Source organism: Condylura cristata, unplaced genomic scaffold (assembly GCF_000260355.1).
Source record: "Condylura cristata isolate star-nosed mole 26May11 unplaced genomic scaffold, ConCri1.0 scaffold00020, whole genome shotgun sequence".
In the NCBI taxonomy this organism is placed as follows: domain Eukaryota; kingdom Metazoa; phylum Chordata; class Mammalia; order Eulipotyphla; family Talpidae; genus Condylura; species Condylura cristata.
Genome location: NW_004567121.1, coordinates 6,256,114 through 6,328,202, shown reverse-complemented (window position 1 = coordinate 6,328,202; position 72,089 = coordinate 6,256,114). Strand labels below are relative to the sequence as shown.

Below are 72,089 nucleotides of genomic sequence, written 5' to 3'. Positions count from 1 at the left end.
AGCTATTCCAACCAACCTCTTAAGTTCTCCAGCTGGAATTTGATTAAACTGACAATGGGGAGAATAATCAGAGAAAAACAGTTTACTAACACATGCAGTGGCCATACTGGTGGGAAAGACTCAGTGATGAATAACTCAAGGGTGGTGGTTAATACTGGACTTGTATAGAATCTTAAAAAACAAAACAATAAATGTGTTGGCTGTGTTGGCAAGTGAAAAATGCAAAGGAGAAAGATTCCAGGTGCTGCAAATGTGGGAAGATAAAGCTGTAAAACTAGCAAAAATTAAAATTTCCTTAGTATTTATTGTCACTCATGGTGCTGTAGAGCAGTCATCTGTCCTGTGAGTTTGCATAAAATAATTAATTTATTTAAGAAGCAATTTGGCAATTTAGATCAAAATTAAAATTGTAATCTCTGAACCCACAATTGACTTTCTAGGATTCTGCCTACAGCTATCCTAATCCTAATTAGGATAACCCTAAAATGGATTTGCAAGTGTGATCTCTGCCACATTGTTTACTAAGCTAAAGGCATGAGTAAAAATTTGGACTGTGTTCACCAATGGAAACATCAAGTAAATTATGGTACCTTCAGAAAATGAAACCACATAGCTTTTAATTGCAGATAAAAAGATACTCAAAATTTTTCTTATGTTAAAAAAACAAAGTTGTAAAACAGATTTTACACATTGAAGCAAAATGTTGAAGCAAAAATGTTGTAAAAGAGTTGGATAAAATGAAGGCATATATAACACCTATACTTATGTGCAGAAATAGATATTTTTTAAAATGACTCAGAAGGCACTGTCAATCAATTTTGCTTCTAGAGCCAGAACTGAGGATATGAAGTAGGAAAGAGAACTTTCTCTATAAATTCCATTCACTATATTAAACACATTAATGCATGTTACTTATACAATTACATAATATAAAAGAATTGTAACTTGCATTTGTTTTGACCTATGTTTTCTAGCAAATTTTATTATTACAGGTGTAAAATTTTAGAAGTCAAAAATTTAAATGTATTCAGTAAATACAGTATCATTTACTGAAGAAAATAACTGCAATAACCTGCAGATGAATAATTAAATTTTTAAGCAAATCTAGAGTCTTGCAAACCAATCATAAGTACTCAATAAGTATATGAACTACATTTTATGCCAATGTGATATTTACTAAGAGGAAACTCCACCTTAGGAAGGAGTTTGAAATATTAGTGATTGAGACATGGTGACCAGTCAGGGCAGGTCAAAACTTGTCTGGGCTTTAAAGATTCCAAATTAAACTCGCTCCCCTTTTGTCTTAAGTGCTAATAATCTCAGACATCAACTTTTTCTACCTAAGAGTCAACAGAAGCTTACTTAGAATAAATTGTGTTGTCTCCCTCAGTTATGATGAACTGGTTTTCAATTAGCTCAGTAATGAAACTTGGCAATGTTTTACCTGAAAGAACTGACCCATGTCATTGCCCACTGTGCTAACAGATAGGTAAATATCAATGAAACTTTGTATTCAATGGTTGTCATGAATTCTATAAAAGTCTTGGATGGCAAATTAAAGATCAATATTTACTTAAAAGCTATTGGGGGCAAATGTTATCATTACAAATGTACAATTTCAGAAGTCAAAAATTGTAAAAGTCTCTTGGAGAATATTAAGTTGACTTGATTGAGAAAATTAGTCCCCCATCTTATATACATAAGTAGTTACATTGATAAAATTCAGAATTTCATTACTTCATATTAAAACTAACAGAACACTAAGTTATTGAATGATTATATTAGTTACATTTATTCTTCCTGTTATCAATAACTAGCCATGATACAACCAATTCATCCAGAAACAAAAAGTGGGGAAGGAGACAAGGGGTAAATCAAATGGCTTCTGTGACAGCATCTTCTTCTCAAGCATCTAAATTTAATTTAAAATCTGGTAGTAATAGTTGAATAGTGTTTAGAAAAATATGAAAAATTATATAGCCAGATATAAGGTAAAAACTCTTAATAGATTGCACAGTGTCATTTTCGTCAAGTGCCTTTTCATTAATAATTAATGCTGTAGAGGCTTTTGGAATATCTTACCAGGTATTGACATTCCATTACATTGTTTAGAATTTATAAATTCTATTTTAAGATATTAAACTATGCCAGTGTCCAAAATTTTACAAGACATCCAAAACAGAAAAAAATAAGCAAGGAAAAATACTGGCATTCCACAAATTGTAGATGAGCAGTAAATTCATATGCATTTTAAAATAACACCTTTTCTAGTTCTCCAGTATGCCAAAAGTGCTTTCCCATCAATTGTTTTAGTTTTTAGGTCTGAGTAAATATTTTTCCTTCAGTAAGCTATAGTACTGATATCCCTGTGCCTGGCTCCTTTACATCCTCTTAGATTTTGATCAGTCCTATAAACATGCACAGACGTAAAGATACACATTGCTATATTAGATCTTAACCCAGTGATAAGTCTCTTTCTCTCTCTCTCTCTCTCTCTCTCACACACACACACACACACACACACACAGAGTCCAGTTACATTTGAATTACAATAAACAATGAATAATTGTGTAGTGGGAGTATGTCTGGTTGATTTATTAGAAATTCAAATTTAACTGGGTACTCCACCCAGGGGACTAATTTATAGAAAAATCCTATTAAACTTAGCATTAAGTTAAAAAAAAAAAAATGACATCGTCAAGGATGCTGTCTATTCCATCACATAGTTTGTTTTGTCTTGTTTTTCACAGAGAGACCAACCTTAAGTTTTTTTCCCCAGTATTATTAACTGGAAGATTTGGTTGCTTTCTGTGGAACACATTTGTTTTCTTAGTGCGTCTGTGCATGATCTTTATTTCTTCTGTAAGTTAACCTTTTCACCTTGGCTGCTAGGAGCCTAGAGCCATATGAGGTCCATATACATGTAAACATGCATTGGAGACTGATCATGCATATTTTTAATCTCTTCTGGCTTGGTATTTTGGATCCATCTTTAGTTACTGTTGTTGCTTCTACTTTATTATTGTTATCTTCTTGGGATTTGTATCATTTTTTGCACTCTTCAAGTCTCAGAGACAGGGTGTGTAAAGGAAAATAAATGGGCTGAACTTGCATTGCAGTCTTACAAAAATAGTCTGATTAATATGATAGGGTGTTCTTTGCTTGGAATTCCACCCAAAGTGGGTTTGTGGCTAAAGGTTGATTGACTATTACTAGGACCTCTAAAACATAAAGCCACTTCAAATGGGGCCCCAGGCCTGAAGCCCCTCAAATAGCAATAGGGTGAGTGTCCAGTGTGTTTTCATTCTCTATTTAAGGAAGTTAATATTTTAATTCTTCAATTGACCTTCTGTATATTCTTTTCTTCGTTGCTTCCTCTAAGAGTATCACTTGTTCAAATAATATTTGTATTAGCATCACATTTCTATTCAAATAAACATCCTATCTGTTATTTTATTATTATTGTTATTTTTTGTTTTTTAATTTAAACTCCAAGTTATCAGTATACAAACAAGAATTTTATACCTCCTTGTTTGATGGGGAAATAGGACCACTGTCCAGATGGGATGCTTTCTGTACTGTCCCTTGAGAAGGTCAAGTTAATTACATGGAAAGTTAACTGATTTAGTCAGTGCAAAGGTTGAAACTAGAAAACATAGTTTAGAGATAGTCTCCAACTAACTCTTAACTGGCTGATCTCTGATAACATGTGTTTATGACTTGTTGACAATATTGCTATCTTTATTTCTTTCATAGGATTATATTTTCTTGCATTTCATTTCTTCAATAATTTTTACCTTGATTGTGCCATTAAAGATGAACACTTCCACTTCCCTATCCCCTCTAAATTTATACCATTCTGTAGGGGTATGTGGGAGGAAGGTAGATTGGAGACATGGGTATTTGATCAATGATTCCATGCATCAGTGCACAAACAATAAGAAAAAAATTGGAAATAAAAATAGGTTTTTAAAAACTTCCCTAAATCATTGTGTCTTTTTTCACAAACTGCCTTAATTAAAATATGTGAAGTGGTTTGTGAAAAATCAATGTATGGTATGGATATTTTTAATTCTTTGACTGATGACTAGTAAAATAATATAATGAATTTAATTTGTGCTTCTGGAATATGACCATGGAAAGAAAGAGTCCAACAAACTATTAAAACATGCTGATTACTGGGCTGGGCTGGGCTATTTATACAAAGAGGTCAACCATTCTATTCTTTCCATATGTCCTGAATTCATTCACCATTGATATTACTTCCTCTTCACTTCCACCTGTAACAGGCAAGCACCCGCATTTCAGCCTCCACTTGGCTGTTATTAAAGGAACTCTTTTTGGGGGGAGTTTTTCTCACTGCACTTTCTGGTTTCATCAAGAGAGGTCACTGTGGCACTACTACTAATAACAGTCTAAACAGCAAAACAATAGCAAAATGCCATCAGTCAACACCATTTATTGGGTAGTTTTAGACCCTACTGTCAGACAAAGGAAAAAGAGGTATGAAAAGGAGGTGTCTAGATAGCACTGGAAAGTAGGGGAGTAAGAAAGAGAGAATATGGTTAATCATGCTAAACAATTAATATGGGTCTGCTCATTGGCCAAGCACCAACACCTGTTTATGCTCCTAGGTACTATTTGACAGCACTGAAGCAAAGTCTCAAGTATGAAGAACTATTTACAAGTTTTCTATGAATTTGCACTGTTTCAGTCCTTTGATTATTTCAAAAAACTTGCAAGCGATTCTTCAAATGAGTAAATAAACCCTCCAAAATTGCCCTCACACAACTCTTTTTTGAGAAATAAACTAATATGTGTCTTTACCCACCTTTTATGAATGGAACACCCTACAGTGTGTAAACCCTAAACATTTTCCTGCCCTCGAGTTGAGGGATTCTCAACCACTGTTGAGGGTCATTTAAAGATCCTTGTACCTATACCTCATCCCAAGCCAATTATCTTGAGGTAGGGAGTCCTGGGGTAAGGAATCATGGGGTGTGGAGATGAAGCCATCTTTTACAGTTCCCCGAGTGGTACAATATGCAGCCAAGATGGAAAGTCACTGCTCTTCAGCTGCGGTCACCAAATGGGCTGTTGTCCAGTGCTGAAAATGAAATGTATTCAGTGTTTTTTCTAAAATATATTGTATGGAGGGCCCTCCTTCGTGGCACAGTGGGTTAAAGCATAGCATTAAGAAGCTAAAGCCACTTCAGCATGAGTTTGATCCCTGCCCTGGAGGTGACCCACATGGCGCGGCAGACCTCTACTGACCTGCCTGCTGCTCCCCTCAGCAGTGTGCTTCGTCACTCTGCCTGTTCAGCTCCCTTCTCTGTCTCTGATGAATCCTTTCACCACTTCTGCACCTCTGGCCTGCACCCCAGTTCTGTATGCATAAATAAATAAATCTCATATACATTATGGGAACAGCTTAAGCAACAGAGTCATTTGGTTCTACAAAAAAAAAAAAAAAAGACAGGAGCTGAATATTAAGCTGCTGCAATTAGGTTTCAGTTGTGACCTGGTTCCTTTTGAAGGCTGCCAACATTATCTATGGGTCAAGCAAAATGAGTTTTATGTCAACATAGTAGAAGTTGTGTGTGTGTGTGTATGCATGTGTGCATATATGTGTGGTTAAGTACTTTTGATTGGTTAAATAAGCAAACAAAGGTGGAATAGGAAAAGAGAAAATCTTTGATTAGCTTTGTGTTCACCAGATAAGTGGCTTCCCTTTCTCTTAGGCTGGGTCTAGTACTGAAAGAATTTCCTGCTCTTAGTTTGTGATTTATCGCAGATACTGTTATTAAAAAAGACCTAAATGCTCAGATACATCCATTCTCATCACAGGCACAGGTATATCACTTGATTATTATTTTTTTATTATTACTCTTTCCATTGATGTGAGCTATAAGCTATGTGAACACTAACTGCCAATAAGAATGGGTATTGGATAAAATATTGTTTTAAAATTTTAGTTTATTGAAGCCTGTGATTATTTTTTAAAAATAATATAATAGTCTATTTTCACATGATTTTTTGCCTTTTTCCATCTCAGTTGTAATCCCATGGGCCCATCACCAAATCACCCATGTGCCATCACCATAGTCCAGTGCATTTCCCTCCCCCGCTGTTTTTGATCCCATTCCCCACTCCACCCCCATAAAATGTCTCTGGTACATGGCTGTTCATTATTCTTATGCATTAATCAAATATTAATGTACCCTTAGAAAACAAATATTACCACTGATACCACTACCTCTGTGTTACAGATGGAAACACTGGGGCACAAATCTATTAAGAGGTATGATTCTAGACCCTGACTTTTATCACTAGTGATCCTTGATTATTCTCCCTCTCATGATCTTGGGCCCTTGTTGGATCAGGTTTAGATCTCAGAAGTGCTTACCTTCCTCCAGACTTCTAATATTTGAGAACCAATACCTAGTTCCCTAAAGACCGTACTTCCTTTGCTTGTTTTAAATCACTACTTTGCTGAGACTGTCCCTTATTAGGTTGTGGTTCAAGTCAGATGCATATAAACACACTGTCAATTTATTGGGGCAGGGAAGAATCCATACTACAACAATACAAGCACAGAGTTTAATTAGTAAAAGAGGTAAAGTGATGAATTCCTTGACAAGCTCAGGAAAGTGGCGGTGGAAACCAGGCAGGGGTCAGCCCAGAGGGTTCCTGGCAGCTATGTGTCCACAGGGCTAGGTGGGCTGCTTCTCAGAACAGAAGTTCTAGATGGCTCTCACGAAATCCTGAAGAATCATGGGTTCAGGACCATGTGCATGGAGATCATGCAAATCACAAATCATCTTCAATTCGGTGCTATTTATACCACTTTAAAGAGGCACATGGTGAGGACCTGTTAATTTTAGCACAGTCAAGTTTTACCTATCCTTGTCTTTTGAATGCTTACATGCCCAACCATGTCTTTGTAAGTGGTTATTTTTTAACTGAACTCACATTGTTCTATCTCAAATGTCTCTACCCCAACTAGTTAGGATCATTTTAATGTACACATATATAATAACTTCATCAGAGAGGATCACTATAATATCAGTACATGTGACATCTTTTCTCTCCATTTACAGGACATTCTATTGACTGTGCTACGCTCATTTATCATCAGCTCATTGGTAACTAATTCTCCCAGCTAGATAGAAAGTGCTAGAGAGCTGCATAATATACTTCTCATTAAGCACACACATTATTTAGAGGTGTACTGAGGCTTGTTTTTATCTGATGGCTGCTGAGAAAATGTCTGGTGTTAGCAAATTACTGATTTAAAACAAGCAAAGAGGGGCCTTCCTGGTGGTGCAGGGGTTAAAGACACAGGTCCACAAAGTTATCACTGCCAGTCACTGCACTGCCAGTCACTGCAACAAGAGTTCGATCCCCAGCCAAGGACCTGGCTCACATGGCACAGCAGATCTCTCCTGTCTCACCTGATGCTCCCCTCAACAGTGTATCTTAGTTCTGCTCCCCATTCTCTCTCTGGTGTATCTTCTCACTCCCCACACCTCTGGCCTACACCCCAGTTCTTGTGCACATAGTTAATAAATCTTTTTAAAAAATGAAACAAGCAAAGAAAAACAACCCCTTTAGAAGACTTGGTATTGGTGTCTCCAACATAAGAGAATACTTAATTTTCCTTCTTTATTTCTTCATAATGCCAATATATAAATGTACTTAAACATTTATATGATTTATTTGCTAGTAATGTGTTGTGTCTATTTAATCTATAATATGTTTGGTAATGTATTTCTTTTTTTCTAAATCTGTCTTTGTCAAGCACTGATAGCATTGTTTATTTGTTTGTTTATTTTCATTTACAAGATAAAGCCAATTGAGTTTGCTTTTCTTGTTTTTTTCATGATTTGAAAGTGAGAGGCTGGCATTGCATGGCACCAACTGGTTCTGCCATCTAAGGGCCTGGTCTTACCACTGAGGTCTTTTTAACTGTCTAGTTGTACAGACTCTACCTCATTTATTCTGTCTCATATGAAAGCTTCTGTGTCACTTTAATCATACTGTTTTTCTTTCACAGATCCACTGTTTTTTGTTTGTTTGTTTGTTTTTTGCTTGTTTTTTAAGATTTATTTATTTATACATACAACTGTGGTATAGGTAGGTGGGAGGTGAGAAGATTCACCAGAGATAGAGTGGAGAACAGAACAGGCAGAATGACTGAAGTACACTGCTGAGGGGAGAAGCAGGCCAGATAGGAGAGGTCTGCTGCACCATGTGGGTCACCTCCCTGGCCGGGGATCAAACTTGTGCTGCAGGAGCTGGTGAGCTTCCTAGTACTATGCTTCAATCTGTTGCACCACCGAGGGAGCCCCCTGTTTTTATTAAAGCATGTTAACTAGATCAACATGACATACTGCTTTCTGGGTGGGTAATTTCAAGGATATAAAGCTTATTCTGGGAGGAATGAAGTTACAGAAAGTATGACTTTCTTTCTCATGTGAATATTCACTCAAAAGATCTGTCATCAGCAGGTAGTCAGTGCATGGTATACCAGGACATTCCTAAAAGAAGCAACAGAACAGGACAGGAGAAGAAAACACTAAGCAGAGCTAAGGTCCTAAATGAAGTTGCATGTTCAAATCACCATTAGTTGAAATGCCCTGTACATTAAACTTATAGATTTGCCTAAAAGTCATATATTTCTTAAAATTCAGACTGTTGCATCCCAACAGACCTACTGTGGAGGGAGGGAAGAAGGTAGGTCTACCAAACTGTGTTTTGAAAATATCCTCCCGGTGTTTCTAAAGCATGATAAACTTGAGAAGCATTAAAAGGAAATGTTGGCATAATAATCAAGTAGTATTTCACATGTGCTTACCCCGCTCTTAAGAAAACATCTAGTGTTGCCAAACATCCAGAAAATAACCTTCTAAACTTGTCCAACTGTGTCTATTGAAAGAACCCCAAAAATGTAACTCAAAATTGTGGGACCAAACCTCAAGATATATTCTTTTCAGGTAAGCTTCTTTCAAATTTTTTTTCTACTTCTAAATGCTCTTTAGTTTTTTGTTCAACAGATTTGCTTAGGGTGGTTGCTTCAGGCTTGCTCAAGGTTGCTAGTTCAAACTAATTTTTGCTTTGCTTTGGAGTTGTTTGCAAAGCTGAATACATAGCATTTCTTTTATATATATATATGTATATATATAATATTTTATTTTTACATCATTTTGTGCATTTTTCCATCTCATTTGCAATCCTTTGGGCTTTCCATCACCAAATCACCATTGTGCCATCACCATAGTCCAGTGCATTGCTCTCCCAACCCCATTTCCCATCCACCCCCACAAAATGTCTCTGGCATATAGCTATCATTATTATCATTATTTTCTCGCCTGTTCCGTTATAGTCCTGCTATGAGAGAAACCATCCGGTATTTTCCCTTTTCTTTCTGGCTTATTTCACTAAGCGATCTTTTCCCGTTCCATCCATGTTGCTGCAAAAGACATATGTCTATTTTTTTTGGTTGCTGAGTAATATTCCATTGTATATATGTACCACATCTTTTTAATCCAACCATCCATTTTTGGGCATTTGGGCTGTTTCCATGTCTTTCCAATTGTGAATAAAGCAGCAACAAACATGGGGGTGAAAGAGTCTTTTAAATCAGTATTTTTGTGTATTTTGCGTAGATAAGTAGGAGTGGGATTGCTTATAACCGCTTTTAATGTGTGCCATAAATTTTGGAGACTTGTGTCGTCATTGTCGTTTTTTCCAGGTATTTTTTAATTTCTTCTTTGATCTCCTCATTGATCCAGTGGTCCTCCAGTAGTGTGAGTTTCAGTCTCCACATGGTAGGTGGGTTTCTTGTCTTCCTCATATGGTTTATTTTGTCTTCCTCATATGGTTTATTTCTAGTTTGATTCCTTCATGGTCAGAGAAAATAGTTGGTATGATTTCAGTCTAGTGCATCTATTATATTTATCTTGTGACCCAGTATGTGGTCAATCTTAGAAAATGATCCATGTGGATTTGAGAAAAATGTCTACTCAGATTTTTTGGGGTGCAGTATTCTATAGATGTCTGTTAGACCCATGTTGTCCAGGTCCTTGTTCAGAGCTTTAATGTCTTTGCTTATTTTTTGTCTTGTTGATCTGTCCATTGTGGAGAGTGGAATGTTAAAGTCTCCTACTATGTATGTATTCTCTCTGATATACATTTTTATAGATGACAGTAGTTTCCTGATATATTTTGGTGCTCCTTAATTTGGTGCAATATGTTGATGATTGTTATGTCTTCTTGTTGTACTGTGTCTTTAATCATAATGTAGTGGCCTTCTGTGTCTCTTTTAACCTTTTTAGTTTGAAGTATATTTTATCTAAGTATAGCTGTTCCTGCCTTCTTTTTTGGTTCATTTGCTATTTTCCATCCTTTTATTTTCAACTTGTTTTTATCTTTTGCTGTTAGATGTGTTTCCTGCAGACAATAGAACATTGGGTTCTGTTTTTTAATCCAGCCTGCAACTCTGTGTCTTTTTACTCATGAGTTTAAGCCATTTGCATTTAGAGATAATATTGATATAATGGTACCTGCATTTGCCATTTTGGTCTTTTTGTATTTTTATTCCTTCTTTTGAACTGTCTTTGTTAATTCTTCTATTGGATTTGGTTTGAAGGCTTCTTGTAGTATTTTTTGGAGTGGGGGTTTAGTCATGACAAAACTGCAGAGTTTCTGTTTGTATGAAAATGTCCTTATTCTTTCTTCATAGAGGAAGGAGAGCTTCGCAGGATAGAGTATTCTTGGTTGGCATTTAATGTTTTGGAGTTTGTTGAGTATGTCCCTCCACTCTTTTCTTTCCCGTAGTGTTTCTTCAGAGAAGTCTGATGTCAGCCTGATCAGTTTCACTTTATCGGTTATTTGTTTCTTCCCTCTTGTCATTCTCATTATCTTTTTCTTGTCTTGTATTCTTGGTAATTTTACTATGATGTGCCTTGCTGTATTTCTCCTGTCGTCTTTGTAGTTTGGTGTTCTTCTTGCTTCTTAGATAATCTACCTTCATCTCCTTCTTCAAATTAGGGAAGCTCTCTTCTATTATCTCTGTGAATATTTTCTTGATTCCTTGGCCTTTCTCTTCGCCTTCTGGGATACCTATAACTCTGATATTTCCTTTCCTAATGGTATCAGGTCTTGAAGTGTTTCTTTATTCCTTTTCCTTTTTACTTCTCTTTCTTTTTTCTGTTTTAATTCTCTTTATGTCTGCATCTTTGAGAGAGTAATTCGTTCTTCCAGTTCATCTATTCTGTTTTCATTATTTTCCCCAGCATTCTTTATTTTCTCTAGTGGCTTTTTCATCTCCTGCATTTCTTCTATTTCTTTTTTTAATGTCTCATTTTCTTTTTTCATTTTGTTGATTGCTTGTCTCATATCATTTTTCTCTTTTTCACTTTTTTCATTCATTTCCTTGTTTGCATTCTTCAACTCCTTGATGGCTTGTCTCATTTCATTTTTTTTTCCTTATCATCTTCTTTATATTTGTTTATCATGATGATTCTGAATTCTCTATATGATAGGCTGAGCAGTTCTATTTCTTTGGTGATTTCTGCTGACTGATCTTTCTGTGGTGAAATTTCCCCCCTGTGGACTTACTTAAATATTTGTTTGTCTTCTTTTTCCTATAATGTATTTTCTAATATTTTCTATTTGTTGAGACACGGTGTTGCCATTATCGACTGGCATCCTTTCTGGATATTCTTTGGGATGGCAGAGGGACTTACAGACACTTCAGTTGTGGAGGGTACTCTGAGCCTTGTTTTGTTTCAATGTCTCCTGTTTTTCCAGCCCCTACTGTGTGGAATTATGTCTGTCATCTCTGCCAATGACAATCAGGGGTCTCTTGTGGTGTTCAGCTTCTTCTGGTAACTCATTGAGTCCTTGTCTCTGGAAGGTGCCTGTTGATCTTTGTAGCCTTGATGTCCCGGGTTCCCTCTATGCTTGCATGCAGCTGTGGTGGGTGGGGTGCATTAGAAGTGTTGTAGCTGAGCCTGTAGTTGAGCAAGTCACTGGTTTTGTTTATTTTCTGAGCACTGTGAGCCTTTGTTTATTTTTCTGAGCACAGGTAGTGCCTTACTGGCTCACATATTGCTGTTCTGTAACACTTTGAGTCCTAATTCTGCACGCCCCCCAGTTGTGCAGGCTGTCAGTCCTCCCTCAAGAACTCCAGGGCTCTTTTTGCCCACTCAGAGCAGCCTCTCCCTGTGCATTCTTTCCTTACCACTTGGGGGAACTGTTAATGGGCCTGTTTTTGATTCAGTTTAACCATTTTTTTTCACCCCTTTTATCTCAGGGGCTTTGTGAACTTGCTGGCCCCGCCTTAGTAACTAATGCCAGTATCAAGCCTCCAGGCCTATGCTGTGGGGGTGGGTGAAAGGGTTGCAAGCCTTGCAGCTGCTCCAGTCACCAGATCACCAGATTTTCCTCCCCACCTCCCGGGCTCCATATGCCCACTTGTGCAGTCTTTTCCCACAGCTTGGGTTCCACTCACCAAGCCGAATGAGCAGGAAGCCTCCATCTGCAGCACTAGAGCCTGGGCGCCCCCCCAATCAGAGTTGCAGGGTTCCACTTATCCTGTCTGTGGCACTTCTGGATAGGAGTTTCCTTAAAGGAACTCCCCAATTGCCAATTCTCCCTCAGTTATATTCCTTCTAGTGAGTCCAGGGTGTTATTATTGGGTTTGAAACTTGTAGTATGTCAGCCTATAGTCCATTTTCAGTCCTAAATTCCTGCATGAGCCTGGACACAGTGATACTCTGCCGCCATCTTCCCATCTCCTCTCCATAATATTTCTTTTAAGGAAGCTGCCCTCCCAGTGAGAAGAAGTGTCTCTTTCCCTCAAAAATCCTTTCCTACCACTTTGATTCCTGAATTTTATTTTGCAAGTGAAAGTCAGATACTAGACTCTGATAAATTTAACACGCTGATAGTAAGTTGCTCATTCTGAAGTTTCCTAAGAAGTATTTTTAATAAAGTAAGGGGGCAGGGTAAGACCTGGGGGAATTGGCCATGTACATCAAGAGGGTAGGTTAGTGCAAGTGACCTTTCCTGCATCATCATGGGAAAAATCTTGCTTTCTTAACATTTCTGGTAAGGAAGAAAAGGACAGCACCACACTTAGACATGATGGCCAGTGCTACCAGAAATAGGGGAATTCTAAAGCTAAAGAAACTACTTGCTCAAGTCTGACCTGCTGCCTAAAAGGAACAAAGACATCACTGTTTCTCATTCCCCATTTAATAAATCAAACCAGAGAAAACTGATTAGTCCATAAGTCTTTCAACTTATCTCTGGTATACAGAATAAGGAAGGTGTTCTACATTAGTTAACTCTGTAACTTTTCCCAAAACCAGCTTAATCAGGGGTCACTCTAGGATTTTCAGAGTTTTCTTTGGTGGCCTCAGAGAGGAAAGTAGGAGGTGGCTTTGAACAAACAGGAACCTCACCCAGAAAGTCAGTCTCAAATATCAACCTCAGTTCTTTTGCCAGCTAAAGCATCCACATAGAAAAGGGAGTGGTCCATTGTGCCAGAGAATTCACCCTGAAGGAGACAAAAAGCCCTAACATCTAATGACTAATAAAAGATAGTCTCAGAAAACAACGAGTCATACTAGACTTCAGAAAGAAACATATTGTAAGACTTAACTCCTTATCACTGAAGATAACAAGTCCAAACATTAGGAACTAGATCGTTAAAGTAAAGGGCATGATATATATTTAGAGTTAAAACTCAGTTAATTCTCAGTTAAAAATTTGGCTTCCAACTTGTAGCCAGGGGTCTTCTCTGAAGACTCTTGAGAACTTTCTGATGACCCACCACAAACTCTTGTGGTTCTCTCTTAGCTAACAGCCTGACAGTGCTTCACCATGCAGCAGCTTTTTCATGGTCTTTAACCATCAGCTCGTGATTCAGACACAGCCGTCTCTGGGCCTGAAGACATTTTCTAAGAGGATTTGAAGATGAGCCAAATGGAAAGTCAAATAGGCAGAAAATTTAGCAAGAGATTAGTTCACATTAAATGTGTGTATTTTGGTGCCCTGAAGGGCAGTATCATACAGGAAAAAGCTACTCGGAGGTTTATGTTGGCTTTAAACAATTGATAATTTATTAAAGTTGCAAGTATAAAATTTTAACACTCAGCTATTTCACAAAACTTTTAAATGTAGTCTGCATTTGGTGAACCAAACTTACACTTGCTGTTAAAACTAAATCCTCTTCAAACATTCCATTTGTAAACTTGCTAAGATACCCACTTACAATTATGGGGCTTTTTCAATTGATCAAATATTCATTAATACTGGAATTATAAGGGTAATCAGTTGTCTTCATAAGGTTTAAAACAGGAATGAAGGACTCCTCTCTCTTCCCACCAGATAAGCCCTCCCATTTAATTTACTTACCCTCAAGGCTTAACAAACATTGTTTTCTTACATTCTGAGAGAAAAAGGCATCCCTAGGAAGATAACATCTGAACTGATGACCACCAGGTGATGGCGAAAGCAAGCTGGCGTCAACTAAAACCTCCAGACATTGTGTCACAAGGATGGACACTCTGACCCTGTGGCTCCTTGTTGTACTTCCCTATAACTGTGGATAAACACTCCTGTCCTAGGCCAAAGAGCAGGAGGGTAGTCTTTCAGACACAAGTCTTCTGCTCTCCTCAATTTACTGACAAATTAACTACTTTCCTTCTCAAACTCTGTTTCCTTTTATTGGCTGAGGGAAAGTGAGACCAGCATTTGGTATCAAGTTGAAATATCAACCAAAGTGGATATATAAAATCAATCATGTACAGACCCATTAATCCAAAAAAAAAAAAACAAGACACATTTTAATTAATCATAAAAATTAAAAACAAGATAATTGGAGTGGGGAATGGGATCAAAAACAGTGGGGGGAAGGAAATGCACTGGACTTTGGTGAAGGCACATGGGTGATTTGGTGATGGAAAGCCCACAGGGATTACAACTGAGAAGGGAAAAGGAAAAAATGATGTAAAAATAAATTATATTATTTATTAAAAAAAGATAATTGTAAAAGCAGCAAGAGAAAAATAACCTTTTGTATGGCAAACCACTATAAAACAAGCAGCAGATTTTCCAGCAGACACTTCAGGTCAGAAAGAATGGCATGGCATATTCAAAGTACTGGAAAAAAAGTTTGCAATCAAGAATACTCTACCTGGCAATATTGTAATTCAAAACTGAAGGAGAGTTTTCTGTTCTGGACAAGTAAAGAAAAAGAGTTTATGATCATTAAACCAATATAACAAGAAATGTTAAAGTGACTTCTTTAGGCTGAAAAGAGAGGACACTATTGTATAACAAGAAAGCAAATGAAAGTATAAATCTCACTGATATAGATAAACACATAGTACAGGTAGTGGAGCAATTCTTCCAAGTTTAGTATGATGATTAAAAATAAAAGTAGTAAAAAGACCTAAAAGTACAATTATTAGCTGAATAATAATACACAAGACAAAAACATGTAAAATGTAAAATCAAAGAAATATAACACTTGCCTGTGTAAGGAAGTAAAAATGTAAAACTGTAGATTATGAGCAAATCTAAATTGTTATTAAAAGACAGCATTATAGATATATAGTTGTTGTAGAACCCATAGTAGATGCACAAAAGATAAAGATAGTGGAATCCAAGAATGCAATTTCTAAAAATCATGAAACAGCAAAGTAAGAGAGGAGGAAAAGGATATAAGTAAGGAAATAAAAATTGTCAGAAAACAACAAAATGGCATTAGTTGCAAACCTGCAAACAATTACTTTGAATTGTTTAAATGTCAATAGGATAAATTCTCCAATAAATACACACAGTGACTGAATGAAATGATATACAAGATCCATAGGGGGAAAAAAGAAAAAGACCCATTTACCTGTTGTCTACAAGTGACTCACTTAATGGTTAGGGGAACAGAGAGTGAAAAGGGAACGAATGGAAAAAAACAAAAGGTATTCTGTGGAAGTGGAGCCCAAAATAGTAGGTTAGTTAGCCTATGTCAGAAAAAGATATCTATGCTTTAAAGCATAGAAAATAAGGCCATCACATAAGGATGAAGGGATCAATCCAACAAGAAAATGAGATGTAGTATTTGTAAATATTTATGAAACCAACATAAAATTACCTCAAAGGAAACACTGACCTTAAATGACACATTAGATAAAATGAACTAAATCAATAAATATACAACATTTCAAACCCAAACTACAGAATACAAACTTCCCATTGTTCTTATTATTTTGATCATGGTAAAATATGAGGGTTTGATGAGCTCTGTGCTAGGAATTATGGACAGACCTACATATATATTTATTAGCATCTTAACACAAAAAAGTACATTTTGGAAAATGCCCATAGAGCACAATGGTAAGATATGTTGCAAGGACTTGCAGTATAAAATGGAGGGAACAACACTACCTAATCAACCAAGCAAAAATTAAAAATTTATACCAGTGTGCTTAATCTCAAATGACTGAATAACCCTAGCTCTAATTCTTACTCTGCAACTTATTACCTATGTATTTTAGGTGATGATAACTTCTCTGATCTTTAGTTCATTTATTTGTTAAGTGGAAACAAAATTTATAATATTTTGGTCCCTAAGGTTATTAAAAGTAATTATTAAGAGAATTATGTTTGTGTGAACATTAAATATTTGGAAATATTATAGATGGCTAATAATTTTTCATATGAGAAACACACACACAAAAATAAATAAACAAAAGTGTTTCATAACAATTTCACCCACCCCTACCAGCTGGCGAAAATTTTGTTCTTAACTATGTATGGCACTTGGCCTCCTTAAACTACACCAGCCCAATCCAAATGCTTCCTAAAGCAAACTGTGTAATGTGTGGAGAATGGAGGAGGAGACTTAAAAGAGGAAGAAGATGACTTGTTGCTGAGAAGGAAATTTGGAAATAGGAAAACAAAGAGAGAGAGAAAGCATGGAACATAGCTAGACAGAGCATGGCGATTGTGTTTGAAAAATTAGTTTAGTTTTGTTTTTTTTTAATTTATTTATTTGTACATACAGAACTGGGGTACAGGCCAGAGGCTCAGGTGTGGCGAGAGGCTTCACCAGAGACAGAGTGGGGAGCAGAACAGGCAGATCGATGAAGTACACTGCTGAGGGGAGCAGCGGGCGGTCAGGAGAGGTCTGCCAGGCCATGTGAGTCACCTCCTGTCAGGTGAGGATTGAACTCATGTGGAAGTGGCTTTAGCTTCTCAGTGCTGTGCTTTAACCTGCTGCGCCACCAGGGAGGGCCACTGAAAAATTAGTTTTTAAAGTGACTTAGGGTTGGTCTCCCTTGTGGCCTAGGGGTTAAATCTCTAGGGCCTGAGTTCAATTCCAGACTAGGGTGTTAACAAATAAATGGCACAACAGACCTCTCCTGTCTTGCCTGCTGTGCCCCTCAGCAGTGATCAGTAGATCCACTGTTCTTCCCACTCCGTCTTTGGTGAATACTTTCATTTCCCACCTTGAGCCCCACCCCTACCTCTGCACCATTGGCCTTTAGCCCAGTTCTTCTACACAAATAAATAAAACAAAATCTTAATAAAATAATTTTTTTAAGGCATCTTTAAGTGTTATTCATATTTGTCCTTTTCACAAGAAAAAAGCAAAGAACACTTTCAATTCTTTGTCTTGATGAACTACTGTATCTGATTCCAAGTCTATGATGGAACAAATTCTGAAGTTGAAGCAAACCTGTTTGGCTTTGTACAGATATTATTATTATTATTATCACCATATCATTGTTTAACTATAAATACATAAAGAAAAGTAAAATGGTATCATGGAATCTAGGCCAACAATTAAGTGAGGTCAGGCAATGAAAAACAACACATAAGAAAAAAAAGCAGTCAGAACAAAGCACAAACCAGGTCAACAAACATCACTGTTCACCTGAATTTTCCAAAATAATAATTAAAACTGCCAAGTTATAAACAAGAATTACTCTTTACAAGAGGACCATACTCTCTGTGGGGGAAATACACAAATGTCTTAGACATAAGTTATAGAAAGTGTTATAATAAAGAAAAGGCATCACAAGACTAAGTTGTTTATAGACATGGAAAATCCATTTTTAAAAAGAATTAGAGACCAAATTCATGAAAGAGAAAATATTTTAACTGAATATTGAGATATAGATTGATTTTAGGTGATAATTCTTGAGAGAGAAGAAAGTTTACCATTTGACCCTGAAGTAGAATAAAATTGTGATAAATAAATAAAGCCCATTGTGCTTCTTGCTATATATAAAATGAATGTATACATATAGATAAAACATATCTTAGTCTATAGTGAACACAGATGCAGAAATCCTAAACAAAATGTTAGTAATCAACATTTAAATACAAATTCACAAGGTGAAATATTCAAGACAGAAAAGTTGGTTTAATATTAGAAAATCAACGCACCTGATCACTATGAATAAACTCTCAATGATCTTTGGGATACTATCATACAAGCTAGCATTCATGAAATTGAAGACCAAACAAAGACAAGGGAGTATTAAAAATTTTCTGCAAGAGGCCCTCCCTGGTGGCGCAGCGGGTTAAAGCACAGCACTGAGAATCTAAAGCCGCTTCCGCATGAGTTCGATTCCCGCCTGCCCCGGAGGTGACCACATGGCGAGGCAGACCTCTCCTGACCCGCCCGCTGCTCCCCTCAGCAGTGTACTTCGTAGATCTGCCTGTTCTGCTCCCCACTCTGTCTCTGGTGAAGCCTCTCGCCGCCCCTGAGCCTCTGGCCTGTACCCCAGTTCTGTATGAACAAATAAATAAATCTTTAAAAAAAATAAAATAAAATAAATAAAAAAAAAATTTTCTGCAAGAATATTATATAATAGTTTTTAAATCTGGGTGAAAAATATCAACAAACAGAGAATCTCAATGAATGCTGAATTGAAAAAAGCATATAAAATAGACATATTGTAGTAAAACTTTAGAACCAAAGATAAAGAGAAATTCTTAAGAAGAGCATAGAAAAAAAGAAGAAGAAGAAAGGACAGGCAATGAAATGATGGTTTACTTGTCATCAGAAAGAAATGTTCAGGGAACAATTTTATTATGAACTTAAAGTAGTGAAAAGAATATATGTCAACCTAGAATTCTATGTCAAGTGAAAATGTTCATACAAAATAGAGACAAAGAGATTTTTTTCCTAAAAAAATTAAAATGAAAAATTTAAATCCTAACTATAAGAAATACTGACTGAACTTCTTTGACTTCTTTGGGCTCAAAGGTACTGATGCCAGATGGAAACTTGGATCTATATTAAAAAGAAAGAAAGAAAGAAAAATGAAGAGGATAGGAAATTGTAGACATGGGATTAAATATAAATACTGCCTTTACATAGAGGTAGAAGCTCTATGTTGTAACTGTTACATTACCTCTTTGGTGATGTTTTGACATTTTGCAGGATTGAAACAGTCCTCAGCATTTTTCTTTTTTTACCACAGCATCTTTGGTATGTCCTTCTGCCTCTTTATTTTTGTTTTGTGGGTTGTAATGAATAGATTTGCTGGCTGTTGCCTTTCTACTTGTTAATCATCAAACTGACACAGGCAATTAATTAGGGTATTAATTAGGTAAACTGGACTTAGGCAACAGGATTCCAATGGATTTTTGTCAGGGACTCAGATAGCCTGCTGTGCTGTGGGTATCAAGAGTTATGTGGGGGACCCTGTTGTTACCCTCCACGAGTTCAGCTCCTCCCTGAGTGTCTCCTAGAGTCTCATATCAGAAGCTCTATCTCTAGGCTCTTTTGAGCACTAAATGCAATACTGGGCAATGATTATAAATGATACTGAGTCATAAGCCAGAATTTGTTCTTTTCTTTTCCAGCACAGAGCCTTATACTAGGGCATTTGCTCCTCTCATTTATGGCTACTTAAGCTCTGGTTTGCGAAGTGTACAACTGTATTTGTTTTAGCCCTGAGGTAGCTAAAGGTATTTTGAATATCCCAGCTTCAGCTTCTAGTGGTGGCCTCTTTTGAGGAGACACAGGTGATTGTTTAGGCTCCAGGTGTTCACTAGAGCTCTCGAAAGTATACTCTGTGTCCTAGCTGCCAGCCCCTGATTCAGGAAGTGCCAGGTCAACAGAGTCCCTCACTTTGGCGTGTGCCTCTGAGTCAACAGTTGTATGGGGTCCTGCACCTTCGTTTCATGATAACACAGATCGCTTAAAATTTTTCTAGCTCCTTTTGCCAAACCAATGCTCTTAGTGTGCGGTGTGGTTGTGCATTTTTCTTTCAGGGTTTTTGGCTTTTTTCTGCTGTTTTCTAGTTATGAGTATACAAAGGAAGTAGCCCTAGTGTCTTCACCCCATCAGCATCTTGCTCTACTCCTACAACTACATCTTTTAATTTCCCAACATCTCCCATAAACATTACCCCCATTTGTGAGATGAGAATACCATTTTGCTCAACATCTTAAAAATGATCAAATTTAAAAAGCTGATGAAAACCCAGGGTCTTGGGTTCCAAAACCATTGCACTTTTAACACTAATCTATATCTACTTCCCCAAAGCAAACTCTGTGAAACTCCATTTTCTTGGGATGTATTTCCCAATGTCCCAATGTGATACTTATTACACTTTTTTTTTTTTTTGGTAGAACTGTAGTGAATTCCTGCCTCTTTTGTTATGCAAAAGTTGTCAAAAGCCATTCAGAATTCCATGTAAGCCCTGCCCTCTGAAACAAGCATTTTTATATGAGTAGCCCTAAGACACAGGGCTCTATCTCCTCTAAATCTGCCTGCACTCACTCTCAAATGTGTACTTTCACCTACAATCATTTTTCTAACTCTCCTATCCTGACTTCCACATAAATTCCTTCCTGTGCAAAGACGTAGAGAACCTTGGGGTCCCTCAGCATCCCTGGGCCTCATCAGTGGTAAATTATATTAAAAATGTATTTCTATTTCAAAATGACATCAGAAGTCAATATTTTTTTGACATGGACCCAAGCTTCAAGAGTAGATTCTCAGGGGTCTTCCTGGTGGCCAAGGGCCTACGGATTAAGTCTCAGGCTCTCATCCTTAGGGCCTGAGTTCAATCCTTATCAGGGAGATGACCCACGTATGACCCAGCAGACCTCTCGAATCTCACCTCCTGTTCCCCTCAGCAGTGTAGTTCAGTAGATTCACCTTTTGTGCTTCCCACTCTGTCTCTGGTGGATCCTTTTAGCCCCCACCCCTGCATCGCTGGTTATACCCCATTTCTTCTACCAGATACGATTACACACTAAAATATAGTTCTCTTGAAAAGATTTAGCTTTGATTACCTTGGTGAACTTACTACGTCAATTCAGTCCTTATGAAGTTGTTTTGGAGACGTTGGGGTCGGAGAGTAGGGTTCTTGGGTTCACTCTGGGCAAATTTCACCAGAGCTCCCTCCCTTTCCAGCAGCATTGGCAGGTTTCCCAGGCGAATTTCTCCAGGAGACAGAGACCTTAGTTATCTAAAAGTGCAGGTTTAGTATGAAAAAGAGAGAGAAAGATAAAAGACGCTTGCAAAGACACAAGCGGGCAGAAAGGCCCTGAGAGGGACAAATTTGCTAAGAGAGATGGCTGCATGGTCACAGGCGGGCAGCCTTGAGAGCTGCCGCTGCTGCTCCTGCTGAGCAAGATCAGTGAAGAGAAGAAGCTACGTGGTTACAGGTCACAGGTGGGCAGGAAGCTGCTGCCCTGCGGAGGTAGAGAGTTGGTGGTGAGGCGCACCTGTGTAGGCACAGGTGGGCAAAACGTCGCTACTTTTGCTCTACAAAAGGAGAAAGTTGCTGAAAAGCAGCAGCTGCATAGTCACAGGTGGGCAGAGGACAGTTGCCCCTTGCCAGGGCAGAAATTGCACTGACCTCGACTTCTTCACTTCGAGAGGGGCTCTTTCCTCTGCATCTGCAGAGTGGTTCATTTTTGTTGATTTTGAGTAACTGTGTAGAACTTGAAAAGGACCAGAGCCCTACAATGCCCCGAACCCCATATCCTTACCTCCCATCTGCATCTTGTGACCACTCTATGGTGGGCCGTCACCTGCTTAGGTCTAGGTCTCCGGGCCTGAGGTTGTCGCCTAAGGATTTTTTCATTTCTACAGCTAGTTTTAACGACTATGTTAATCACTTCTAACCCACCTGTAGCTCCAGGCATTGCGGGAGCCAGGTTTCTGGTCTTGTGGTAACTCCTTTCTAATTTTTCTACCCTTAGTCCCCATCACGTAGACCTATGTTCTCAGAAATCAGGTTTAATTTATTGAGAAGGAACACTTATCTCAGGAGTAGGTGAACATGATGTTGGTGTCTTAAAATGCAACTTGTCAATTTATAATAAGAACTGACATGTATATGACCTATATATGACAATATTCCATGACCAGTGATCCAATTCTTTTTACTCTTAACATTATGTGGTTGTCTTCCAGCTAATGACAACTTTGTAAATCATTAAAAAAAAAAAAAAACATTGTAAATAATTCCTTGACATAGGCAATGGAGAGACCATTGATTCTTAAGTATGCAAAAATCTAGTGTTGCCTCTTTACATAAATGCATTATAGCATGGCTGACTGCCTAGAAACACATGTTATTTTAAATTCACCTTTGAAACATTGTTTGGTTTCTTCATTAATGAATGAATTAAATATAATGAGTTAAATATAAAATTTCACAAGCATAAATTTTGTTTTTAGTGTCAGGATTTTAGCTTTTTATAAAACAATTTCCCCTTTTACCACATCTAGTCAGTCTAATGCTAGAGGTCAGGTCCTTAAACCACAAACTATAGCAATGTTGTCATTAATGTGGCAATTACTAAATTTTATTGAGCACTAACTACATGACAAACACCCAGCTAGCAGCTTGGAGAGGGTAAACAAGATGCCTGTGGAAGGTTTTACAAAGCCACAGAACAGGATTCAAATGTAGGACTGTTTTCTCTCACACTCTAACATTTAACCACTATTGTATTTCCGCCTCTAGTTCCTTCATAGCCACAAGTATGTTCTGCTTGCTCAAGACTAATATAAGTTTCTATACTTCAAAGATTACTAAACTCTTGACCTCATTCACATTATTGTAGAGTAAATGTCATTACCCACAATTTAGTGGTGTGGAAGTTGGAGAGCCTGAGAAGCTTAGTCATCATTACAGAAGTACTAAGCTAGTGCTTCTGAATGAATTATTCTGTTACTTTTGGGGGAAGAAGCTGCGGGCCTGTAATCCCCTCTGAGGAAACATCTACTGGTGGTGAGCTACCCTCACTGTATCCCTGGAGCTAATTCAGTAGCCCTGGAGGAACTAACCCTGGACAGCTCTGCAGGGGTTTGACTACTGCTCTAAGATATTTATATCTTAGCACTTATGAGGGTACATTAATACAGCAATATTTCCCAGGGCTTTCTTTGAGTCTGGTATTCAAAGAGTTTAGAGTCTAGAAGAGAACACTATGTAGTATAGCAAGGCTGGAAAATAAATTTCAAATGTAAAGTCATGTATGAAATTTTTCTGAGTTTACCCTAGATCACAGGTCTTGTGTTGTGAGCTAATCTCAATCAGACCTTTTCTCCTCTGATACACTCATTCTACTTCCTCCAGTCTTTAGGTAACTATGAACCCTCTTGTGAGGTACTCTCCAAATAGCCTCTTTTCTGCTCATTCTAGTTGGAAGTTGTTCTTTAAATCCCAGTTTTTCATTGATGGTATTTCACTTTTCAAATGGTTCATTCTCATTCTTATATTTTCCCAAATATTTTGAGCAGAGAGCTGCCTGAAATGCCATGTGTGGTGGAGGAAAACTGTAGAAATTCTAGCTGTGTTGTCTAAATTCAGAACTTGAAATTCAGCTCCAGGGATGTGGGTGGAGTACAGCAGCCATTGTTTGCTAAACTCATGCTCTGCAGATGCTGGCTGGTCCTGCTCAGCTCTGTTGCCTTCCCTGGGGCGTTCCTTGGGGAGGCCCTGTCTCTCTATCTTGTGTTAAGCAGATCCACTTTTTGGAAGACAAAATATCTATCACCTTTCTTCTGTTTGATTTTTTCAGCATCCTATTTTAGAACTTTGGGGACATTTCCCCATGCTGAGTAGTCCTTCTAAGATGGCACATTTAGATAATAGAGCTGCCTCCTGGACCAGATCCAGGACAAGCACAAACTCAAAACAAGGGCAGCCTTCACTGGTGAAACAGTATACCAGCGAAACCCCGAGGCCGAGTTTCACTCTCTCTTAGTTACCCACAAAAATTCCTGTAAGGAAACAAAATAAATAAAACACTGTGGGGTCTTCCTTTTAGACTGCTCCAAGCCCTTGGTGCTAGATGGCTCCTTGTTTTAAAAGTTTCTAGCCGAATCTTTTTCTAGAAATGCCAGTAACTCAAACACAAATTCTAATGGGACTAAAGAAATTAAAAAAAAAAAATGGCTGAAGGATAATTCACATTCTTACTGGACTTAAACACTTGATTTGAAAATCAGTGATTTGGCCACAACCATGCTTAGCTCAGTCAGGACCTTAACATTAAATAAAGCAGAAAAGGATCCTGTGGTCCAACAGTGCTGTAGGCGTATTCATTTGTTAAGTTTTTCAGTGTATTCTTTATAATAGTTATTTGGGTGCTACAGCAGCTTAGTGGATAGAATCAGTAGTTGTGGAGTCAGACCATTCTAAATGTAATTCTACTGACATTTGTGTATCCTTGAATATTTGAAGCTGTGTGTATCACTGGTGAAAACTCTGACACTCAATTCTTCATCTATAAAATGAAGATAATAGTCATACAAACTATTTCATAAGATTGTAGGAATTACAGTAAAATATCTATGTAAAGTTCTGAGTAAAAAGTCTATAATATGTTTTCAACTAATGGTACAGTGCTTACCAAGAATATAACTTCCTCTTTAAATGCTGCATGAATGCTTCAACAATCAAAATGATTCTCCTACTGGCTTCGATCCTTCCAGTGGGCTGTTGGTTTGTTTTTCCCTCATGAGTAAATAGCATCATGCAGAGTCTCAGAGCTGCCCAGGACTGTAGAGACTGTCTGGTTGGGAACCTCTTTTTGGAAACCAAAATAATAGTTCTCTGGAAACAACTAGTCAAAAGAAACTTCAATTTAAAATTAGACATACTTTGTCTTCAAAAAACAATTGTATTGTCATAAATGACGAAAGCTACTCATCAACTAATTTGAAATCATTCATTAGGTTTGGAAAAGCATTTTCAAAATCACACCATCTTTTGTTGTATTGATTTGCGCTTTTAATTCAAAGTTGTTTTTGCTAGGATGAAGTTTGTATCTTCTGATTAGGTTATTCTGAAGTGAGAAAGGGAACAATGTGTGAATCTTAGCCACTTGTTAAGTTGCAAGTTCTTCTCAAGGAGAAAGTTCAGGTTGGTGATTATGAATGAGACAGACCTGGTTTCCAAGGTCTTGCTTTGAAACAGTGAGACCTTGAACCTGATACTTAATCTCTAAAACTTGTGGTTTAACTTAAAATGAGGTAATACTGCCATCTACCCATACAGACATTTTAATAGTGCCTGATATAGACTAAGCTAAAAATACCGACTATTACTATTCTACTCCAGACTGATTTTCTAGAACACAAAGTCAACACCTTGATTTCAGGGCCATCCATTTTGATTTGAGACTTATATTACTGTGCCTGGAAATAAATAGCCTGTACATCTTGCTGCATTCACAGCGTGGGTCCTGTTGAATAAACTCTAACTTGAAGAAGGCTAGGTAATTAGTGTGGTGTCACACTAATTTGAGTGCCCCTGGCTTGGAAGCTCATTACTCTCAGAAGGAAAAAGAATTTATTAAATCAAATATTGTACACAGATGAAACAACACATCACTTGCTAATTACAGGAGTGAACAGCATCTCTTTTATGCCCTTGGTTTATGGTCCATTTAGCAATTAACAGTGCCCCATGTCCTAAAAGAAGCCTTCTGTCTGTGCTGCTGGGTTTTCTCAGGAGGAGTTAGAAATAAGATACTTGACAGAGTTTTGTCAGAGAAAATAATCAAAACTACAAGAAACCACCTGTTTTATTTGTTGATAAAATATACTGGCAAAAAAAAAAAAAAACAACAAACACCAGCACATTCACTGATTTTATTTATAAAAACAAATTACTTTTCCTAATTCTGAAAAGCTATGAAAGATACTACAAACTATTTTTTAATGCTGAAACTTCTTAGAAACTTATCTCTCTAGCTAATATTTATAAGTTAAGAGAATCACTGTTATGAAGGAACGAGCTCTTGTGAAGAAAACATGCATGCTGAGGAACTAAACCCAATTGACTATTTCCCCACAAAGAGAAGCCCCCTTTTCTTCACTGGGGGACAGTCATGATAGTGCAGAGGCAGGATTTCTAAATCCATTGTCCCTTGAGAATAAACCAAGATTAAAATAGTATACTAGGGTAACTGTCCCTGATGTAGGAAAAGGCAGTAATTCTGAGGTACCGACAGTATAAACAAGCTCTGAAAAAAACAGAATTCATAGCAGATCGTACTTCTGGTTTTGCCACTGATAGATGGATGATAGAGACACCACCAAGTAGAGTTGTGAATGTGTTTTTTCAATATTTGCTACTTCTGTCAATCAAACTGCCTCTCAGAAAAATCTCAGAGTTTTGTTATTTGTACTTCACTAGTCGAATCAATGTATAACCTCTCTCTGGAGTACATATATTCTAGCCTAAATAAGCATAGCTGCTAGTAATCAGGCTCCAAATAACAAGAACTAAGTTAATAATTTTACATATGTTATTTCACATAAACCTCACAATCATTCTACGAGGTAGATAAACTATATTTTATCAAGTGGTAAATTTCAGCATAGGAAAGATACGTTGCCCAAGTTTCCACAGCTAATAGAGGTGGCTTGACTTCAGAGTCTGAGCTCCAAAACTAACTAATTAATGTAATGATCTGAATGGCAAGCGTGTGAATAGGTGAGGAGGGATTCTAGGGGCTTTTCTGCAGGTTGAAAACAATTTTGTAGGTGGAAAACAACACTTGCCATAGTAGTCATTTCTTATACAGAAGTGGTCACCACCTTCAAGCGCTAATTCTAGCCCCACCTCCATGACCTTCTAACTTTTTCCAAGAGAAGAAGCACAAGCCAATAGGACCTTCCTGAGAAAGAAAACACATAAAGGAAGCATAATAAAGTGTCTAGTATCTCATTTCCATTTTGTTCTGCAAGATTCCATTCTGTGGCCAATGTTTTGCTTTTATCAGGTTGACTTAAGAAAGGGCAGGTACTCATGGCATCCTGTTAGGTTTGCGGAGGATGAATAAGAATATTTACCATATCCCACACATCAGGAAATATGTAGAAAACCTCTAAGGTGGAAAGCCACTCTGTTAGACAAACAGGAAAATATGTCACCCACCCACCTTCAGAGTTCACTGGAACACAACAGCATGCAGGATAGCAATACAAATAGGCTTGAAAAATTAAAAACAAAAGACTAATGAGGGGCAATTAAGACTTTGTGGGCTGTGTCCAAACTTTTTGAGGTTGAAAATAAAAGGGCAAATTCTTCCACTAAAAGAGAGTACACTCTCCAGCGGACCACTGGAGCACCACTTAGAGGATTTCATTTTCTCCCTGAAACAAGACCAGATCTTCTGTAACATACAAGGGGAAACTTGCTCTGCTGCATGGCGTGTACACCAGAGCAGTCCTCCAGGTACCTTCCAAGTGGGCTGTGGTAAATGCAATGACAATCAGATAGCACTGCATTTTGAAATAATGCTTTGATGATTATCAAGGAGCCCATTTCCACTATCGATCACCCAAGTCTTCCAGAGCTACTAAGAAAACAGGGGTCCTCAACCTGCCACACCTTCCAGACAGAAGCTGCAGGGCCTCTTCCTGGGCTTGAGCAGCCTTGGCAGATGGTGTCCAGATGAACAAATGGCCTCTGAGAAAGTGATTCCTATATGACTTCTAGCAAGTGAATGCGTAGGTTCCGGTCTTGTGCATAAAGCCACTAGACTGCTTCTAGATGGCACTAGCATCTCAGAGAGAACTAGGAGAGTTACAGAGATTGCACCACTCCTTACATCTTGCCAGCCACTTTGGGAAGAACCCTTCACAATGTGCTGTTCTGTTGTTGCATGGAGGTCACTGAAGGCTTGGGGGCACTCATTGCTCAGAAACTCAGTTTTACACACAGTTGTGGAAGAGTGATTTCTGGTGACTCCTCTCTGTCTCTGTGTCTTTAGCTACAGCTTAAGATCATGGCTCACTGTCTCCCTCTCATGGGCCAGGAAGTTTTTTCCTGTTGTTTTGACTGCTCTTTATTTAATTTAAAAAAAAAACAAAAAAAACAAAACAGAGATTCAACAGCTTTTAGAATAACTTCTACCTCTTTAGCCTGATTACAATTATTTGGTAGAATCAAAACAGTTTTATCAAAATCAAAAGATTTAGACATCTTAGAAATTATCTTGCATATCAGATTCAGAAGAAGAAAGACAAGTGGGCTCCTTCGATCATTTCTACTACTGCAGCAGGATCTCGAGTGAATGCAGTCCAGGGTGAAGGCCTGTGATCTTTGTCAGTCTCTGGCATCCACAAGTCATGCTAGCTGACAAGTCCTCATCCTTCAGGAAAGGCAGGCACTGAACTGGTACCTGATCAAGACCTCATTTTTGTCATCTGGAAAATAAGATGACAAAATTTTTCCAAAATCTTTTCTGGCTCTAAAATGTTATCATCACTTCAACATTTATTGAAAACCTGCCATATGCAAGGCATCATAATTCCTTAGAGAAAAACTGACCAAAGCTAAAGAAGATTTTAAAAAAGGTAAATTTGAGATGTAAAAGTCACAAATGATAGACAAAATTTAAAATGGACAAAGGACCCTTGGAGTCGTCACACAAGCACAAGTGAAATTGCAATTCCCGGGTAAGTTCCGTGACATGTCCAAAGTGGGGTGAGACACCCGGGGGGAGGGCTCATCTGACTGCTTCTAAATAAGGGAATAAGGCAGCTCTAGGGAAACTGGGGCATTGGAACATGAACTTCAAAGAAGCATATGCTTAAATCAAGTGGAGACAGATACAACAAAAGTAAAAGAGATAAAGAATATTGGGCTAATCGGTCACTATACATAAGTGATTTGGCACATTAAGTAGCATTAATGGATGGGTGTCTAGAAGAAAGAAAGAAAAGAGAAGGAGGAAGGAATGAGAATCATTTATCAAATAGGCAAAGGAAAAGTCAAGCTTAATTTGGGCATAGAGAATTAAATAGAAAGGGAGTTTCAAAGAAGAGGGTAAAAATCACAGCCTCCTAGCATACATCTCATAAAAATCTGTTGTTTGCATCATTGCAATTAATCTGTTTATGGAGGTTTCGTTTCTAACATTTGCTTTCAAAAGAAATATTTCAATCATAAAATAGAGTACAAGTTCACTCTTCACAGATTAATGACATAATTTGTCTAACTTCTCTTTTTGTTACTGATTAAAAATAACAATGTTATGGCACATTTCAACTCTCAGAAATATAATTATTGTGTAGTGATTATCAAAATCAAAAGCATTCACTTGAACAGAGAAGACAATCAGCTTATATAGCCTGCAACTCATGACATGACCTTGAACAAGTTTCCTTATTTGGAAGGGTAGGGCTTTGGTCTGGCAGGTTCTAAGACTCTCCCTTGTTCTAACTTGACTAAAAATTGCACGTACATGTAGTCAAGGTAGATTACTATGCAATCACACTTGTATCTCAATAAATTACATGGGTCACATACTCTTAGGAATTTTCAGTGAATAATTCTTGTGGTCATTAATAACTGTCAGTCAAATGGAATTCAGCTGCAAAGTACACCAGCTAAGAATGTGGCAGAGTGTACAAGTCTGCTCCCAAGCCTCTGGAAAATCTCCATACTTCGTATAGATGTGTCAATAATTTCAAAAAAAGTAAACTTGATAGGACTCCTCAGAACTCTGAAAATGCTTCTTTCCCAATATATAGAAGATGGACTCAGGAAAAATACAGAAAAATCTTGTGAACAACAGGACTATTTTCTTTGGAGCAATGGGCTGTGGGACTTGTGATGTTCCTTGGGGCTGTGTCTGTGCTCAACTGACCATCTGGACTCAGTTGTGGCAGCCTCTTCTTCACTCTCCTCTCCAGATTCATACTCCTCATTCACTGCATGAAAGAGTGGCTTGGGCCTTATCACCACTCTTCTGTCTCCAACATGCTCATCACGACTCGAGTTTCTTTGATGGCTGAAGGCTGATGGCTTCCCACCTCTGTGCAGGCTCTTCATTGGGATCATGTCCTGTGCCAGTCTTCTATCATGAAGTGATCCCGTTCGATGGTGTGGGCTGTACATAATGGATAGGAGCTCTGAATCACTGCTGTCATTATCTAGGAAAATATGATAATGGGAGGAAAGAAGAAAACTCTCCATCAGAGAATTAGGATTTAAGATCCAGATCATAGGAACTCAGAGTAAAGCAGGATTCTTCCTGAGGTTCCCATCTTACATTTAACTTTCTTATTAGCTTGATTTTTTCTTTTTAATGAAGTTACCCCCAAGAGGGGAAGAAAACAGAAATCATATGTTGCATTATTATAATAAATAAAAACACATGGAACCTTCTGTATTAAGTTACTCTCCTCCAGGTAAATAAGGGAGGTTTTTGTTTTGTTTTAATCAGATCAGTTGACTATAGTAGGTACTAGGCCATCAGGCACAAAGATGCTTTGTGTTACAAGACTAATGCTAAACCACCGAAGGTTATAGAGTACCATGATATGGAAATGTTTGGTTTTTAATCGTGGTTTCTTTTTCAGTCATTGGTTATAGAAAGCTCTAAAACCAAGTTTCACTTTTTGAGCTTGAAATAGCCAATCTTGGAGAAAGATATGAGGGAGCCAGAACAGAGAGCTGTGCGTGGCCAAACAAGTCTGATGTTCTCTTTTCAAAAGAGGAAAGAGGTGAACAGATCATGGTAGGTGTACAGTGGTAATGGCAGTGATGGTGGCATTGATTCCCTGAGGACTTGCTATGAGCCTGTCTCTGTGCTGGTCACTTTATATCTATTATACCATTTAAGCCTCAGAACAACCCTTGGAGATGAGTATAATTATGACCTTCATTTCATAGGTAAAGAAGCTGAGGTATATAGAGGTTTTGTATTTTCAACATCTCACAGTAAAAACGGAGTTGGAGTTTGAAAAATCTTGCCCAGCTGTGTATCCCTTTTCATGAGGCTGTCTCATTTGCCTTTATATACATGATGTGTGGGTCAGGAGTGGTATGTTAAGAGTATAGAGGAGAAAGAGAGAGGCAGAGATGAGGAGAGGTTGTGAGGGAGAGAAATGGAAAAAAAATAGACAAAGGAAAAAACAGAAACATCTGCAAAAATTTCTCTAAAAATATGAAATGTGTTTCAACCTCACTAAATATCAGACATATATAGAAATTAAATATGGTATAAATTTATCTTATAACACTTCAAATTACCCAAAAGCCTGACAGTAGCCCAGTGATAATAAGAAGTGCTCAAAAATAATCTTTTCTCACTGATTGTTGGCTCAAGGGTAAATTTAAATATAAGTAATTTTTGACTTAATATATTTTGTTTCCAGGAAGTATATGAAGGCTATAATTATTTACATAAAAATCAATCACATACATTATTGTACTTGTTCAAAAAACTTCTTATATATCATTATTTATATTCATTAAGGGCCTCCCTGGTGACACAGCAGGTTAGACCACAACACTATGAGGCTGTCCACAAGCACTGCTGCACAGGTTCTATCTCCAGCTGGGGAGCTGACCCACATGGCACGGCAGACCTCTCCTCACCCGCCCGCTCCTCCCCTCAGCAGTGTGTTTCAGTCAATCTGCCTGGCCTGCTCCCCACTCTGTCTCTGGTGAAGGGACACTTTTGCCCCCTGCAATTCGGGCCTATACCCCAGCTCTGTATGAATAAATAAATAAATCTTTAAAAGAACTAATAGTATCTTAAATATTTGTTAATACAGAGTTAGCTAAACAAGCTAACTTATATATATATATATATAACTTTTATATAATTGACTATTTTTAGGTCATTAAAAATTACTGTTTTCTTGCTCCCCAAAAGTAGACAGTTCCTAGTTGGTAGGCTAATTTCTGGGCCTGGAAGCACTATTAATTTATATGGAAAATGTTTGATTTCCACTCATACAGGAAGACCAGACAAGCATGCAGGTTACCTGTGACCTCAGCAGCCCTTGTGTCTCTTCTCACAGACTGAGGATGGCTGTAGGGAAAGGAGAGGTATCGGATGTTTTTGGGCCCAGCCTGTGGGGACAAGTAGAAATCAATGCCGAGTTAGATCCTGCAACTCAGAACTTCACAGGGGAAATAAAGCGAAGGCCACCAGAGACAATCAGCTACCTTGCAGTGACTTGTTTCGATTCCTGGTTTTCAATTACTTTTGTTTCTTAAGAGCAGAATGATTTCTACTTCTCTATTACTTTTTCCTCTCAGGATAGAATAGACCATGATGAAGCTCTCAAAGTTGTTCTCACAGCCCCACTGAGGTTAGGGTAGAGCTTTGTCTAGACCCAACCTCCATCCAAAATTCCCAATAGGACTCGTTTGATTCAACCTCAGATAGAACAGTTCAGGGGGACAGTGGGTGACATGAGAATGAGGTGAAGCATTTTGACAAGAACAGTTTCCTCCCTTCTCCCTTTTGGGAGAGAGGTGGGCTTCCCAGAGCCAGCTTCCCTGGTCCACAGAAGTTCCCCTGGAATTCTCAGTGCTCAGTCACCATGGAATCTGGTCTGGACTCAGCCCAGCAAGGGTGTTCCAGTCACAGTTGCAACGGAGGGCAGTTTTCTGCCACGGACCCCAGGGACATGTACCCTGGAACAGGGGAAGGCAGCTATGTTGTGTCCTTCGCCTTCTTCCATTCGTATTCACCTTCTTGTTTGCTTAACTATCAAGGGCAATCACATGAGCAGCCCTGGTGGGGACAGGTGGAGTTCTCTGGGGCCTCAGCAGCATCCACCATACCGGTTTTTCCCAGGGCAGGCTGTGGCCTCTCCTCATACTCTCCCGTAAGGTGTTCTGGCGGCGGATCAGAATCTCTTTAGCCTGCTTCTCACTTGTTTGGGGTTTGAGGTTGTATTTGTTGTAGGACAGGGTCTGCGGAAAGAATGGAATGTCAATGTTCACGGATGTGGCCAGTACAAATTTCAGCCTCAGTAGGCCATAGATAAATCAAAACAACTAGAGCAAGAGGGCACCATGGGGGTATTCTGAGCAGGTGTCTCCATTATAGAGCGAACTGTGGCCCCAAGATGAGAAGCCTGGGAGTGAGACCTCCACAACCTGGGCAGATCTGTGGCTCTGGCTGGTACTGTTGCCCTCACCTGGGCTGCCTCTGTGCCCCCATGGCAGTTATCAAGAGCTTAAATTGAACAGCTCAGGAAGATATCAGAAACACTTTGAAAATTGCATAAGGTTTCTGTTGTTTTATTTTATCCATTAAAGTCATAAAAAATCTATCAATTATTATCGCCATTATCAAAATGAAAGAGAGCTTTGATTAAAAGATGAATCCCAATTTCATTAATATTAAGTTGTGGAAATGTGCATGTTGTAATGAAAGAAATAGGTTTTAAACCTCCCCCCACACAAAAATACACCCCCAAACAAAAAACCAAAATAGTAGAAAGGTTAGAATAGGAACAAAGCTAAAGAAGAGTCTTTCAAATTGAATCAGTTTAGTTTTTTGAAATATTTCTTCCTGTCCTTATTCCAGCTCAGTGACAATCTATCTTTCACAATACAACACTGGTGTTTGGACACATGTTTGCAAAGCACTTTACTGGACTCACCTTTTTTCAAGATGCCAGTTTCCCCTGAGTCACTTGGTCCTGCTAATTAATGGGACTGGGATCCTGGCTAAAGGATACTTTATTGAGAGTATTCAGTTCAACAGCAATAAAGCAAATGCTCTAATGCCAGGGGTCATGGTAGGCACATGATTTTGTAAAATGGATGAATTAGAATTCTGATCTCCAAAAGACTAACAGTCCATTGGGGCATAAATAACATACTTATTTCTGTTCATATAAGTCATAAGCGTAATGGCAGGCATGCACAGGGCAGGCAGGTCTGGAGGGCCTGGAGGTGAGCAGGCCTCCCAGCCCCCCATGAATCTTATTTATTCTCTTTGGGTGCACCCTGGCCTGTTCTCTTTGTCCCTACAGGAGAAAGAAGTAGTTTATTCAAAGTGTTGTGAGAAGTGAGACAGGAAGTGCAGAAAGAGGCCAGGACCAGGACCTGGACTGTTATTCATCAAGGGCGGAGCCTCCACCCCCAGAGCGAGTTTCTCTTAGATAGAGCAGACATACACTGTCAGGGATGCCACAAGCTGATCCCCAGAGTGAAAAATAAAATCTATTTCTTATATTTTATTTAATTTCACTAAAAATACAAAGAGATTAAACTTCATTATTATAAAATATATAGATGTATAATAGGTCCCTGGTTTGCCTTATTGTTTGTGTTTTAGTGAAATGCATCCACTTAAGCAGACTTATAGCTTTGTGAGGAAAAGGCTGAATACCAGGTACCAGTTGGGCTCTCACTAAGTTTGCTGACATTCTTCAGACCAGGAAGCTCTTAGCTATTTATCTAAGGCAGCATGCGATAATCTTACTGAAACAGTTTCACTTGGAATAATTTGGGAGCTGTAGCATTTCCTCTAAGAAAGCTGTGATTGATGCCAATCTCTGCTCCATCAGCAGGTGAACAGCTTCCATTGACAATTGTACATTAATCACTGACTGTTCTGAAACAGGAGAGCAGCACATTCACTTTCACTGTGTCATGTGAGTCTGGAATCATGGAAACATCACTGAGTAGGTGAATGGAAGACTTAGGTTCCTAACAGGGATTGATTTCATGACCTTGGATAAGTCAATGACTTATAAATAAATCAAGGACTCCCCCAAGGTCAGCATCTTCTACTCAAAAATGATGAGCTTTGACTGGATGATTTTATGAAAATTATTGTTTGTGTGTGCACTGAAAAATATGATCTATGACATAGTCAAAAGTGAATTCATTTATCATCATACTCCAGAATTGGGGTGGACAACTGGAACAGAAACCCTCAAACTTGAAGAAACTCTTAGATAGCATGATTTTCAATATCACTTATTGAGCCCAGGTTTCAGAAAGAGACACATACCACCCACAAAAATCTTACTACGCACTCATGTAGATGCCACTCTTTTTTCCGAAACTGAAAACTAATCTACCTAATATGTCTCCTTTTATTTAGAGTTTCAGCATTGTCATTTCAGTATTCTAACCGAAAGCCTTTCCATTTTTGAAGCTCTATTATAGGAATCAGTCAGCCAGTGACAGCTCTCCTGGGTGCCTGTGCCCTCTTTCTTCTGCAGGTGGGTAGATGAGCCCCACCTTCCCTGGAAAGAGAGGGAAACCTGATGGTTCTAGAAAGCACAGTTTCCAATCTAGGGTAGCCTGAATTCTAGGGCCAGGAACTGGACTTGCTTTTCTTTTTTGACCACAGATTCCAATTTTGCAGCATAAGTGTAAGAATGAACTTTCAGTTCTCCAAACTAAACATAGAGAACTTGTTCCCCAAGAGGGCTGCTTTGGAGAGGCTAACGGTCACAAGGGTGGGTTGCTGAGACCTGGTTCTAAGTACAGGAAGTGGACCAGTCAAGTTTATACACACCCTCTGGCGGACTTGGTACATGCTGTGTGTCAGGATGTGCCTCATGGACTCCACATCTTCAGGGGAAAGCCTTTTGATTCTTTGTATCCTCTGGGCCCTGCAAACACCATTGGAGGAAAGCCAAGCATTATTCTTCCAACTTGAAATGGGTATCACAAAAAGTATCAAAGCACTTGTAAGAGTTCTAAGTTCTAGAACCCAGTTCTTACCTGGGTTTTAGTCAATTCACTTGACATGTCAGCATACGTGTCAAGCTACAGTTCTAAAATTTTGCTTTTTGTGTATAGTTTTATGTGGGAATTGCTCTCCTTTTTAAAATTAGGGTTTGAGGTTTGAGGTAGTGAACAATTTTTTTTCCTCCATGTCTGTTACAAACAGATGCATTTGTAAAATACAATGGAATCTATTATCAGAAAATGATTTTAAAAAAAAGATACCACAACAATGTAAAGCAAATGCTTTCTCTAAGATTCAAGAGAAATAAAGTGACTCAGTGGTAGCAACTGCTTATCAGAGTGTGACAAGCTGCTCAGGGACAAAACTATCTGCACCCACATTTTGAGTAGCATCAAGAGAAGAGATTAAAAAGTTTGTAAAATACATTTATGTATACATTTATTTCAGAGTTGTTCCTTTAGGAATTTTATCTTTGGTTAAAGAGTAATTGTAAGAAACAGAATCATTTCATAAGGGGTATTTCTACCCCTTATTTCTACCAGAAAAACCAGCCCAGCTCTAAGACACTGGACGCTCTGTGAGATTCTAGAAACAGCTGGCTGCCACTGCCTCCGCATGACCGGCTACCCACAGCTTTCTTCACCAGGAGCCCCCACCCCAAAGAAAAGGGTTCAAAAACCAAGTCATTCTCAGGTTAGCAGTCAATGCCCAATTGTCTTTGGAGGGTTTCAAAGCATGCCATTGCTATGTGCAGAATTCTCATGTGACAAACATATCTAATTTCAATCATTTCCATCTAGTGGTAGCAATTGCTAAAACCTTTTATTGTAAGAATAACATGGTCACTATTGAACATAAGAACAAAAAAAAAATAGAAAACTAAAGAAAAGTGAACTCTTCTATAACACTATACATATTGGTGTAAACCCTTCCAGATTTGAGAGTTTTTCCTCTAGGGGCAACTTTGCTAAATTCAGAGAGACTCAGATGTGCTTGCAAAAGGTATTATGACCACTGATTACAGAAATGAGTTACAATGCAGGCTACCTTTTAAGGATTTTTGTTCCCCCAAATCATAGCAACATAGCCATAAATAGCAAGGACATTTTATAAATAATGTACAACTGGTAAAATACTTTTAAGGGTTTGGCTACTAGATACCACAGTATGCTGGGATTTATTTAGCATTGCTATCTATGAAAGTGACCAATACCCTTTCTACAAATCATTAAAATCAAAGTTTCCATTTCTCAGAACTGCAAATGTCAACACTATTGACATTTAGTTTCCACCCTTGGTGATATAAACATTATTATCAGAACATTTCAACTTAACTGTTTAAATGTCCTTCAAATACAATTTATTCTGACTTAGATACACCCATACTTTCCCACAATCTTTGAATAAATTCCTTTATTGTGATGAATGTAATCTATGGCGAAGTATTAACAACAGCTAGTCAAATAGTTCCATTTTTGTATATTTGTTCAAATATGGAAAGCCATCAAAGGAAATGGTGCAGTTGAACGAGATAGTAGTAGGCATGTATTGGTACCTCCCTGGCTTGTAACTGACCACTTTGATAAGGAACAGATTTAGCTCAGGTGGATGAAGTCTACAGGTATCCCCAGAGCATCATCCACATGGAGAAGATGCAGCTGATACCTTACACAGAGGAATAATTAAATTTAGAAAGGTGGCAGCTATAGTTTTCTACATGCCATTTCATTAGCAAAATCTTTCCTGAAATGATCATATCATGGAACATGGAAAAATGCAATCCTTAAAACAATATAGTGTTAATAATCTCTAGGTCAAAAAGCAAATTTATATGCTGAAAGACTTGTCACTGCAACAGTCAATTATTAACCATAAAGGAAATCTCTGTCACCTTAAAGTTCTATGGTTATTTCATAGCAATTAAAATCAAAGTGGAAAAATTTGACCTAAATGTATTTCAATAAAAGGTGCTTATTTCTCTTAACCTTTGAAAAATCAGATGATACAATGTAAAAAAAAGAAGAAAAATTATTCTAACAGTAATACAGATATGAAATTTAATAGATGTTATGTTCATACCATAATTTGAATTTCCAAAAGAAGAAATAACATGCATGCCCTGATTCACTTAGAAGAATCAGCCTCTTTCAATAGAAATCCATAGGAAATGCATGCTAAGATGACTGCAGGGCTGTCCAGTGAGTAAACAGTGGAGGCCAACAGCTCCTATGTGAAAGGTTGCCTTGTTTTATTTAAAACGTCATCAAGGGGCCTCCCTAGTGGCACAAAGAGTTATGTCTCAGCACATGACATGGCAGACCTCTCCTGTCCCACCCGCTGCTCCCCTGAGCAGTGTATTTCAGCCTGTTCTGTTTCCGCTCTAGCTGGTGAATCCTCTAAACCCTCACACCTTTGGCCTATACCCCATCTCTTATATGCATAAATAAATAAAATAAGACTTAAATTAAAAAATAAAGTGGCCATCAGGATACACAATACACAATGTACAGAATAAAGGAAGAGTGCGGAAGGATCCAGGTCCCTAGGACAGTTAGTGAGTGAAATGGCAGCAGCTTCTTCATGCCAGAGTCTTTGGTATAAGCACGTATAAATGTAAATGTAGGTGATCAACATGTGCCAATGTAATCAACTAAAAAATTATTAAACTATCATAAATTAATGTATGGCCTCTTTTCTTTTTAGAAGTAGTATGTTTCAACTTACGGGAGTTTTTTTTTTTTTAAAGATTTATTTATTTATGCATACAGAACTGGGGTACAGGCCAGAGGTGCAGGGGCAGTGAGAAGATTCACCAGAGACAGAGTGGGCAGCAGAACAGGCCGACTGACAAAGTACACTGCTAAGGGGAGCAGCGGGTGTGTCAGGAGAGGTCTGCTGTACCATGTGGGTCACCCTTCCAGGGTGGGGATCGAACTCATGTTGAAGTGACTTTAGCTTCTTCGTGCTATGCTTTAACCCACGAGCCACCAGGAAGGGCCAAAACTTAGGGGAATTTTAAAATGCAAAATTTTAAAGTTGTATCTTTACAGCTTATGATAGCTATAATTTTTTAAATATTTTAATGTCCCTTTTATGTTAAATAAATGTGTTAAAGCTTCGATACTTTCAATCAGTTTGAATCTCTGTCCTCTGATGTGTCTAAGATCTTACTACTCATTGGCAATAAGAGACCTCATATTTAAGTCAATAATAAAAGTATATACTCTACTTAACCTATAGGGTTGTTTGGGGGATTGAAACTTAATGTTTGTGAAAGTAATGGAATAAACTCAACATCATCTGCACTGTTGTAGAGTTTTGAAGATTATGAGTCTGGAAATCTAAACTCCTTGTAGAACAATTGGTTAAACTTCTAAAGAAAAAAGTAAATGTGCATTTTATTGTTATCTCATACAAAATATTAAAAGGTGAACTGAGTACACACTTCTTCCTATTATTGTATGAAAGTTTGTTTTTTAAGAAATTAGCTTCTTTGATCTTAGGAAAGGAATTCCTTTTTGCTTGATGTCCTACAGATTACTTATGAGATCAAATACATGTAATTGAAATATAAGCCTGAATTAAATATCAGGATAAAAATCTCTCCTACTCCATTAAGCTAACTGGTTTGGCCTACAGGAGAAACAAATCGACTCTAACCTATAAGATTGATTTATTAATCTTGAGTCAGTGTCCAAAAAATAATTAACTCAATGGAAGGAACACCCTCCAAATAAAATTGGCTTAAAAATTGTCTTCAGGTCAGAAATGGAACCAGTTGCATGTGACTGAACGATGTAATACAGTGATTCAAACTTATGCTTTAGCACAGGATAAACTGATCTTCACTGGAGATAAATGCTCCTACATTCTCAGAGCAAGTGTTCACATAACTTGCAAGCAAACCAACTGAGGACATTCCTAATGGTTGAGGTACCTGAGCCTGGGTCGCCTCCTGCAGAGCTTTGCTTTCAGTCCTGGACCCCTGACCACAAGCGAGCAGGCAACTTGCCTGAGGCTAGATGAGGTTTGCTTCCTCAACTCAAGGAAATTCCTTAGACTTGATGATCCATATTTGTGTGGTCATTTTTAACATTAATGTCATGATCCTGTTTGGCTATGACAGGGACAGTGATAGTGTCTGCTGTCACAGTCCAGGCACAATCCGGTGTTCTAGGAACAGGCTGGGCCTATGGTGTGGTGCCTACCTCTAGCACAAATGTAAGTGGGAACTAAGAACATCAGTCATCAAAGTAAGTAAGAATTAAATGTAATGCTTTAAAAAACAAAGGTCAGTGCCTAAAACAGAAAAAACACCATGAATAAAATGGCATTGATTTAAATGAAGACAGGATTGGTATTTCTGATTTTTTCCTTTTGCTTCAGGCTCTGATAAAACTCAGGACAGCATGACTTACAAATATTTGTTGGCAGATTTCTATTTCAGTATCAGAAGTTTCCTTAAAGTCATATAACGGGCAACACCAAAACAAACCAACCAACCACAAAAAACAATCTCACTGTGAAATAAGGCAGAAAGCTCTCTGTTTATACCCAGGTGCCCGAAGGGATATCACTGAAGGTTTTTCCCAGATTGTGTAAGAAAGGGGGTGGTGTTTCTGATTCATTAGCAAGTAAGAAATGAAAAATAACACCCAGGCATTAGCAACAATTTTAATGCCAGCTATTCTTAGCTATTCCCCCAATTTGCTTTTCAAACACAAGGACATAATTAAAGCCCATGATCAAGTGTCATCATTACCTGCTGAAGACACAGGACAGAGGTGCTGGTGTTCTTTGTTCTAATTATACAGTGTGACTATCTTCCCAATTCATAAACCATTTCTTGGAAGAGAACTGGGGTGACTTAATTCTTATGGCATTGAAGGAACTCTTATTAAATGTCAGAGTTAAAACTACTTGAAAAAATACCTAGCCAGGTCTTGGCTTGACTGATCCAGCATCTGACCCAAATGATGCAAAAGAAGTACCCTGCTCTTAGCCCTGGGCTCCACATCAACTCCTTAAGGTCCTCTGTTTCAAAGAAGTGAGGCCCCCCTGCTCCTACTCCAAACAGATCTTACATACACTTAAGGCAAATATCACCCTCATACAGATCTTTGCATTAGATACGATCACAAACATAGCGTCTGTTACAATAGCTCACCAACCATCTCCATCTCTTGCTACCTCACTCATGCCCAAATCAATGTTAGCATCACAGGTGGAGAAGTGACTTATGGGGGAAAGGCAGTGGTAGGAAGAGCAAAATCAACTGGATACGGGTTAAAGAATAGTAATTTCTAATCAGGAATCTGCAAAGAAAGTCTTATGAAATATGCTATAAATTTCATAAAGTCATTTGTCCTTCCTTCCCCATAATAAAGTTTTATATGACTATATATAGGTATTTTTTGCTATTAGATTTTTAGCAATTAGGTGAAAAGGATTGAGTAAGGGCCAAACTACAAAAAAACTCAAACTTCATCTCTTTTCATGACTTCCTCTCAAATTTCTTTCTCTTCATTCCTAATATTATTTTAAATGAGACAATGAACAGCTCTTGGAATTCTTACATTGAAAGTCTAGATCAAAGAGCAGAAATGACTTACTGATGAGGTATGGAAAAGGCTGTAGAATTTAGTATCCCAGTCTCTACCATCTCAATAGCTTGTTTCATTTCCAACTTTTTGTACAAAGAAACAATGCTTGATTTTGGCAGGTTCTTTCGAATTAGGATTTTCCGTAAATATCTATGATCAAATTTCTTGAACCTAAGAATGAAAACCAACATTTTGGAAATCGTTAATCTCTGTATGCATTATCTAAGTATATATTTTTCTTCAAACAAACTACTCCTTACCTTTATTCTAAAAACACCAGGACAGAGCCTAGAATCCATAGCTCTTGGAAACATTGTTTTTAATCACAGAATTTATACATCTTTTTAAAATAAAGAAAGAATGGCCAACTGGCCTGAATACATTGAAATTCAGCTAAACAAAAGGAAGGGACAAGCTGCAATCAGGGCAAAAAAGTGTGCTTAAGTGTGGAGCGGGGAGGCCCAGCTCAGCCCAGCTCCAATTGTAAGAGCAGAAATGAGGGGGTTGAGGCTTTTGAACAAGTGTTCCATTCTAATAGCGCATAAGAGTGGCAGCTGCACTTACAGTAATACTGGGCTATTCAACCAGAACCCAATAAGTTTAAATGGCCCAGTAGTTACAGTAGTTCTGCCCCATTATGCTGCAGATCGTTTTGAATCCTGCCAATTAACAGGAGGGGAGGAGAACCCACATATGTCCCGACAGCCTGAATGATGGAGCCTGAATAGGCTAGACGCTGATGGCCGTCACTATTGTAGCGAGCCCCTGGCAACCCATTAGGCTGAGCTGCACGTAGGCATATGGTGCCTTCAGAGCAGGGCGTTTGTTTGGAGTTGGAATTTTCAACACTTGCAATCATTTTACATTCAAAGAATAATTCGTCTGCTTGCTTTATTTGCTGGAAGGGAACACAATTCCCTGGGCCCTGGCTTATTATCTGGTGATTGGTTTTCTGGTCTGTGAGGCGGATGGGCTCTTTTAACACTCGAGTCTCTTGTGAGTTTACTAAGCTGTGATTCCTTGAACACTGCGGTCTCTATTTGGCTCATACCAGGAGCAGTATCGCTCCAACTGAGTCATTCCTCAGGTTTCTAGTTTTCTCATCCTCTCCACGACAGGTTTTTGCTCCTATTTGTTCTTCATCCCACCATAATTGCCTTCTCATCCATCACAGCTGATCTGTTCCATTCACACGGAGCTCACTTGGACCTTGTATTGTTCAGCATCAGCGGTCACTACTATCTTCGCCCTACTCACCACGGAACACCTCCTGACATGCCTTTGATCATTTCCTCTGTGCCTTCTACATCCTCATTGACACCTGCTTTCCTTCCAACCTCCTAATAACATACCCGAGTCTCCTCTGCCCTTCTGGTCCTTACCTAGCCCTAAGAGCAGAAGTTCCTTCAAGTCCTGGCCTCAGTCTGTTTTCTCCCTTCACACCCTTGTAGTAATCTCACTCATGCACATGACTAGTGACCAAACATTTTCTGGCAACTCACAATGATTGTAACATTTATCTCCAGCCATGATCCTCCTCAAAAACTTCAGACTAAATACCAAAAGGTGGCTGAGCATATACTTGAGACATCTTAAAACGAACATGCTACTTAACTCAAAACATTCTATAGTTTATGTATTAAACCATGACATTGATTTCTTGCTAGATTCTTATCTGAAAATCTGAGTCATGCTTATTTTCTTTTTCCTCACGTTCCTTTCCCCATAGCCAGTCATCCTGTCCAGCTCAGAAATGTTTTGGTATCCCTTCAACTACCACCTTAAACTTACTGGTCTGATAGTTCTATGGTTCTATGGCTCACTGAGAAAACACAAGATATTTGAAGTTAGACCTGAATTCAAATTAAGGTTCCATTCTAGATGAGGTTAATTGACTTCGTGGAGTCAGTTTCTTCATTTTTAAATGAGAAAAGCATGTTTAGGAATGTTTAGGAGATCATACAAGATATAAGAAACAGCACAGTAATTACAGCCTTTTCCATGTTTATAAAATGATAGTTGTTAAAACAAATTTCTTATATCTATATGAAAATCCCCTCACATTTCTCCCTCCCCCAATGCCTCCTACTAATCCAGCCTTCATATCACTGTTGTAGTTTGCCTCTCAAGAACCAAGTTATGGTCATGCTACTTCTATGTAGAAGTCTTTAGAGAAGATTTTAAGGGTCAAACAGAATTTACAAGTCTTAATGGTTGTGCAGAGTGCCTTAATTCTGGCACCATAAAGACATGACTCTGTGTTTCCAGTTTCTTGTCTCACTATGTCACTCTTTCTAACCATTTCCAAACCATTCTAAGCCTTTTCTTGCTTCTGAGTATAAAACTACATTGCTGCTGCTATGTAGTATGCTTTCATTCTTATCTGCCTGGAATTCTCATTTACTTTGCAAATTCACTCTCATTTCTATATTACAGTTCTATGTATTTATCTTAGTTATGGCATTTCCCATACTGATCATGATTATTTGTTCAGAATCTTTCTTTCTTTCTGCCCCACCCCCCAGTCCATCTCCTACCCATCCACAATAATGTTGTGGGCACATTGAGTGCATTTTCTTGCATTTTACTGCTCTTGGTACCTGTTTTGTTATTTAGAAAACTGGGTACATATTTCACCAACTGGAAGGATGTTAAATTTTTTTCATTGGGAAAACTATAGGATTTAGACTTTAAAAATCTATGACTTAAGTTATAGATTTGTGGTTATTTGCGTAATTTAAATTCTACTTTAACATGATGAAGACTGCTAACGCTATCCTCCACCGTATCTCACAAAAAGAGCTGCCCCATAGCTCTCAGTTTCTCTGTTAGATTCAGCCACCCTCAACCACCAACCTTTTTAAGGTTCAGTCTTCCTTAGATCACCAACATCTAGATACTTGGGGGAGCAGTGATAAGCCCTAGAAAGGAAACTTCTCTATTTTGATGAACTCAAATAAAGCTTTCCCCTACCTCCTTCCAATAACTGTGCATAACTCCAAAACCCTCCTGTTCCTTGTTCTCAACAAAACTCTCCTAGGAGTTACGTAATTTTATAAATATGGCTGTAGATCAAATTCAGGTATGGAATGAGTTCTGAAATGTGAGCTGAGGTAGAAAAGAGAGACTAGCATTCTGGTAGAATCACTACGTGGGAAGGGTGTGTCAGGGTCTGCCTCCACAGTAGCTTCTCCAATGATGGAGAAATTTCCTTCCAGTTTCCCTGATGAGTCATGAAACTCCCTTTTCAGCCTCACAAAGGAGAACACTGTGATTCTTTCTAGTGTTATATTCAACGTGTGATACAATCTCTTGAGGTTCCTTCAGAAGTAGTGAAATCCTCCACTTCCTTACTTGTCTCTCACTTGGTAATGGCTCCATTGCCCACACACATCTTCAATTCCTGCCTTCAAGTGATCCATTAGCTGTCAAATCAAACACAAGACAATAACTTCTGGTCAAGTGGCAACTATAAAGGACAACACACAGGAAAAGCTAAAACACTTTGGAAAACAAGTGAAGTTCTAAAGGAGGAGCATACCCTCTTTTCTATCACCTGTTGATGGAACTAAAACATATGACTTTCACTGTAATTCACTCAGTTTCATGTTTCAAAAACTCTATGTAGAAATGTTTCTTTGCCATGAAAACAGGTACTTGCCTTTTTTTTTTTTTTTAAAGATTTATTTATTTATGCATACAGAACTGGGGTACAGGCCAGAGGCTCAGGGGCGGTGAGAGGCTTCACCAGAGACAGAGTGGGGAACAGAACAGGCAGATCGACGAAGTACACTGCTGAGGGGAGCAGCGGGCGGGTCAGGAGAGGTCTGCCACGCCATGTGGTCTCCTCCGGGGCAGGCGGGAATCGAACTCATGCGGAAGCGGCTTTTAGATTCTCAGTGCTGTGCTTTAACCCGCTGCGCCACCAGGGAGGGCCCGGTACTTGCCTTTTTAAAAAAATAGTATTTTTCCAGAATGATTTAAGAAATTTTGTGTAACTAAAATTGCAGGGTCACAAATCCTAGTAATTAACAGTTGACTTTTAACATCAGTGCAAAAGAAAAGAATATCCCAACATCAGGGCCCTTTCTGGTGGCACAGCAGGTTAAAGTGCAGCACTATAAAGTGATCCATCACAGCTGCTTCAGCACGAGTTTGCTCCCTGGCCAAGGAGCTGACCCACATGGCACAGAAGACTCTCCTGTCGCTCGCCCTGCTCCCCTCGGCAGTGTGCTTCATTGATCTGCCTGTTCTGCTCCCCACTCTGTCTCTGGTGAATCTTGTCACCATCCCTGCACCTCCGGCCTGTACTCCAATTCTCTATGAATGAATAAATAAATCTTTTTAAAAAGAGAATATTGCCAATATCTAATACATAATTTCAGAAAATGCAGTTCTACCAATATTCTGTTAAGACACTGCAACAAAATATGTCTATATGCCTCCCTTTTTTATCTGATCATTTTGTCTCAATACTTACATTTTACAATCTAAGGCAATTAAAGTACATGTGCTTTATCGATACTGTTCATGGGCAGGGGTAGCCTAGGGTTAAATCTCAGCACTGCCACAAGGACAGATTGAATTCGATCCCCGCTAACCCCCATATGGCACAGCAGACCTCTCCTGTCTTGCACGCTGCTCCCCTCAGCAGTGTATGTCAATAGCTCTTCCTATTCTACTCCCCACTCTGTCTCTGGTGAATCCTTTCACACTACCTACTTCTGGCATACACCCGAGCTCTTTATGCAAAAAAAAAAAGAAAATTAAATTAAATAAATCTTTAAATAAACCAATATTTGTAGGAAATTAGTGGGGAAATCACAATCTTTTAAAACTTATAACTTGGTCTCCAAATAATTTAAATTTGTGATCAATGAAGTCTATACTGATTTCTAAAGTTGACTGCAAATAGATGAAAATATTGAATGATTCTGAAATTACTTATTGATACCATTTTCCAAATAATTGTAACCACCTCTCTACTACCAATAAGTATAACTTTTAAAGAAAAACAAAAACAATTAGTATAAGGTATATTCATAAGTTCAGATTGGAGAGGATTATGTCAATAAAAAATATTATATTCAGACCTTCATCCATCCCTAATTTAGATGATGAAATTTGAGATTTCTGAACTAAGATTTAGCTAGGAGTTTGTGGACATTGAGTTGATAATGCAATGAACTGAGCTTTTTGGGATATTGGTCTAGAGTTAACATATTCCACATGTATCATAACATGAGCCTTTGAGGATCAGACGGCTGTGGCTAGCAGATGCTAAGTCTGCATCCCTACAACCTGTGAACATGTTAGCTCACATGCAAAGGCAAATTAAAGTAGCAGTTGGACTCAAGGTTGACTAGAAAAAGATTCAGAGAGACTAAGTACCACAATCTTTTTGCCTAGAGTCTCTAGAAAGAAATGAAACCTTGCAATATTTAGATTTTAGCCCAATCATGCCCATTTTGAACTTAGGATTCCAAAACTACAACATAACCAATTTGTGGTTTTTTAAGCCAATAAGTTTGTAGTAATTTCCAAAACAGCTTTAGGAAACTAGTAGAGTCATTCATGGTGGAATGAGAGAAGAAAGAGGCAGCAATTCTGGTGCCATATGCATCCATATACACATGACTCTCTACTACCCCCTTGGGTGATGAGTGGGGGGGGGAATTATATACTTGTTAATTATAACAAAGATGTAACTTACACGTATATGAAGCTCTTCATTGATGGATTCTTTTTTATTGGTCTTTTTAACATCCAGATACCTGACCAGAGGGCCAATTGTGATTCCCTAGATCATAAAGGACAAAATAAAAGGGCTTTGTTATGGGGAAGATGGTCACCAAAGAAAGCGATTAGAAAAACTATTAGAACGTTTCATTTAACGAATGAATAAATGAATTATTTTTAATTGAGGTAATATTAAGCTACCTCCTTAAGTTACCACCACATATTACCCAGCACCAAATCACCCATAGTACTCCACTGTAGTCCACTGTGCTTATGCTGAGTTCTATATGCTCAGTTTTTAGTTCTTCAATTCTTTAGTTCTATAGTCAGCTTTTAAGGATTAAATTTTTGAACTTTTCGTTTTCATTTTCTCATATTGTATTAATCTCTGCTGGAAAATGCTCTAGTGTTTACTTTAGTCCTTATTTAATCCCTTTAAATTCTGTAATAAAATGATCATTAATTACATTTAAAGATTAAAACCTGCTTTAATTTCATCTTTTAAAATAACCCTTTATTGGTTTGCCAAGAGATAACTCCAGTGAAAATAAAATCTTTCACTATCTAGCATTAATTGTAACCTAATGTTCAACAATATACAGTAGATATCATTCACATTTTATCCAGGAATATTTTGATTAATGTTTTATTTATTAAAAGGTGACACATTTTTGAAGTTAAAAGTGAAAGTGATTTAGAAATACTTGAGAATTTAGTATGGGCATGAAATACAATTGATAATCAGATAGTTCTCCTTTTCAGGTACCATATTAATTTATACATAATCCTAAAATGGTCTACTTACTTTGAATGTAAAAGAAATCTACCAACCTGAATAAATACAGTAAAATATATAACAACTAGAGTAGCAGTGACAAACATTTTCTTCCTAGGAAAAAGAGATAGAGGAAGCAAAAATGCAAGTGAAAAACTTCCAGCTCCTCGAACACCACTGTAGAAAATTATGCATTGGTCCTTGATGGAGAAGGGGAAAGTCCGGAACTGGTTACTGACATAGAAGAGAGTAAATACACCTAAAAGGTAGAAAATGCGAGAAGGTCATGAATGAGTAAAGATATAGCACTACTAAACCTAAGTGGCATGCATGTGCCTTCAGAGAAGGCAACTGCTTTCATCACAGACCTTTGATTATCCATCTCCAACAGTATCTTAGAACTTTACTTTTTTACCCTCTCTGGTGGCACAATGAGTTAAAGCACAGCACTGCAAGCTAGACACAACTGCTTCCCGCCCGTGAGGTGATCCACATGGGGCAGCAGACTGCTCCTGTCTCACCCACTGCCTGAACCCCAGTTCTGTGAGCATAAATAAATAAATCTTAAAAAAAAAAAAACTTTATGAGACTAGCAGTGTTTCAAATTGAAGTTTTCACTGGTAGTACTCTCTCTGTTTAAAGTAATAAATCTTGATACTTTTTGATATAAGAAATAGCATGTGTGTTCTCTTTATTCTTAATTATCTCTGTCTTTCTGTTTTCTTTGTCTTTCAAAACTAAGTAAAGCGCAAGTATTACTTGGGGGGATAAAACCCTTTTTATTAACTCATTCTTAATAGGTAACTACAGGAGATGTGCAATTTAAAGATGAGTCATCTCAGTGACTGTGGTCCCTGGCGGTGAGCGAGTCTTTTGTGGTTGGTTTGGAGCTTCTGGAGCTTCAGTGCAAACAAAAACGGAAACTGGCAAAGGCTCAAGGGAAGAATCTTGCTGTCAGCAAGAGGAGGCTGGATAGTATAGAGTGAGAGAGCTTGGTGTTTTCTACTTGGCATTTCTATCCCCAAGTGGCCCACTTCTCCTAGCTAACACCAACGCTGTGATTTTTGGTGGGAAAAGTTCTTTCACTTAAATTCCAACTAATTAAAGAAGATATTTCACTGCAGATTTATAGATCTCTCCGTATTATGTGACTTCTAATCACAGACTTCACAATGAGTACCCTTGATAATAAGTGCATTGATAGCACAAGAGAGAATAACATTTAAAACTTTCATCTTGCACTGTTTGTTTTGGCTTCTCCACAAACTGTCATGTTCTTCATCTTATCACATACTTAGCTTCTTTACCTGCTTACTGGATAGTATTTAATTCAGGAAGTGGATGCAAGGTCTAACGAGATGCAATGCTTACCAAGAACATAAAGTAGGGAATTATATGTTCTAAGCCTTCATGAGTTGGAACTTGACTACCTACAATGAGTCAGGCTGGGAAGAGAACAGGCTGGGAGAGGAGAACAATGTTCTACACCTGCTCTATCCCTGTCTGTGATGTGACCAAGCCAATCATGCTCTTTGTGACTATTCCGTCAGTTCCCTAAATATGAAATGAAGGGATGGGGCTGGATGGGCACCAAAGGTCAACAGTACTGAGGCACTCACAGTGTTGTTCCTCTCCTACCTGATGTCTATCCTAGTTGGCTAAACCAAAATTCCATAGTTTTACTTCTCTTGACATTAACTTTATGCTGTCAGTACTTACTATGCCAGAACTGAAAGGGACCTAAAAAGTTTATTGAAAGCCACAATTTTGTAATTGAAAATAATGATTTGGAGTAGTTAAATGTCTGTCTCAGTCAAATAGCTAATTAGTAATAGTACTAGAATTCAATGTGAGTTTATAAATTTTCTTCCCTGTGGACCAGATACATGTATTCAAAATTAGTCTTATGGATGTTTTAGCATTTCTGCGTTCTTTTCATTCGTTTCTAAGTTCTAAAATCCACCCTAAATTAATTTAGAATTAAGATGTTTAGAATAGATTTGTTCATTTCTCCTAATTTCCCTTTGAGGAATTGACTTGAAACTACTGATCAAAGTCATTTATAAATTTTCAAATATTGATCAAAATCATTAACAAATATTGTTTCTAATCAAAAACAACACACATACTGTAGTTCAGTAATTAACTTGTTTCTAGTTTCAAAAGCAAACATGTAAGATAAATTTGCAACCTTACTAATCAAGACATCTTTTTTAAAAATTAGGCATCTTTCCCAGGAATGGTGCCAACTGCATTAAATAATGTTTTCTTTACTTATTAATACTAAACAGTTTTCAAAAGATTTATTTTCAGGTCTTTGGTTTTCTATATATCACTCATCTTTCAACTATCCACCTGTACTATTTAGGGAATGTTTTTTAACAATAATTACCTAACACAGAATATATTTGTGAGATCTCACTTTTTCTGTAACAAAAGTGTAAATGGCCACAGTTTATAACCTATATCTGATTTAAGGTGCAAGATGATACAAATTGATGAAGAAGTGAAGAGCAAGGGATAAATTTACTGAGTTATATTTAAATGTGTATATGTGAAAGCTTTTTCAATTAAAAAAAAATACTCCCTGTTCCAGCCTTGCTCAGTGCAGAACCTTATCAGTCAGTAGTTACTTTGAACTGATTGAAAGAGCAACACTCCTCATCACCCCAAGGTACTTATACTCCCCTAACCCGTAAGACCAGTTATCATCACCCATTATTTTACTTTTCATGGGAGGAAGGAATAGGGACATATTTTGAGAAGATGCAGACAGGGCACTCCTGGGCCCTGCTATCTCTTACTGATGGCTCTCCAGATCTGGCAGAAGGCTAGCGTGAAGCAGATGAAGGCCCAGTTCCACTCGTGGTTCTTCCCAACAGTGGACACACCCATGAAGATGAAGATCAGGGTCTCACTGACACTGCTCAGCATCTTCATAAAGTACTTGATGGTGGTGTAGGACGTCTGGGACACGTTTTCCTCCACATATTTTTTCATTGTCACTGCACAAGCTGTGATTCTGCAAAAGGAACAGCGTCTCACAGGGAAGCCACGAAAGGTTGCCCCTCCAGGAAAAGTTCTCCTAATTGGTGAAGCCACAGAGACATAGGCCTTGGGTTTATCCAGAAAGAACATCCTCTTGAGATGCACATGTCCCACAGGTCTTCTTTCTTCTCTTTTTCTCTAAAGGGCTTGCACAGGTGAATGCAGGGGTAAAGGTGACAGTGAATGTGTCCCCACAACAAAATGACATGTGATCCCTGCACAAATCCCAAACAGAACTGTTTCCATTTTCCTTTCCATGACCCAGTACTTTTTCAGCACCATCTCTTACCCCGTATTCTGTCTAAAGCCAAAATAAACCCAGTGCAGTGAAACAGAAAGAATAATACAGCAAGAGTCCCCTAAATGAGTATCATTTCTTACAAATTATTAAGAAAATTTTCATTGGGAGTCCAGGTAGATGACAGCAGAATGAAGACATAGGAAAGTCTCCTCCAGACACACACACACACACACACACACACACACACACAAATGGAGCCAAAACCCCTCAAGGAAAAACGGATTATTAGTATACACAATGGGTGCATTAACCTGAATAAAAGGGAAAGCAGATAAACTTTGCCAAAAGTAACGGCAGGCCACTCAAACCCACAAGAAATAGTGGCCACAGAGCACAGTGCCCAACTGCTATCGACTCAGGTACACAGCAACACTGGGCTCTTTCAACCCCTCATTGCACTGAACAAGGGGGTGCATGAGCAGTTACCCAGGAAAGAGGGTGCTGTGGGAGAGCCACAGGAGTGAGGGCACAGAACAAGGCTGATGGAGTTGCATCTGAGGCTCATAACACAGAGCCACAGCCCAAACCAGGTCTGCGTACCTGGACTTCCTTCCAGAAAAGATGACGGCCAAGCCCCAGGCTGAGCTATCTAACACAGAGAGAGAACTTTTTGAACAGGCATTTCAAATTCCTGAGACTACAAGGGGTGACCTGTTGATGCCTATTGCCCAGTCTTCTTTTAAACCTACTCCCAGCCCCTCCCTGGTACCGTCACCTGACTATTCCATCAAGTACAAAAACAACAGTTGAAAATTTATCCTTACTGACAAACACACCAATTTGAAAACCAGGGAGCAGAAGAACACAGTACAAGTGCCAGAACATAGAAACCCTAGAAGAAGCCATGACTCAGTGGAGTTGCAGGGCTTAACAGAGGTGGGGCTCGGGGCGAGTCCTGGCAGTGCTGCGGACTGTAGAGAAAACAATGGAGGACAGAGGCAAGAACAGAATAAACACAGTGAAAATATGACGCAGCTGCATGCAGAATAATGGAGCTAAGGAACACTATAGCTGATATGGAAAATACAATTGTGTGCCGTAATAGTAGAAAAATAGAAGTAATGGAGAGAATTAATGAACTTGAAAACACAATATGGGAGAACAGAAAAATAGAACAAGCTAGAGAAAAACAAGTCTAAAAAATAAAAACAGTGTCAGAGCACTCTGGGACAGCTTACAGAAAAATAGCAGCTGTATCACGGGGATCCCAGAACAGAAGAAAAGGAGAAAGGCCTAGAAAGCTTTTTTAAGGAAATAATCACTGAAAACAATTTCACTCTGGAAGTGAACCAGAAGTTGTGATCCAAGATGCCTGAAGAGCTCCAAACAAAATAATGTCAGATAGAATACATCAATACACGCAATCATCAAGCTGCCAATAACCCACCCTAGGACAGAATTTTAAAAATGTCAAGGGCAAAGGGGGTAACCTGTAAGGGAATACCAAAGGCACTATCAGCAGATTTCTCAATACAAATATTACACACATGAAAGGACCAAAAAGAGAAATTCAGAGTATTTAAAAAAAAAGACTGTCCAGCCCAGAAACTTCAACTTGTCAAGATTATCAACCAAGATGGAAGGAAGAGTAAGCAGTCACTAAAAAAAAAATGTATAGACACCAAGCTGCATATGACAGAAACCCTAGGGATTACTATAAAGCAAAACAAAACAAAACCCAAAAAAATAACAAGGCAAAGACACCAAAATTGCTTAACTTGGAGGAGGAAAAGAACAGGAGCAACGTGAATCATTAGAACCAGCCATAGACCTCTACTTCCCTTGGGTCATAGATCTGATCACATGCTCAAAGAAAAAATAATAGAAATAACACATAAGACAACAGAAATAGAATTTAAAACCATAATAGGAAGCCTTCAGAACAAATTGAAAATACAAAACAAGCCAACAAAAAACAACAAAAAAAATGACAATAAACACATATCAATAATCACCTTAAATATAAATGATTTGAACGCACCAGTTGAAAGACAGAGTAACTGAACAGATCTTAACGTGAAGGCCAACCATCTGCTGTTTACAAAAAACTAACCTTACCTACAAAGACAAGCAAAGACTTAGAGTTAAAAGTTGGAAGACAGTTATATAAGAAAAAGTCAACTCCTTCAAAAAAACCAATGGAACGGTGATGTATTTGATTAAAATAGGCTATCAATTAAAAAGGCAAAAGACATAGAAAGGCATTATACTATGAACAAGAGTCTAATCCAACAAAAAGAATTAACACACATCTAGATGCACTGAATTAGGTAGCACCAAGATATATAAGACAGCAGAGATACTGACTAGAGCATGATAATGCCAAGGATCTTAATACCCCACTCACAACAATGGACAGATCAGAAAGAAAAATGTACATAAGGAAACAACAGCTCTAAGCAGGGTCTAGGCTAAGCAAGTGTAACAGTCATCTACAAAACACTTCACCTTCAAAACTGTTGCCCTCAAACAAACCTTTTGTTTCAACTTCACATCTTCATGAAGAGACCATATCTGGGGGTGGAAGTCAACGCTCTATAAAACCAGATTGAAAATACATCTAGTAGCTTCTCTGACCACAATGCCATTGAACTAGAAACCAGCTTTAAAAAAAAAGAAAAAAAAGGAACAACTATGAATACATGCAGGTTAAGTGATATGTTGTTTAACAGCAACTGAATGAAAAAGGAAATCAAAGCAGAGATTAAAATGACATACCACGGAATAGTTCATAGCCACCAGACAGGATGGGATGTGGCCATTTTCAACAAAGTGGAGCAAATTTGAAAAAACTTAAACGCAGGAAAACAAGTCAGAATGATTGAGACACAGGTTGGACATTCATACCACAGACAACTTGATGACATCAAGCACTTCCAAACACTACCAGGCATCAACCAACATCCTAGAGGCTCTGAGGGTAAGGGTGGAGAGGGAAAAGGAACAGGTGACAGGGCTGGCGGGACAAAGGTAAGGAAATAAATTTTGTAAAAGAATAAAATTAGTATAAAAGTGGATAAATATGAAGATTCTATCCTGTGATGTGAGTACTTTAGAGTAACTAACCTTGTAAATAAAGAGGAAAGACAAGTTTTCATTTAGAATGCTTCAGGTCTAGATCCTCTTAAGAAAAGAGGAGTGAAATAATTTTTCTTTTTCTTAGTACCTTCACCCTCTTTTAGGATGGGGAAATTCTGCATTTTTTATTTAATTGAGTGGGTAGTTTTATGTAATAAAATTAAACATTTCTGTTTTAGTTAGGTATGAGGCTCTCATAGAGAAATCTATGTGATCAGATACAATAAGCCAAGTTGATATCTCTCATTCCAAGATCTACATAAACATACACACTTTACAACTATCTTCATTAGGAAAAAGAAATCTGGATTGTCAATCTTATCCCATTTACTTAGTTTCATTCCACACTGAAGAATACTGGAGAGGTGACATGGTTCGAGGGAAATTGGAGTAAAGGACACAGAAATGACAGCCCCTCGTTTCCTGCTCCCTGGCTGCAAGGTTAACTTTAAGTAATTGACTTTTCATGGAAAAAGTAATGACTGAAGGGGGACTTCAACCTTGAAGTTCTCCCAGCCCATCTTCGCATCAGCTTTTCGGAAGATTTTAAATTGACCTTAAAATTGTTCTGCTCTTCTCAGGGAAATCACCAGAAGAGAACAAACACAAAAGCCCAGGAGAGCATTTGTTTGGCACAAGACCTGAATTAGACTTTGCATAAGTTTCAAGAACCTAAATCCTTCAACAACTTTGAAGATTAGCATTAGAAGTCCAGGTACGTGTCTGCAAGGTGTGAGCCTAATTCCCTTTATTGCTACAGAGTTGGGCTTTGTTTTGTACTCACGCCAAGATGCCAGAGAGATAGAGTGTCTCTGCAACTAAATAAGACAAATAGCTGAACATGAAGACGATGAGGGGTTCAATCGCAGAGATATTCTGAGTAAAGCGTGTGATAAATGCAGAAATGAATCCAAAAATGATGCCGAAAAGTACTCCACCAACTCCCACAATAATGAATCGGGCACATCCCGCCAAAATGTCAACAGGTTCTATGTCTTCGAATTTATGCATCTTTGTGAAGGCAATTAATATGTTGTATAAGACCTAGGCAAAGAAAAGATGAAAGAAAGAAAATTAACATGAATTAGAAATGAGAAACATTTTACACAGACTTTTAGCTTTGTCTCTTGCTTTGTGTCCCTCTGTGGACACTAAGGGAGCAATTTTCCCTGCTTTTTCTTGGTTTCTGGTGGTTGTTGGCAAGCCGTGGCTAAGGGTGCGTCACTCCACTTCCTGCCACCTTCTTCAAGTCCTGCTCCCTGTGTGTGGTGTGTGTCTCCTCTGTGTTCTCACCACTATTTTTCTTATAAGGACACTCAGCTTAGATCTGGAGTTGAGGTTGAGCTTAATTTGACTAAATGTATCTGCAAACAACTATTTCCAAATACAATCACATCCTAAGGTTCAGATGGATTTAAATTGGGGGGGGGGGAGGGTGACATGGAGGATGACACTATTGATTCTAGTCAAGCTTCTATAAAACAATTTTTTCAGTGAAATTAGTTGGTGTTATAGATTAACTAATTTTAATGGTATATTTCAGGGAACAAATAATTTCATTTTGAATTTCACAAGGGGCTTATTTATGACTTGTCCTCCCAATGGATTACATGTTTCATTAAAAGCCTAGAGCATATAAATCTCTTATATGTCCAGTACATCTGGACATATGTATGTGATATATAACCACCTGGATAATATCTAACTGCTTGGGTACTGACCATATATTACAAAGCTGTTATACTACTGGTCTATTTTATTCACCAAAAGAAGGCCATCGTCAAGAAAACTTTGGCTGCATTTGAAAGAAAATTGTGACTTAAGAGCTCAAAATGAATTCAAAATAATCCTAGTGGCCGTATTCTGTTTCAGGGAGTTTAATTCAGTTTCACCATTTATCTAACCTAGAGCAACCTACTTATTCATCTTAAAAGCCCCAGGGTTTTCACCTTTGGAATTCTACTCACATCTAAGGAGTGAAGCCAATTTGCAAGATCCAGAAAAGGCAGATTTAAGTGAGGGTAATGGGTTCTGGCAGCTTATTTGACTCTCGAACCAGAGACTCTCAACTCCTCGAAATTAATTGAGACTCAAGGATTTGCATGTTGTTGCCAACAAGGAAAATTCTTTTGCACTGCTCTCCAGATTACAAGGAACCTGACCCAAGGACCTGGGAAAGTCAATCAGATCAGCTGTATGACTTTGCCAAGAAGATGCATGGCAGTTTCAGAAGTTAAAGTGATACACATCGTTAGGAAGACTACATTTACAGAGGCAATTCATGCACAACAAGCAAAAACAGCTTATCTTTCAAATTGCCAAGCTCTGAATATCATTATAATACTAAAGGATTTTATTTGATTTCAAATCACACTGTGTATGTATTGTTAACCTTTGGAGGGGAAATCTCAGCCAATGCTACATCTCAAACATGACCAGAACACTAATAGAGAACAAGGTTAGATTTACCCCCTTTATTCAGTGTGGAAGTGAAATATTATAATATATATATATTTGTTTTTGTCCCCATTTCCTGACACAATATTCTTAAAAACAATATGATTTCCTGAGTGATAAGGGGGGGGGGGAAGGAGTGTCTTTGGTATTCATAATGAGCACTTTTCAATTATCCCTGACTTTTTTTGCTAATGGGATGGCTCTTGTGGCCTCAAGTAGATTCCAGTTGCCAGAGAAACCAACCAGCTTATTAGAGGATTGTAACTTTGAGCCCTATCCTACCCCCAAAGAGAGAGGGCTGGATGTTTAGTTCAATAACAAATTAATCAATCATATCCATGTAAAAGAACCTCCATAAAGACCTAAAAGATGAAGTTTGGAAGGTTTTCAGGTTGGTGCTGGGAGGTGGTGTACCTGGCGGGGGCTTAGGAGTTCTGCACCCCTAAGCTCACATCTTACTCTATACATCTTCTTCATTTGACTGTTTCTGAGTTACACCCCTTCTATTAAACGAACATTCAGAAGTAAACTATTTTCCCGAGTTTTGTAAGCTGTTCTAGTAAATTATTAACCCAAAAAAAGGGAACCCCTTGCTTTTCAGTCAGAGGTATGGATGACCCAGACTTATGATTGGTGACTGAATTGCAATCTGGTGACAGTCCATGGAGTCTTTTAATTCTACATAGCTCATGTCAACACTGAATTAATTTGTGGGACATTCAGTTGGCATCCAAAATGGGAGAATTGGCTGGTGAAGGAAAGAACACCACTATTTGTTATCAAACCCAGTCCTTCTAGATTTTCGGAGAAGCTGTATCCCATAGGCATACTGCTTATAATACTGATTTCTGGGTTCCCCAGAGTCAGGGAGTGGGACCGAAAGTTTCAAGTCTTTAATCACAAGCTTAGTTCCTCTGGCAACCAGCCCCCATCCTTGTTACCTAAGAGTTCTCCTAAAGTCACCTCCTTACAAAACAAGAGAAACCTTTATGCTTCTCATTGCTTAGAAATTCCAAAGGTTTTGAAGTTTCTGTGCCAGGAACAAGATGAAGACCAAATATATATTTCTTTTTCTAAATCATAATATCATAGACACCAAACATTTAGACTAGGCTCACTTGGTGTCAGGCACTATTTTAAATGTCTTATGTGTATCAACTCAATTTCTCCCCCATAAATCTGATTTCTATTTTACAGGATAAAAATTGAGGACCAGGATGGCTAATTAACTCACTTAAAGTCAAACAGCTTGCAAGAAAATGAACCAGGACTTGAACTAAGGTATATAGCCTTTCTGTTCATTCTCTTGGCCACAATTCACTGCCTCTTCAATAGGACTTTACTACAGCTAGGCCCCATTGGAGGTAAGAAAATATAAACCAGAGGGGCCCCTCCCTGGTGACTCAACAGGTTAAAGCATAGCACTATGAAGCTAGCAGCAGCCACTTCAGCACGAGTTCTATCCCCGGCCCACATGGCACAGCAGACCTCTCTGTCTCACCCACTGCTCCCCTCAGCAGTGTATTTCATCAATCTGCCTGTTCTGCTCCCCAATCTGTCTCTGGTGAATCCTCTCACTCTCCCTGCACCTCTGACCTGTACCTAATTGTGTATGCATAAATAAATCTTAAAAAAAAAAAAAGAAAAAGAAAAAGAAAATATGTTTTGTTTTTTTCTGGCAAGCTGCTCTTTAGGGTTCCAGTTTGGTTTGAATGTGCCATGATGTCTTCACAACCAGCAGGATCCACAATTGTCCTTCTTCCCTCAAGTGATTGCCTGACAGGCTAGATGCACGTGGTTCACCTTCATGCACCCCAGGCCAGAACAACACCAGCACAGCAAGGTGCTCCTGTCTCAAAGGGTAATAAAGAAGGACACAGGGATTCATTTCTCCTGACAAAGGATTCTGTTCCAACTCACTTCTCATGTTTGAGTTCAGGGAACAATTCTAAAGTTCAATAGAAGCAGTTGTCTTGGACAGAGAACACCCCAGTTTTCTCATAGCCTTCCTGACAAATCCAAATTCAAATGGAGAGCTACTCTTGGGGTCAGTATGGAAGCTATGGCCACTGGACACTAGCTGACCCCAAAGCAGCCTCATTATTACCTCATTCATCCATCCATTCACTCATTCACTCACTCTTCATGCAGGATGCATTCCAGCTGACAGTTCTTAGTAGCCCCTGAAACACTCAGTGCTACATTGTTAAGTCCCATGATGATGGCGGGAGCTGCTGAGACACAGATCAAGGAAATCAACAGGTAACCAATCAGCAAAGATACTGATGAAGGGATGGAAAGAGGAAAGGTTAAGAGTTCTAAAGGGTTGGTAAACTGTGCTTAACACCAGCAGCAGGAGTGCTACTGAGTAGAATGCAAAGGACAGTTATGTTGATTATCCCGAAGAAGGGAAGTGCTGATTGGGGGAGCTCAGTTTTCACGGCATCTTTTAAGAAATGTTGAGATGCATAAACAAATTATTCATAATGAATAATTACTTCTCTGAGTGTTGATGACTTTAAAATAAAAATAAGAATGAAGAAATTTTGGCACACAGAGTTCTGACAATTTAACTGAGAACCAAAGGATGAAGGACCAGTACTGTGATTGAGCCCAGAGGTCCCCATGCTTGTACCTCCCAGATCTGTGGGGGGTGGGCAGACGGCGGGGATGGGTGGGGACACAGCCTTGTTGGTATCTCATTGTTGCTTTTCAGGTCATTGATTTGAATGGTCACATTTAAAATTAATGGATGTTCAGAGCAAGCTAGGATGATATGAAGATAACAGCCATCACCATCAGCTCAATTTTACAGCAATGAGACAGAGACAGAATCTTTCCTCCAGCCACAATTCACACTCAGTCGAGTGAGCCACTTCTGTTTTGGAGGAAGAATACTGCGCACACTATGAAATGGACATGTGGGTTCTCTCCTACCTTTCCTCTCCCATGAGCTGAAAATTCAAAAGTCTAAAAGAAAAGAGAATGGAATGAGCACACTGTCTGGTGTGGACTGGCCAGGCAGGATGGCCTTGTTCATTTATTTTATCTTACTCTTGTCTGATTTATTTATCTTTGGAATGTGGCTATAACTCATGGCTACAGTAAACAATAAGATTTTGAAAGAACAAGTAATGTAGAGTGACCGCTTATAGGGTGGGTAAGACTGTCCAGGACACTTACTCCATGGAACATTTCCTCCTGCTCTGATCTTGCCCGGAGGGTTTGTCTAGGGACACTAGTTATCTTTTCAAAGCTGCTTGGGTTGGGTTGGGTCTCTGCTACCTTTTCCTGTTACGAGCATATCCTGGTGATGAGAATCATAACCTAAAATATGTGGTAAAAAGAAGTGATGGGACAAGGGCCCCAGAGACTCAGATTCATTGATATTTCCACAGTTCTGGAGCTGCCCTTTCCCTTTAGTGAGAAAGCAGCTTTTTCGGGGATGAAGGTCAGTAGAGTTGTCACATCTAACCCACAAATCACAGGTCCCTTTCTAGATGACTCAAGCTTTCCGTTGAAAACGCATGTTTGCGACTGCCCCTCGGAAGGTTCCTTCCTCAATGAAAGGGCAAGTTCAAGCCCTTCGCTCAAAATACAATTGGACACATAAAATACTAGTTGCTTTCAAATGGCTTTCTAAATCTGGCTCCGCAGCTCCTCTGGTTTCATATGGGGACACAAAGATGCCCAGCACACACTTAATATTCACTGGACTGCGGGTGACCACAGGTTAACCTGGGGGTGCATGTGGGCAACACCCCTAGAACCGCTGCTACAGCGACTTGGCCTGTGGAGGTCACAAGTGCCCTCAGCAGATGCTCTGGTCACTCAAACGTTATACTTTTATTTGAAATTATCATTAAAAAAATGTCCAAGTGGGCCCTCCCTGGTGGCACAGCGGGTCAAAGCACAGCCCTGGGAAGCTAAAGCCACTTCCGCATGAGTTCGATTCCCGCCTGCCACGGAGGTGACCACATGGCGAGGCAGACCTCTCCTGACCCGCCCGCTGCTGCCCTCAGCAGTGTGCTTTGTCGCTCTGCCTGTTCTGATCCTGGTGAAGCCTCTCACCACTCCTGAGCCTCTGTCCTGTACCCCAGTTCTGTATGCACAAATAAATAAATATTTTTTTAAAAAAATGTCCAAGTGGAAGCAATTAAACTTTGGGAAAGTCAAACAAATATTGCTTACAAAGAAACCCCAAGCAGAAGCCAGGCTGTGATGGCACTAGGTCTGAAATCCAGAGAAAATCCAGGGAGAAGTCAGGGTTTCAAAGGCAAAAAGAATATTTCTTGAAAAGAAATTTTATGGATTATAGAGATCTTGAAGAAGAAATTGTCATTCTGTGGACATGCATGAGATGGCATGTAGAAAGTTGTTTCAAGATATTTCTGATAATTATGAAGGAAAGATGGAGTAATTACCTCAGATGGGCTGCATGAGATGGCCTTGATTTTGTCACAGATAAGCTCTCTTTGGAATTGGTCAGCAGTGGGGTTCCTACCTTTACCCCAAAGAGTTTGGATGTAAGTGAAATAAGATGGTCTTTGAGACTGTGAAATGACTGTGGACTGTGAAGTGGAAGTGTCATTGCTCAGAGGAGCTGCCTTAACAAAACCAGAAGCAGGAAAGTGTTTAAAGAAAGAATAGGTGCAGGTGCCAGTCACTCAATCCCTGGCAAATCTTCTCACTCCCTCCTCACACATATCTCTGGCCTGCATCCCAGTTCTTGTATGCATAAATAAATAAAATCTTTTTTAAAGAAATGAAAAGAAAGAAAGAATGGTGGAGAAAGAGAAGTGGGCAGGTCTCAGAAGCGATCTTGCTAGTCTGAGGACAGGTGCAGTCTTTTTGTCATTTTATTAATAGTGAAACTGAACAATGGAATGGGCTAGACACGGACATTCCATGATTCAAGAGACAAAGACATCGCAGGGCACCATGTGTTGTTCTGCCCTTTAAGTTTTCTTCAGCTTTCCTCCCAACAAAAGTGTTTCTTTCATACTTTCCATCTGAGTTATGGACCTGAGATTGGTCTACAAGCTAACACATTTACACAAATCCACTGTCACTGTCATCTATCCTAGCTTTTATTTAGCTTTATCATTCAATGCAGCACACACACACACACACACACACACACACGGAATAAGAGTGATGTCTAATGAATGAACAAAAAAAGCTATTGCTTGTCCTAGATGAAAACCCAGAAGAACTTCAGCAATAGATTCTGCTCAGTGAATTCAAAGTTGCATACATAACTGGGGTATAGGCTAGAGGTCCAAGGCAGTGAAAAGATTCACCAGAGACAGAGTGGGAGCAGAACAGGCAGATTGACGAAGTACACTGCTGAGGGGAGCAGTGGGCAGGTCAGGAGAGATCTGCCGCACCATGTGGGTCACTTCCTTGGCTGGGGATTGAACTCATGCTGAATTGGCCTTGGAGCTTCGTAGTGCTGCGCTTTAACCCATTGCACCACCAGTGGGTCCCTCTTTCTCTTTTTGTGGAAGCAAGTTGGTTAGTGAATGACAAGCAACATTAGTGAGCAATTTATGATGAACATGATCCTAGGAGACCAGAATTTGGGCCACAATCATTGGCCAAAGCCTATGGCTGTCCTGCTACTATTAGGTCATGCTCAGCCCTCTCCATGAGCCCCAAGGTCAGACTCCTTCCCTGGAGCCACCCTTTATCTCCCTGGGGAGCTCACCACGCTAATGCCATCATTGAGCAGGGCCTCCCCGAAGATCATCATGTAGAGCTGTTCATTCACACGGGCCTCCTCAAACACAGCCAACACAGCCACGGGGTCCACAGCTGAAATCAAACTGCCAAACAGCAGGTTCTGAAGCAGGTTGACGTCGGTGAGGCCAAAGGCCTTGATCTGGCAGATGAGGTACAGGGACAGTCCAATGCCAAAGGCATTGATCAGGGCCCCCAGGCCTGCCCACCACAGGATGGAGCCGATGTTCTCAAAGAAGGGTCTGGTGGGCATGAAGTAACCGCCCTCCAGAACAATGGGTGGAAGGAGATACAGGAAGTAGATGCTCGAATCCATGACGGGAGGTGATTTGTGGTCAGTACCAAAGATGATGGCACCCACTAAGGCGCCAACAATGATGAGGAGGCAGCTTTCTGGCATGAGGCCTGGTAGTCTGTGGTAAAGATGGAAGCCTGGGGAAAAGTGGAGAACCACATTTAGGTGTTAGCAAATAAAGTGGCTAGAGCCACTAATATAGCAGGAGATGGGTGCAACTAAGGTCCTTTAAAGCCAGGTATATGGGGCCTTAGGTGAGCTAATTGGCATCCTTGAGCCCCAGTACCCCATCGGTAGTAGGAAAATCCATGTTGAGGGGGCTTTGAACAAGACAGGACTACTCAAGGTGCCAGCCCAGTGCAGCTGTCAGGGTAGTGTCAGTCACCTGTCTACTCCCCCCAACTCTTGCTCTTCCAGCTGAGTGGAGAGGAGGGAAGGTGAAGCCCTTCCACTCTTGTGCAGTATCTACCACTAAGGCTCATATGGAGGTTTTCACTGTCACCTAAATCTCAGCTTGCTGCCAACTTACCTCCCATCATTTCCCTCTCAACCAAATAAATAAATTAAAATTAAAAGTCCTTCATTTTATTTACTTTATTTGACCAATTACATTGCCACTGGTCAGCCACTGAAGAGGGAAATCAAGCCCTTTCATGAAGCCTCCTCCATTGCCTTTACCACTTCATGTACTTAGCGCTCTCTTTCACCAGTTTCTTCAGTGGCCCCTAGATTCGGTCCCCTCCTTGCCAGATTTGTCACTGCCATATATTTTTTTTAAAGATTTATTTATTTATGTTTACAAAACTGGGGCACACACCAGAGGTGTGTTGGGTGAAAGGATTCACCAGAGACAGAGTGGGGAGCAGAACAGGCAGATCAACAAAGTACACTGCTGAGGGGAGCAGTGGGCAGGTCAAGAGAGGTCTGCCACACCATGTGGGTCAGCTCCCTGGTAAGGGATCGAACTCGTGCTGCCGTGGCTTCAGAGAGCTTCATAATGCGGTGCTTTAACCATTGAACCACCAAGGAGAACCCACTGTCTTTATTTAAGGTCCTTTTTGCCCTAGTCATGGCCTGGGCTTTCTAATTTCTAGTCTTCCCCCTCCTGTTCCACATCCTGCTGCCAGATGATTCTATACCTTGTGTTTCTCATTGTCTCATTTCCCACCAAAGCATCTCATGGATTTTAAGCTGAGGGTATTTGCTAAGCATCTTTCTGTCAAACCCAACTCACCAGTAAGTACTGTGAGGTGAAGTACCAAGCATGTTTTCTACAATTGCAATTGCTAACAAAATGTTGGGAACAAAACATTAACAAATAAGAATAATGCAATATATGTGCATGGAGTGCATATTAAATATGCCAAAGTAAAATGAGCTCAGATTATAGTGGGACCCCACTGGGCCTATCTACAAGTCAATAACCCATACCCTGCTGTCTTCTTTATCTTCCCTAGCACCAAGCTGTGTGTTCCTTTCTTTTTCTCTGATAGTGTTATTGCTGCTTGGAGAGTTCTTTTCCTCAACCTATTTAGATCCTGCTTAACCCTTGAGATTAAGCTTTTCCAATGTCTTTTCAAGGAAATACCAAGTCTTCTCTGAATTGCTATAACATTTTATCTGTACTCCTCTAAGAACAATGATCCCTTTCTACTAGATTTTTGTGCATGGGTTTTCTCATCTACTAATGTCTAATTGTCTTTAGTTAGAGCAAAACGATACACTTCTTTAGACCTCCCCAAAACGATACACATCTTTAGGAGCTTAGACCATAAATGTTGGTCTACTTGCTGAAAGAATCTGCAAGTGGGTAAAAGAATAAATGATATTAAATGTTCATCAAAAAAGCTTTAACATGGGAAATAGAAGTTGAGCAGATTGTCAAAGTTCACTAGTAGTGCTTGTATAGATGAACAACAGAATGGAAAACATTTTACCTGGACAACTTCAAGAGGTGAAAAAAGGAGGTAAGAATGGCTCAGGCATATATTTGGAATTCCTTGTAGAGGCCCATCTGGCTGGAGCAAATTTTTAATTGGACAGAGTATTGGAAAAAGAGTTGAAGAAAATTTTGATCTAAGTAATGAAGGTCTATGGGGAGTCATCGAATGCTTCATGGAGATATTTTAGGTTTCTAAAGAATACATGAGCTTCCCTGACCACAACTTTGAGCTTTTTTTCATTCACTGTCAGCTGACAGGTTAATACGTGTAGTGTGATTAGGGTCAAGAGACATTAGTCCAAACCACATGCCGGCTCACTGGCCTCTTCAAGACTCCTGCTCTCTGGATTTCCTAATGACAACTTTCTCCTTCCCTTTCTCCCATCCTTCTTCTCTTCTTCCCAAGAGAGCATATTTTAAACACTCTTAACTTTCAATACATGAAGGAAGTGAAAGTGCCCATAGTGTAATTTTCTTAGCACCTGTCTCTCAGTTTGTTCTTGCTTCTAGGAATAAAGTTTCTTGAAATGGATCCAACGTGACTTAAGTTAAACTGTGCCCACAAAGAAGTAATAGGAAGAAGCTTCATGCCTGTGAGCAGGGCACTGTAAAGGGAAATACCTTGCATTTCACATTTTGCAACATTTCTCTCCTTCAGGAATAAATGATAGGATCAGTCACCTTGAGACTTTACGGTTCCACTGCCTGCACCTTAAATGGTCACAGATAACAAGTCCCTGCCTAAAAGTCGAAGATGGCCCCATGGTTCCAATTAGTGGCTCAAGAAATGTTCTCTAATGTTCCAAGCAGTAGAAGAGAAATAAAAGATTAACCACACAATCTGTATTGAATTTGTGTTATCTTTGTTCTAGAAAATCTTTGCTTTGTACATGCATTGCTGGATGCTTAGGACTGAGGGTATTCTATACATTAAATAACATATGCTTTTTCAACAAAGATGCCTCAAGAAAACTGGTAGGGGAGAAAAAAAATGTGTACCAAAGAGTGCTAGACACACCTGTACTTTGAGAACACCTGGTCGTCTCCACATATTGCATGGGCACTCTTTATAAGTTTGTCTTGGTAGAATAACTGAATAAAAGAATGGATAACAATAATGACAACACTACTTTTGATTATTGATTTCTTCAGTGTTAAACATTTATGTCTCTTTTCTTCTTTGTTTCGGGGGAATGATCCACTATGTAGTAAGCCACAAGCCCAGTTCTTAGCACATCGTAAATATTCAATACCTATGGCTTTTTTTTTTTTCATATGGACTATAAAAAAAAATTAAAAAAAAAAAAACCTTCATTCATGCCTCTCTGGGTGGCACAGAGGTTGAGTCTCAGCGCTATCAGGCTTTCAGCAGCCAGTGTAACACACATCCTGTCCTGGCCAGGGAGCTGACCCACATGGCGCAGCAGACCTCTCTTGTCTCGCCCGCCGCTCCCCTCAGCAATACATTTCAGTGGATCCACCTATTCTGCTCCCCACTCTGTCTCTGGTGAATCCTCTCACCCTTTCCATCTCTTGCCTATACCCCAATTCTTATATACATAACTAAAGAAAAATAAATCTTTAAAAAAACTAAAAATACTTCATTCTTCAAGACTAACAATTATAAAATTGCATTGAAATAAGCATGACCCAACTGATAACCTATTTGAATTTTCTTTATCTAAACTATGTTAAATTATGTCAACTCTGGGTCCTCCCTGGTGCGCAGCACTACGAACATAGCAGCAGCAGCTTCAGCACGAGTTTGATCCCCAGCCAGGGAGCTGACCCACATGGCACAGCAGAGTTCTCCTGACCTCCCCACTGCTGCCCTCAGCAGTGTGCTTCATCAGTCGGCCTGTGCTGCTCCCACTCTGTTTCTGATGAATCCTCTCACTGTCCTTGCACCTCAGGCCTATACCCCAGTTCTATATTCATAAATTAATAAAAAATAAAATAAAATAATAAAAATGAATAAAAAATTGTATCAGCACTACTCAAGAACTCATTTAAGCCAGAAATTCTATAAACTATAGTGTCTACATAATCCTCTAAACATCTAAATGCCAAAATCTGAGAACATACAATACTTCTAAAGAACAATCTGTGTAATGTTTGTATAGAACCAAGATAAAATGCATCCTTTCTTCATTGAGATGTATACTGATGAAGAACTTAAGACTCTCATCAAAAGAGGCCTTAGGAAAGAGAGAGTAGGACTAACTAGTCAGTGGCAGATGTGCTCTCTGTTTCTCAGGGGAGCTTCCTCTACCACGTGCAGAGGGAACGTGTGGGTGGGCACAGAAGCTCTAATACTGCTTACAAAGGCAATTCAAGGATCATATAAGCTCATGAAAGGTGTTAGCCCCCTAACTTTGAATGCGGAATGACTTCAGAAAGCTGTTTTCACTTGAGCACTGCTTAGAAACAATGTGAAATACTTTTTGTGATTTAATTGCTAGACAAAATGCACAAGAGTTCTTCAAACTAATAATTTCCATGCAATGTTCACACCTCAGTAACTCAGAATGAGTAGAAGTTACAGAGGAGCACCTAATAAACACACCAGTGCCTCCACCATGCTGGAAAAATTAGATGACGAGGTAGAGACCATGGTCCTGATGCCTAGGAGTTAACTGACAGATCTCACAGCTGACTCCATATTTCACAAGCATCCAAGAGGAGAAATATAAATGAGCATGACCATGCTTCATAGATTCTATTAAGGCCCATTGTCTACTCAGGTAGCAAAGTTCATAAATGAGGTAAATCAGGTTTTTGATTTACCTCTGTGATTGATTAATCACAGAGATAAACATGTCCATTTTCCACTTTAGAATAAGCTGGTTTTCAGGAGACAAGTAGGTAAAGTTAGGGATGAAATGATCACAGAGTTTAAACCATCCCTTTGGTGTCTGGCACAAAGAACACTTGATAGAATTTAATCTATTAAATTGAATTCCCTTTATTTCATAATGTAAACCAGAGGTACCCCACTGGCTCTGCTTGGCTCCAGGACAAATCAATACTTTACTGACAGATACCATCTCACCTGCCCCCACAACCCACTGTCGAGTGACATAAGAGTTGCCTGTGGTTACCGTGTTCCTTGCTTTCTGTTAATTTGCAAGAAGCACACACCACTTTTGAAGAATAAACAATGAGAGCCATTGACGAGCCCCACAGTTACATGTCCAAGAATAAAAGAAGAATGGTTTTCAGAAGAAGCATTACGTGGTTTCTGAAATTTCCAATGGGCATCAATCCCAGGTCTATTTGCCTTACTCTGTATTTTTTAAGGCATAAAAGTTGATTTTACATGCCAAATAATGTCACATGTTCATCATCCTGCAATGAGAAGTATGCTTTTAAGTCTCAAAGAACAATTCAGAAGCATTCAATGTCTTTACATTTAAAAAAAAAAAAAAAAAAAAAAACCCTGACTTGTCCTTAACCAAAAGGAATGGAACTTTTTATGAAATAAATGTAGCAATTAAAATTCATTTAGTTTACCATATGCAAGGCATCTTTACATACTTTAGCTCTTGCAAGATATAACTCCCACAGCAGGTATCTGGGGACTTACCTATTTTTGCAAGAGAAGCTAGAAGTATCCAGAGGGTGACCTCATAAGGAATTTGCACGTAGTCATAATCCAGCGCAAAGACAGCTATCTTCCCATCTGGCTGGGAGCTGGCAGCAGCTAGCCGAACATTAAGTTCATGCTGGGCAGTAGAATTTGTGGATTCAGTCAAATCAGGAGCCACTTCGGAACACTTGAGGATCATTAGCAGTAGCAGCCAACTCCAAGAACCACAAGGTACCCACCTCTGAAGAGCCATGCTGTGGGCTTCGCCTCCCTCTGTGCAGTGTTTGCCGCATCTGACTACAGGAGGGTTGTTAGCCAGCAGCACCAACCACCGGGGTCAAAGGTAACGTACGTGAGGTCTTTAGGTCATTCCCAGAGGAGTCCAAGCATGGCTTTGACTTCTGAGTGTAGATGTTCTCAACTCATCTGTAAAGGATTCGTGTTCAGGAAACTCAGCTTCGGGCTCCAATGCAATCATTCAATAGACTAGTGAAAGGCCAGGGAGCTAGCTGGGAACCTCCATCCGAGCATGAATTGAAGAGCTTTTTAGGTAGGGCAAAAGTATCTCTTCATTCAGAGTTGTTTTCTCACTTCACTGCACACTGGTTTCATCTTGTGAGTGAAAATTTCAAAGAACATTTCAAAGGGTGTTCATTCCAGATCGCACTGAAGGCCTTCTAACCGGGAAGAGAAGCTGGTCTCTACCAGTAAGGAGTTACCTGGCCTGTACCTGCTTCTTCTCTCCTCCCCCTGCTCCCTCACTTGTTTTGAATGGCCAATGCTGCAGGTAGACTACGCTTGAGCTACGCTTAATTATTTGCTCCAATTTGACGGTTGTAATGAAATGCGGTCGCTGGGTGTTTTCCAGAGGTTGCGCTGCTGACACCTAGTGGACAGCCACAATACCACACCTTGGCATGATCAGTCATCAATCGTTCAGGCGACCCAACCCCAGGCTCTTTTAAAGAGGGAAGAAGAACTATTAACAATCATTCCAGAACGTAAGCATACATTAAGACTCTCCTGTCAAACAGTGTCATATGGACTCTATAAATGAGGAAGTTGGAGGAGGTGAAAGAGGAGGAAGAAGGAAGAGATGCATAGGGGAAGAAGGGACAGACGGAAGGAGGCGGGGAGAAGGAAGCGGAGAACCAAGGCACATTGAAAACAATGGAACATTTAGCTAGAAATTGCTGGAGTCTAAAACTGGTGTGATCTTACCAGACAATAGGCCATCTATATAGAAGCCTAACGGGAGATCAGTGGAAAATTCAAAGACAATCCTGTTAAAATCAAAGTCACTGGGCTCTCCCTGGTGGCGCAGCCGGTTAAAGCACCACATTATGAAGCTCCCGGAAGCCACTGCAGCACGAGTTCCATCCCCGGCCAGGGAGCTGACCCACATGGCACGGCAGACCTCTCCTGACCCGCCCGCTGCTCCCCTCAGCAGTGTACTTAGTCGATCTGCCTGTTCTATTCCCCACTCTGTCTCTGGTGAATCTTCTACCCACCACACCTCTGGCCTGTACCCCCAGTTCTATAAACAAAAATAAATAAATCGTTTTTAAAAATCACTGTCACTAACACCGTCCTGTGCAAGCAGTGAGAAGCACAAGCTCTATAGCAGGCAAGTGTGACTGGGAGGTTCCTTCTATTCAGCTCCACTGATGGGATTGAAGATCCACTCCAGACACAGCAGATCAAGAGCCTTGGGCCCGGGTAACTGGCCCCGGTGAGGTGCTAAAGCAGGAGAGGGGCCAGGGAGACCAGGAGCCACTGCCCTGCCTATCACTCCATCCATAAAGCCACGGTCCCATTGACTTTTATTTAGATTACCTGGGAAATTCAAGAGTAAGCCCCCTATCAAAAACAGTGGAGATTTAGGTAGTGAGCGAGTTAAGAAAGGCTGGTTACTCATAATAGCAAAGAGTAAAAGGGGCAGGCCACCTAAAATTTTAGCCAAAGAACTAGAGGAAGAACCAACTGAGGAGAACATTACAGTATTAGGGAAGTGTGGAAGACTAGCCTCAAACACTTGCCCACCAGAGGACCTCGGGTTAATTGTGTCTAACTGTGGAGCCATTTATGACCCAAGGCATTTTGGAAACAAAAGACCATTCAGCTAGAAATTTCTGGAATCTAACAACTGTGGAATCAGTGGACAAAATAGACCATCTAGCAGGTCAATAGGAAGATCGGTGAAAAAGTCAGAGAACCTCCTAGAGCTATACTCTCTTTGGGTATTAAGGAAGAAAGTGGGGGTTATGTGTATGCCCACGACTTCACTGACTGAGGGCAGATAAGAAAGTCTGAAATGGGAAGTAGCATTCAGGAAACTGGCCTGCCAAGTAGCTATACAAAGTAATAACTGGAGTTAAAAGAGGAAGAAGATTCAGTATCAAGGTTTGCTACAAGATGTCATTTTAAAATGCCCAGTTTTTAGCCAAAGGAAACTGTAAGACTATATGTGGACTACACAAAAATATACATTTAGGGCCTTCCCTGGTGGCACAGCAGGTTAGAGCACTGCACTGCGAATCTAAGCCAAGTTTTAGCCACCTCAGTGCAAGTTCGATCCCTGCCCAGGAGTTGACCAACATGGCACAGCAGTCCTCTCCTGACCCACCCGCTACTCCCCTCAGCAGTGTACTTCATAGATCTGACTGTCCTGCTCCCCACCCTGTTTCTGTGAATCCTCTTGTCATCCCTGCACCTCTGGCCTGTACCCCATTTCTGTATGCATAAATAAATAAAATATTTTTTAAAAAAGAAAATATACTGGCCCTCCCTGGTGGTGCAGCGGGTTAAAGCACAGCACAAAGAAGCTTAAGCCACTTCCGCATGAGTTTGATCCCTACCTGCCCTAGAGGAGATCCACATGGCGCAACAGACCTCTCCTAACCCGCCCGCTGCTCCCCTCAGCAGTGTACTTCGTCAATCTGCCTGTTCTGCACTCCACTCTGTGTCTGGTGAATCCTCTCACCCTCCGCATCTCTAGCCTGTACCCCAGTTCTGTACGAATAAATAAATCTTAAAAAATATATATATATATACTTTTAGATCGAAAGATACCAGATAAATCATGTGATAACAGAACTGGAGTGGCTACATAAAAACAAAAAATTGTGATAATGAAGAAATTGTTATTATAAATAAAAGAGGAATTCTATTAAAATAAAAGAGTTATTTCATTAAGCAGATAGAACAATTATAAAAATACATATATCTGGTGGTATTTACCCAGGAATGGAAAGTTAGTTTAATATCTAAATGTCATTTAACATTATTGTCATATCAGTAAACCGTAAGCCATTTCAATCAACTGGGAAAACACGTTTGATAAAATCTACCACTCTTGATTTGCAGAATACTCAACAGACTAGGAATAGAAAGAGTACTCTCATCATGATAAAGAGCATCAAAAAATTTCATAGCTAACAACATACTTAATGGTGAAAATTAAATACTCTTCTTATAAAGTAAGGAATAAGACAAAGATAAACACTTTTGCAACTTCCATTAAAAATTCTATCAGGAAAAA

The 72,089-nt window shown here is 39.2% G+C and overlaps 1 protein-coding gene across 1 annotated transcript; it reads right to left on the bottom strand.

Moving 5' to 3' along the window:
• Positions 1–30,095: 30,095 nt before the first annotated feature.
• SLC9A4 (solute carrier family 9, subfamily A (NHE4, cation proton antiporter 4), member 4) lies at positions 30,096–68,801 on the bottom strand. Its single transcript, XM_004686181.1, has 12 exons — positions 68,546–68,801; positions 62,691–63,154; positions 55,308–55,567; positions 50,901–51,118; positions 48,153–48,355; positions 47,296–47,382; positions 44,937–45,007; positions 41,592–41,753; positions 35,803–35,899; positions 33,102–33,233; positions 32,294–32,381; positions 30,096–30,451 (listed from the first exon to the last, which is right to left on the bottom strand). The coding sequence occupies exons 1-12, from the start codon at positions 68,799–68,801 to the stop codon at positions 30,096–30,098; spliced, it is 2,394 nt and encodes a 797-aa protein (XP_004686238.1).
• Positions 68,802–72,089: the final 3,288 nt, after the last annotated feature.

What these genes read in the sequence shown, in the direction of transcription:
- SLC9A4 (XM_004686181.1), bottom strand. Translation starts at nt 68,801, where the DNA reads ATGGCTCTTCAGAGGTGGGTACCTTGTGGTTCTTGGAGTTGGCTGCTA. An exon ending in ATTTTACTGTATTTATTCAG is followed by an intron (nt 47,383 to 48,152) that starts GTTGGTAGATTT and finishes TTTATGATCTAG; the next exon opens with GGAATCACAATTGGCCCTCT. An exon ending in TGTACCAAGTCCGCCAGAGG is followed by an intron (nt 33,234 to 35,802) that starts GTGTGTATAAAC and finishes TTCTTTCCGCAG; the next exon opens with ACCCTGTCCTACAACAAATA.